This window comes from Notothenia rossii, assembly GCF_949606895.1.
Source record: "Notothenia rossii genome assembly, chromosome: 1".
Taxonomy (NCBI): Eukaryota; Metazoa; Chordata; class Actinopteri; order Perciformes; family Nototheniidae; genus Notothenia; species Notothenia rossii.
In genome coordinates, this window is record NC_136912.1 from 13,382,367 (window position 1) to 13,454,455 (window position 72,089).

The following is a 72,089-nucleotide window of genomic DNA, read 5'->3' on the forward strand; positions in this document are numbered from 1 at the left end:
ATTAGGTGGGCCAGTGCTAAAACAACAGAACACATCCGGGATATCACAGGAATCACAGGTTTAAAGACCTTGCTCATGCATCCATGTATGCCCCCCCTACCACATTATCTATCTCTTATCAGGGAGGCTGTGGCTCAGTGGATAGTGTGCTGGACTTCAAATCAAGGGATAGCAAGTTCGAGTCCCACTGCAGTCAGCACGTCGTTGTGTCCCTGGGCAAGACACTTCACCTCAAATTGCTCCTGTGGGGATTGTCCACAGTACTGAATGTTTGTAAGACGCTTTGGATAAAAGCATCTAACAAATGAAATGTAATGTAGTTTTATCATTTGAGGAGAATATTGAAAATGAATATAACAACAAAACAAGGACTGCAATTCAGTTGTCTCATCATGCGTGTTGCAATACTTTGTGTACGTTATTTAAGGTTGAATGGATATTCATGCAAATGTTTTATTTTTATTTGATATGAGCTCAAAGTTCTTAATTATATTTTTCTGGACATTACCAGCAGTGGAAATAGGATGAACATATTGTATACAGCGACTTGATCTTGAAGTTTCCAAGTCCTTCACTGACCGCTTTCTACCTCTAGGTGGTGCTCAGTATCTTCTTGAAAATAGAGCTGCTCTTCTGTTCATTGGGCACTTATGCCTAACCATATATTTTAAGATGTATCTAAACAAAATGGTAACAAATTAGTAAAAAAGATATACAAACACAAGCTTTATTATTATTAAAAAATTACAATATTTTTGATTATTGTCAAAGGGATTAAAAGTATATGGTTCATGCAGTCAATCATGGACATCAGTCACATAATCATGAACCCCTTTTAATTATTGTGTAGTACTGTTACTGTGCGCATTTTATTTTTCTTGAAATGTTATATCTGGTATATAAATTTAATTCTAGAATGGTGGTACGAATATTAATATTTTGTTCTGTCTTTGATATATGAGATACAATCAATTTAAATTTGGCGTGCCTCAATCCAAATACAATGCTTAATTTATGTTTATGGTAGGGACTGGTGGAAGTATTGTTTATTTAAGGTAATAAAGCACAATATTGTACACCTGACGAACAAACACAACGAATGCTCAAAACTCATAAAGGGCAGGTCAGAGGAAGGTATGATGCTCTGATGTCCTGAGAGGAAGGACTGTATAAATGGTAAATGGTCATGATCGATATACTTCCATCCAAAGGGCCAAGTCTTTAAACTTGGGGGGTGGGGAGAGGAGACGGGTGGTGCACTTATCTGAGATCAACACATGACACCACTCTCACACATGAGCCTCGGTTAGTTTACCCATGGAATTAAGTGAATGGGAGTTCAGATGGAGGGTTTTCTAATAACTTTGTGCAGTAAAGTGAGCTCGTTCTGTAAATGTCTGATCCTGTCCGAGTCCCAATAAAACAGATCAACCCCCTCCTGTCCCATTAATCCCACACATACACATCTGTCCTGGTCACATGACAGCTATAACCACAGGGAACAATTAAAGATGGATGACATCATCTCAGTGTCTGGGTAAAGTGTCGGTCCCTGAATCCCCTGTGTGAGGAGGGAATTCCCAGGGTGGCCGTGTGTGTGCTTTACTTCATTTACAGCCATGTGACCTGCTGTTGTTATGGGTTTAATAAGCATTGGCTCTGGAAATGGTTTGGAATCAAATTACATTTTTAGCAATTGATTTTCAGACAAATCTCCTACGCAGAGGCCTTGTTCATGTCTTATTCATGTCATATGGTGTCATGATACTAAAAGAGAAAATGCCAGACAAAGATATTGTCATTTTGTTTGTCACAAAGCTTTTTCCCTTGTCTCTGCTGCAACTAAAGATTATTTGTATGCGGTCTACATCTTAGTTAATTGTCTCCTTTTTGTTTATGGGTTGTTTCAACATATTTTTAAAAAGTACCTCTTCAAAAGAGCATGCAAATAAACTAAATAATGCTCACAACAACACTCAGCATTGTTTGGCCAGGTAGCTCCCCCCTACCATACCAAATCTAACATGTATGCTGCACGTCACCCCCTCTCTCTCCCATTTTCTGTTCTAAGCCAGTCAACAACACTACATGTTTTAACAAGGCATACAAAATAAATCCATGGCATTGCTAAAATGCTAGCTGGTTTGCCATGTTCACCATCTTTGCTTTGTAAGAATGCTAGACACTGGGAATTTTGTTCGTTTGTAAGGAATTTGCTCATATTGGACAAAATCATTGGCTAATCCAAAGCTGAATGGATAAAATATTAAGGGATCATCATAGTTATTACAATTCAAAACCACAAATGTCTGTACCGAATTTCGAAGTTATCCATCTAATAATTGTTGAGATACTTCAGTCTGGACAAAAAATGTTGGACAGACTGCCATCGCCTTCCCAAGAGCTATCTTAAGTTACATTCTGCTGGAAAAATTCAATGCTTACCTTACGTAATCCAGGACATACTGGTAACCTTACATGTGTTTCACAATCACACATATCCAGAAGACCTTCAACAATTCATCAACCCCATATAAACTATTAAATAATGTGCCACTAATGTGATAGAAATATCTGTTATGTTGGCATTAAATGCATTTAATCAGTTATAAAGAATCTCATTATCCACTCACACCTCTTTTCTTTTCTCTATGTCATTTAACCTCGAATGTCCTTGTGATTCATCCACTAGCGTGATCATTTTCACTGAAAACAATCAGTCATCAGCTTTGTTTGATGGGCGGTCTATTTTTGCCCTGCAGATCTGTCTTTGGAGGCCAAACCAGGAAGAGGTGATGTCATGATGGCTATCGCTTACAATGCTCCTACAGCCAGCTCCAGATGCACAGACCCCCCCCCCCCCCTTCTCTCTCCTGAGGTATGACCTCAGCCTGGTCCTACAGAGGGAACATCTACTTAATGATCCGCGGAGCAGGATGCAGGTTTGATCTGACGCAAGACATTACACTGGAGAGAGGGGGAAATATTCTAGGCTTCATCCAGTGTATCTTGGTGTTATTAGTTCACAACAAGACTAGTTACAGATCTGTCTCCTTCAGTGGTGGAGAGTAACTAAGTACATTTACTCAAGTATTGTTAATCGTTTTTTTAGATATAATTGTACTTTACATCAGTATTTCCAATTAATGCTACCTAATATTTCTACTCTGCTCCATTTCAGAGGCAAATATCATACTTTTTACCCCACTAAAATGATTTTACACTCTAGTATCTTTGAACATGCAAAGAACTCATTATACCCTATTGTCCTATTAGGGCATTGCGTTCCAAGAATGCAGGGTTGTTGGTTGTTCCTAGAGTCTCTAAAAGTACAATGGGAGCCAGAGCCTTTTCTTATCAAGCTCCACTTTTGTGGAATCAGCTTCCAGTTTGTGTTCGGACGGCAGACACCCTATCCGTTTTTAAGAGTGCGCTTAAGACCTTCCTTTTTGATAAAGCTTATAGTTAGGGCTGATTAGATTCAGCCCCTAGTTTTGCTGATATAGGCTTAGTTTGTCGGGGGACATCTTACTTCTTCCTTCTCTCTGTCTATACCTGTGTACTCTCATGTTCCGATTAACCCAGCTTCCCCAAATGTCTTTCTTTTTGGTGTCTATATACGCCGGGATCCGGAGTCATGGATGATCCTGCGGTCCTGTGTCATGGATTGCGAGTCCTGGATCTTGAGTCGTGGCTGTGGTCCTGGATCATAAGTCCTGGATGGATATACTCATGGATTCATCTTCCTATTATACACACATGCATTTCCAAACATTTGGACTACCTATGTTGCAAATGTATTATCTTTTCAATTTACACACGGCATCTATTGCACGTCTGTCCGTCCTGGGAGAGGGATCCCTCCTCTGTTGCTCTCCCTGAGGTTTCTCCCATTTTTCCCTTTAAACTGGGTTTTCTCTGGAAGTTTTTCCTTGTACGATGTGAGGGTCTAAGGACAGAGGGTGTTGTATTGTCATACTGATATTCTGTACAAACTGTGAAGTCCACTGAGACAAATGTAACATTTGTGATATTGGGCTATATAAATAAACATTGATTGATTGATTGATGCAGTACTGTACTTCTAAAATACACACTATTTCAGGTATCTAAACTTGATCCACATTGACAAAATACTTAAATGGTCTTATATGTATAAAAGGAAGATAATATAATAACCGTAATATAATACTGTGAACATATTCATTCTGTATAATGAGTACTTTTAGTTTTGATTCTTGAAGTACATTTAGTTGATAATACTTCTGTAGTTTATATTATTCTAAAACAGGTCATTGTGCAGTTTGAGTACTTTTGCTTTTTGAAGTATATTTGACTCGTAATGCAGAATTTTAAGGCCGTATTTGTACTAAATGATCTGAGTACTTTTTCCAACACTGATTTCCTTGTATACAAATGTATAATAATGAATTCACTAAGATTGATGAAAATATTTTTGAGACTAAACTTGCCCATTATTTTTTTCCAAAGCCCTCGAAAATAACTTTGGCAAGAAGATCCAGTAAAGTACTGAATGTACTGCTTGAAAATGTGACCCTGACATTCTTCAGCGCTGCTGTCAGATGACTCTGACTATCTGCTCAGTCTGATGAGGATCTTTCACAAACATGCTCAAAATTAAACCTTTTCTTAAGCGTGTAAAGCTTGTTTCTTGGCTTAAGTGATCTCCTAAATGGTGCCATACTCCAACACATAAACGTTATGGTTTGTAGAGAATAAACACACATGATAGATAACATTTTAATTTGTAAGCTTCAAGGTGCTGGTGTGTGTATATTGTTAACTTTAAGACAGAGTCAGGCCAGCTTATTGTCCCAGTTTTCCATCTTTAAGCTCAGCTAGGCTAATCAGCTACTAGCTGTATCCCAGCCATGGACCCTACAAATACAAGTGTTAACAGTAACAGTCGTGTCCAGGGGCGGACTGGGACTAAAGATCAGCCCGGGACTCTCGACCGGCCCACCTCGGTACCGCAAGTAAATACCGCTAGTGAATTGTCACTGGAGGGGGGGGGGGGGGTGCTAGTGACTTATCCAACCGGCCCGCTAAGTCCGACCGGCCCACTTCAGTCCCGATCGTCCCGATGGCCAGTCCGCCATTGGTCTTGTCCTATAACTAGGAAACAAGGCAGTCAAAGTGTATTTACATAAATGTAGACATTTATTTTAAAATAAAACGGATAGCTTGAAGCTAAATAGTCCTGTTGTAGCCCTGTTGGCCTCCGGTGTAGTACATGTCTTGCTTTCTATCTTTAGTGCATACCATCGTTCTCAATTTGCTTTATTAGTCCGTCCATAATAAGAAAAGCGTATCTGAAGCATATTTTAAATGGTTTACGATGTTGATGCATGATCATTTATGTCTGTTTCATTCGTTTTTTTCAGGCCCATGAAGTGAAAATGACAAAAAAGGGATTTGTCTTGCAGGTCTCAGCAAGCCTTTGCTCAGCAGCTGATGTCAGAAGGATCTTCAAAGGTGTACCATTTCAGGCACAAATTCATTAATCAAACAGAAACCCCCTGAACCTGATGCCAATTCTTTTCAGGTGTAAAGCGGTGTACCCCTCGGCTTTTTAGAGTCTCAAAATTCACTCCACTTGTATGTCTTTGTAAAATGAATGAAAACCCAAACAAACACTGGTAATACCATCAAATGCAGTAAATCTTATCAGGACCAAAAGACCCTTCCTTGGTGAAGAAATGCTTCAGACAGCGCACCACTACAGTGAGGGACAGCTGGCCAACATACAGGTGAACTGCCATGTGTCCAACAGCGCAGTTGGTTGAAGTTCATCGTGTCACCACCCCCTTGAACAAAATGTGCTGCGACTGCTTTGACTGACAGCTGTTTTATCTCGGGTTAACTGTCCCACCTAACAAGTGACTGTGACAGCTGCTGTCAGACTCTTCCCCTCCCCAAGACTCAAAGACTTCTTCTCAATAAACCAGAAGCAGACCACCCTCCGTACTGAGCCCGGGGAATCTCTCTTTTCGCGGTGAACTGAATTGTATGTGTGTGCATGTGTGAGGGTGGGGGGTTGCAGTCACAGTCCTCAAGGGAGTCTCATTTTACACAGTGGGTTTAGATTGGAATGACAGCATTGTGTAGTGAGAGGACCAGTGATCAAACCTTTAAAATATTTGCAAGACCAATCAATCACGTGTGTTTGAGATGAATTGTGTAAGATAAGATGTCTGCCTATCATGCATGCATCATATCAATGAACTTGTGGCATGTAAATGGACATAGCGAGACCAGAGTGGCAAGCTAGTTGGACTTGAGGGTATTGCCCCCCTCTGATTGGTGCATCCTCTGTCTCTGTGCAATGAAGGTAGAAAAGGAAAACTGAGAGCCCCTGGAGACAGCATTCAAATTTTACCACCCCAGACATTATTTCTAGAAGGACTTGCCAAATGAGCCACCCGTTTGAAATGTGAGCTCGCCTGATGCTCTGCTGCCATGCCTCGCATTGCTGCTGCGAAGAAATTTCAATGGGCCTGCCAAGAGTCCTCGGATGGCAAAATGAATTGTATGTGTGAAGGAGTGTCATCTTAACACTTGTGTCAGTCATCGTTAAGCATTTCTACCCCGTGCTGATTCATGGAAGTCTATGGAATTAATGTTGCAATCGATCCTAACCAGTGAGTCCGCTCTTCCTCCGTCCGGCTGGAGACAGGCAGTGCTCCAAGGTTTCTAAATGGTTCCCGCTTCTTCATGAACCTTGCCCTAATAGAGCCTACTACTAAGTGTTTTAAATGTTAATGTCCTGTTGACACGTTTTGAATGCAACATCTTGACCTTCATAGTTGTTGTCCTGTTGTGCTTTGGGTTGAGGAAACAGATTGAAGAATTTGACTATTTCAGGACCTGGAGTTCTTTTAGACATGTGACCTTCCATGCCTCATGCATGCTTGTGATTCTGAAACAGACAGCACAACATAACTAACTGCCAAATAAATATGGATGTGACAGGATGAGAATTTAAATTTGAGGATGACACTTTTTTCCTCAGCTTTGGGAACAGTATGTGTAACGAAGCCAACATTTAAAAATAAATGACGTTTTTTACAACTCTCATCTCTGAATGTAATACAGCCAAAGGGATGCTGCTGTGACTGTTCCTGAGGTTTCTCTTCTTTTCTCTCTTAAAGTAGTCTCTTTTTGTGTGTATGGAGTTTTCCCTGTCTGAATTAAAAGCATTTGCCATCAATGGATGCCTCATATGCAACAGTTTTGCATCAGGACAATGGTTAAAAGGCAACTGATGCGACATTTAAAGCTGATTAGTGTTCCACAAATCTGTTGTTAAAACCATATACTGTAGATAGCAATGTTAACTTCATTATGATCCAATCATGGCTGGTTAGACTTTAACCCCAATGGACTGGATGTGTGGTTTGGCATTTGTATTTGTATTGTATTTATTTAATTATTTTTGGACTTTTGGATGAGGACAATACACAGATGATGAATACAATTATTCTTCTGGCAAAATTACTTATTTTTTAAAGCTCAATCAAGGGGAAATCTGAATTTAAGGTGTGTAAAAAGTAGATTAAAAACACAATTTATTTTGGAAAGGATGATTGCCACAAAGAATCAAAGGATGGCTCAACACACCATGAAATAGGAAACAATCAGCTCTAGCAAAGAGTGGGATAAAAAGGAATAATACATTATTTTGATGATATTGGACTGTCAACCTATTTTTATTTATTGTTTTGTTTATGAAATGTTGAAGTGACCAACTGACTGTATTTTATTATTTTATTTTTTTCTGTTTTCTTTTTCTTTTGGTTGTTTTCTGAGATAAGAATGTCTCTTGTTGTTATTGTAATGTCCATGTTTTTGTGTCTGTAGCCTGTGCAATAAAATAAAAATAATAAAAACATTTGTATTTGTTCCTGACCAATACAAATGTATACTTTGTTGCATTTGACCAAGTTCATCTTCATACAGGCTTTTCACAAACACACCAAGAGCTTTAAATGTAAAGTTAAAGGAACTGAAGTAACTTGTATAGTGTAGTTAAATGCTTAATATCCACCATGGGGATGCATTTAACCGTGTTAATAATTAAAATATACACATTTTTTTGTTTTGTGTTTTCGGTCCAGAACAAGTGGTTGTGATGAAGTCATATTTTGGTCTGAGAGTCATTAAATGTCCCCATGTCTTGTCATGGCTTTAGATTCGCAGGATGCTTTCTGTGTCTCTTTCAGCATCAGGTTACCTAAAGTTGGCTTTAAGTGACGTGTACTACAACCTTTAGAGAGATGAGAGTGAGCTGACACTTCATCAGTGGCTGGAGTCCTGCTGTGTGATGGTTCAATAATAGGGACTGTCATCTAATTCCCTATACATTCAGTTCTTACCATTACAGTGTAGTCGAGGAATAGTAAATAACAGCCCTATATCTTTGTCTATTTAGAATATGTATGAAACCATGGTAGTAATATTTATACATTAAATGTTTAATTCTCTTCTCTGCTAGTAACCCTTGTTATAACGTTCTATTATATACATAGTTTGAGGTATTATAATACATTACAATATTGATTTAAATATGTGTTTTTACATTTTGGTTTACTAAATGTTGTAGATGAAGATACATTTAATTCACCATGTATTTTATTGAGTAGTTTAGGATTTGATAATGCAAACATATTTTACTATGTGATTATATGTTATGCATGTTGAATAATCAGTTAAAATTAGCACCACTTTAAACACACTTCAGCAGCGGTAACAATAATTCAAATATAATCATGTGATATAAAACAGAGCTCTAGTTTATAAACTCAGGTTTTTCAATTTCATTTGGCCACAAATGAAATTGAATTTAGCAACAGCGGCAAACTTCAATGCTGAATTGCATGTGATTTGTATTTGTGGAAAAGTACATATTTATCGTTGCTACCCAGTAATGACCCTTGCAGACAATTAATGATGCACGATTAATGCTTTTACGTTTAGCAGACCTTCTGTAAGAACATGTTGATTATAACACTACATTCTTTAACTTGAGTGAGGTTTTGAGTGCATGATTTAAGTGAAGCATCTGAGTATTTCCTCCACCACTGGGGTGTAGTAAATGTAGTTGATTGTTGTGAGTATTCGAGAGAATCGTTATTCTAAAAAAAAGTTTGTGTAGCCTTCTCTCTATTCCTACTCATAATCATCATCATCGTCCACTCCCTACCTCCCCCTCCTCGCGCTGTTTCCCAGATTTATTCACGTGCAGCTCGCTCCCGCCTCACTCAGACATTCTGTCGCCAGCGCTGTGACGTCACCTACGCCAGGAGCCTCCTCCGCTCAGAACGTTTCCCTCCGCCTGTCTTCAAGATAATCTAGTCCCTCCTCACCGCTGCAACCCTGAACTTGTTTAATAAAACTCGCAACAAAAAAAACTTAAACATAACCGGGCGAAGTAACACTGTACTATTCCTGTAAAAATACTCAAGTAGCCATCTGTAGTGACGTGAAATACGTGTCAGTGTTTTTGATATTTTAGATCTCAGGCATTTTACTTGTCTTTTGTCTATAGTATTCTATTTTTATCTATAACCCCTTCAACTTTGTCAACAAAAATATTACCTGTTCAAATGATATTCTGATTTATTCTTAAATATGACCCATATTATTTCTGATGCACATATAAATTGTTTTGGGTCTTTTCTGAGGAAATGACACTTCATGTCCTCTGCTGCTGCCCTCGCTAAAGGCTATTTTCATGCATTATCATGAAATATTAATGAGATGGTTTGAAGAACTGTTGGGAGTTTCACCCTTGACATTGCACAATAATCCCTCTACACACCCACCAGTAGAAAAACCTACATCAGGGCTGGACTGGTTGTATGTGTGTATTACTGTTTTGAGGTGAGAAATTGAGATTATGGCATGTGTAAGCATGCTCCTGTGCTTACCCTGCTCATGGACACTTTTGTTCTCCTGACAACTTAAATAGAGCTTATCATATCACAATCAAAGCAAGAGGGGAACTGAGAGGCAGGTTTAACACCGTGCAGTTCAGAAGTTCACGATAAACCACAGAGTTGCCTGCCTATCAGTTAAACTGCTGCAACAGATTACTGGCCAAGTTTGAAGAAGGAGAGCTGTTTTATGTAGTAAAAAGAGAGAAAAGGAATTAATTAGTGCTTCTTCGCGGTTCAAACAATGTCTGAAGTTGCAGTAAAACTTGAGTTTTGAACATATAGTAGTTCTGTCCCATAAACCCCCATTTTAAAATTATTGTTGTTGTGTAGGGGACGTTCAGAAAAAAATGCATAATACATGCAGAAAAGAGCTAAATGAAACAACTTTCCCACATTTTGCATGGATTTTTTGCCTGGAAAAGTAAAGAGATGCTCTTTCTGCCTTCTTCCTCACTCTGCAACAAATAAGCAACATTTTAGCACAACTTGCAACAAACAAACTCTCTCATCTCAAAAGAAGCTCTCTGGTGCTGTGAAGCTCTTAGTTTTAGGCGAGAAAACAGCATTGTCTCTCACAGTTACATAATCACTTTCCACACAGTGAACGAAGATGTTGGATGTGTGAAAAGTAGGTCTTGTTATTGTCGGGGCTGCATCCCCGCGGCGTGATACTGGCGCTCAGCGGAGGGTGAATCGGCTCCGCGACTGACTGACGCCAGGTCGAGCAGACCCAAGACAGGCAGAGAGAGGAGAACAGGGAGTGAGAGAGCAGAGAAAGAAAAGGTACTGTAAACTTTCTGATTTATTTTCCAACGTGCTAAATGAAAAGTTTATTTATTTGTATTTCCACGTGTTGTTGTGTGCATGGGTCTGTTTGTAAGGAAGTAGACCCCAACGCTTATCAACACAGTGTGTCACTTGGCAGCTTCAAACTTTTTTTTCCTTCACATTTTTAAACCTCACTCTCAGTCTGGAGCTGCAAATGTAGCCACATTTTTTGATGAAGGTGTAAACTACTTGTTTTGGCTACGTGATAAAATGATCAAAGTTTGATTACGAACTATAGTAATCTCTTGCAATAATGTAGCTAGACTACTGTATAGTGCAGACAATTAGTAAGTTTAAATAGGAACATTGCAGAAGTGCTGCATTTGTACACTAAAAGCACCATACGTTGGGGTTAAACTATTCTAAAGCAGGTATTAGTAGAATCACCAGTTATTGTACATGCACACTGTTGTACACAGTGATTATCCATGAGTAAATACAGATAAAACTGCAGTTATTAGATACATGGCATGGGCCTATTTGATTTATTAACCTACAGGATGTGCTATATAATGAATTGCATGGTCTATGAAATGTCAGAACATTTGAAAGATTACCAATTCCAATGATATGAAGGCAAAGCCACACATGTATAGGAGCAAGGAGTAGACTATATAGCATTATCTTCTTGACAAATTACTTCAATTATTAAATAATTTCCTTTATTTCTATACTATATGTTGGTATAAGGATGTTTGGCTTTTTAAACTACAATATGTGAATGATCTGTGTTCACTTTGCGTGACACTTGTTTACTGATGATATTAATGAAAAAGGAAGAATGCAATTGGCCTATATTGCATTTCTTTGTACACAAATCACTCATGATACCCTTTTGCATCTTGCTACTTAAAAATATTGTTTATCATTTAACTCTCTTTTGGCTGGTGCAGACTTGCTGAGGCAATTTGATTTTATGCACTGGTGTGCAGCACAGGACATGTGTCTGGTTTTAGGTATGTCAATATATTTATGAATCTGTGTAAGTGTGTATGTGCAAAGGAAAGGGGGAAAGGAGGGAGAGAGAGAGAGACCTACAGCAGCTAAAGCTAGATCTCCTGACATTATTGAAGATGACATATCAGATTACCCAAAGGACAGGAATTTGTCCTTGTCCGTGATTTACTTCCAATTGTTTTATCATTCCTGCATTCTCAGGGTATGCAGCTTTGAATTTGGTTTGAAAATCAAACAAATGGTGTTTTTATAGGATTAAGATGACATGGTTAGTCTTCTTTAATAAAAGGTCATTGAGAGATGTGATTGTCACATGATTCTATCTGCTTAATATCATTCTTTATACATACAAATCATACCATCATATCTACCTCAATATACCCGTCTATCTATCTATCTATATCTATCTATCTATCCATAGCAAAGGCAACAAAAACCCTACTCAACAACAAGGTGTAAATATAGGTTAGCAGCATTCCTGTATCCAGAGAGTCAGTCACAACAGTAGTGAGTGAAGGAAGTTAAACCCTCCTGAGTGTCTGCACGGCCGGACAGCATAGCCTGCCATGTGTCGGGGTGAGGTGTCCACCCTAACACAACACTAACCCAACACTGAGTGCCATGCATGGTTGAGATAGCTGCTTGAAACCCCATGTGTTTGCTAGTTATGTCTGCAGTCGTGTGTGGGACGGACTGCTTCGTCTGGGACATAAAGAGTCTCATCCCACATCAGACAGAACAATACTGACCACAGTTTTGGTGTCAGAAGTCTTTGTTTGTTTTTGTTTTACTATAGTAGAAGTGTGATTTGCTAGACTTCTGTCACTTGTTCTCGTGTAATCTTTAGGTCAGGTCAGAGATGTGTTGGTGTTTGTGAGGACAAGTGACCCCAGTGAGTTTAAAGAGCCCCCAGGTCAATGCCATGTCTAGTCACTAAAGGCAACACCTCCCATGGTTATTTCAAGCTTTCTCTGCAACAGTTTTTAAAAGACATGGGGCTGTGGTAAATCAGTATCTACTACTTCAGGCTATTTAGTCTCTATGCTTTTTTAAACCAATGCAAATAGTAATACTTGTGGTCAGGATGGGATGAATGATCAGCCAATATTATTTAGTCCCAAACACTGTACATTTGTACCTTACATTGGCCAATAAATAGCAAGACATGTCAGTATAGGAACTCAAAATGAGCTGGGACATTGAAAGTTTGTCTACTAAAGAGCTTGAACAGGTTTGCATTTTAATTTTTTTCTTTTTTCTTGATTTTATTTATTTTTGATTTTATTAATCTGTTTGAATCTTTGCTGTCCTGTTTTGTCACGCTTACCCTGTTGCTGCTTTGTGCAACTGAATTTCCCCTCGGGGATTAATAAAGGTTAATCTTATCTTATCTTATCTTAAAATGTATTTTTCAACCGTAAAATGTCCATCTCATATTCTGGTCCACAACTCAAACAATGTGAGGGATCTTAAAACAAACAATAGGTAAAAATGGCCTTGTTCAGTTTCTTTAAGTTTTGTTTTCTGATCATATCCTGGTTTGAATTGTGTCAATTATAAACTACTATAAATTAGAAAGAATAGTTTTGTAAATTTGCTTTCATTGGGATGCAACTAGCAACTATATTCAATATCAATGAATCTGCCAATAACTTCTCTGATGTGAAATGTACTCAACAATGTCTTCACATTAGGTCTGAATAAAAGTCCAAACCCCAAATATTTTACATTCACAAATATCTAAACCAGATTTGTTCAATGTTTGGCCTCAAGTGATATTAAACTTTGCAACAGCTGCCCCTCTGGAGATGCTTTCAGACGTCATTGCTGCATGGCTATGATTTGTATTTGTGTAAAAGCATATATTGCATCCTTGTAGTGTATCTCTTAACTCAGTAATGACCCTTGAATACACTTAATGGAGAAGTGCTGGGTTAAGAGACCAGATACACGAGGGTCTTCGTCTCTCCCCCTCTAGAAAACAATCACTCTGTCTTATGTCTCTGGGTTCGCCGTCACTCTCACTTTCTTCCACTCTTTCTCTTTCTGAATCATTCCCCCTCCTCCTCCTCTCTCTCCCTTTATCTTCCACTCTCTCTTCCTGCACTCCTCTGTTTATAGCCAGTGACTCCATTGAGCGGGGGCTAATGGAGGCCCCATCCAGGACCCTGCTGATAAATAATGTAGCTTCTTTATAATGCTCCGTCCCTGGGGAGGGTCCGGAGAGCATCATTACTGCCTCCTCATCCTACACAGCCCAGGCCTAAATTGATTAACAGACACTGAAGCAGTGCAAAATGATCCATGGTGCTGGTGTAGTGGCAAACAGCTCGCACCAGGTGGGTCAAAGCCCCCGTCTGACAGTGTCGCATGATCCCACTCTGTGCTCCCATTAGCCCTGGATCTCTGTCCGCTGGGCTAACGAGCTACCGCTAACACAATAGAGAGAGCATTGCCTGGACTTAGCTGTAGGGAATGTCAGAGTGGTTTTTATGGAGCTGTTGTGTAAATGTGGTGTGTGTGTTTCAGCTTTTATAGGGAGCAGAGCAGCAGCCAAGGCCACTGCAGGCATCTGTGGGACTCTTCATTGACTCTGTAAGACATGGTGATTAGCCTCAAAGGTTGATGACTACCGTACATACAGTTGTTTAATGTAAGTAATACAAGTCAAAAAATGCCTCGCAGTTAATGATGTTAGTTTTCTATCCCTCTGAAACATCCTCTTTTTTTCTGTCTAATTGTTGATTTAATACATTTGTGCTTTGGGCTGTTTGTCAGACAAAACAAGCAATTGATTTTTGCAACCTTGGGCAAATCATTAAACTGAAAAATTATATTTAGTTGCAGATTATGAGATAATTGTTAGAAGCAATTTAAACCGCTCACCATATCAAAGATTTTTTAAGGGGTTCAAACAGGTCCAATGTTTTTAGGTGGAGAACAACCAAACCAATCAGACATTTGTTGGTGGGATTTAGTTTAATCTCTCAAACTACATGAATGAAAAAGTGTCAGAAATGGCAACAAGAATGAAAAGATCAACGCAACGGTACATGTTGTTTTTAGTCATTTTAAAGAAATAACTACTTTCATATCAGCCTTGTTCTTTGAACTGGAATGCAAACCAATATCAGACAACATGAACACAATCAGGATGCCAAACTAAATGGCATTTTAGTATGATAATACGTTTATGTCATGCAAACATCCTAGTCATAGGTATAGTAGGAACAGGGAGGCACCTTTATATTTTGACTGCCTCACTGGCAACTCTAAACTAGCATTATCCAAAGAACCAACACAAAGCCATATCAGACTCTTCAAATAAATATGTGGTCAGGCCAGCATTCAGATATTTCTCTCTGTCAGGGATGAAGATATCTGAGAGATACCGTCTCCAGCTGCAGCAGAATGACAACAGACGGTCGGGAAGCCTGCTCCAGATGCTTAACGTCTTGCATCTGAAATTGATTAAAAGTCATCTTCCCGCAATTAGTTCTGAACTTGTGCCGATAGTGCTGGATGTTACTGAGAGGCCATCAAAGCTCTGCGGCTGGAAGTGGATCAAAAAGACTCACTGTGTGTCTGGATGGTGACCGTGGTACAGAGATGATGTTGCAGTTAGTTATTCTCTTCTGAACTTGATGTATGGTTGTGCTCAGCACTCAGAGTTCAAGTACGTATTTTGCTTTGCGTGAGGATGTGTTGAGTCAGTTCTGCGTCAGACGAGGTCACAAAGTACTATCAGCTTTTGAACATTTGGAAAATATTTAATGATATTATACATAAAATAATAAACGCGGAACAAGGGGAGTGCAGTCTTGACATTTGAGATGTCCTTGGGTATTTAACCCCAAAACTTTATTAGCACCTTCAGTAATGTGTGCATAGCGGTCAAATATCAAAAGTAGGTATTAGATTTTTTGTTTGAATATAATACTCACAAACATTTTTATCAAATATTCAGTTGACAGGACAATCAACCTTGTTTGATAATTGAAGTTTTTCAAGATAAGATGTTAATATTTGATGTTTCAAATATCAGGGTTTTAAAAACGTCTGTTGTTTTTGTTCAGACAACTTTTAACTTGTAGAAAAACCTGTTTCTATTCTTTAAAGTAATGCATCTAAATAAAATGGATTACGTGCCCTGACAACAAGAATTGTTTGTTTTTTAAGTTCGTAGTAATATTTCTGCAATAGAGGTATTTTAATGACTAAACAGGCGGGAACAGAGGCAACACCCATTACATTTCTCTCTGACCCATCCTCCTCCAGTTGTAACAATCAGGAAACTGGTGAGAGAGAGCGAGAAAGGAAGTCAGGGGTGGTGAGTTGGGGAAACTGCCTTTTTCTCTCCCACCCTACACCTGTGAAAAAACCTGCTGCTCTCAGCAAGAGGAAGTGATGTCACTGCAGTGTGAGCGATGACAGATATAACACAGAATGATACAGCCTGTTTCCTGTCTCTATGATGGTGGAGAGTTGTTATTTTTGGATGCTAGCAATTCATGATATCATAGTGAAAATGATTTCAGTGTGGAGATATGTTGTCCCTTGATCTCACACACACACAAAAGCACACACCCCAGTTTCCTCTCCCTTGTATGTAAGTAGTAGCGTAACTTATGATTAGCCAGCGTGACTCTAAAGCTAAGCTAAGTATAGGTACAACTTGCTGCTTTCCCATCAGTGGGGTTGGCAATAGTAAGAGCACAACACACACTACACACAAACACACTCACGTTGTAAACAGCACCTGTTCTCATCAAACTACCCTCCCCGTTGGTCAGCATGATGTAGCCTACACATGCAGTAGCTGACAAAGATAGAAATCGCTATTCATCCCATAATCTGAAGGGCCAAGAATAACTACAGGGCAGTCTTAATGATGTATTTGTTCCTGCGTGTAGGAAATCCAATATACTGCAGGCTTTACTGTCAGGGAGTGATGCATCCCCACCCGTGAGTCAGTGCAGATAAAAGGTGGAGGATTTCGGACAAGCTCTTTATTTGATTCTAGGAGGAGTGCATCTGAGCATTTGTGCAAAGCCAAACCATAACTATGTTTCTATCTTCCCTAATTGTATTTAGAAAGAGAACTTGAAAAGAACTGGGAGAGCTTCTGTTTTCCCATTTAAAAGCTTGAATGCGCGTTATGTCCTGGCTACAAAATTGCTCCTGTGGGACCCGGGTGAATGGGCACATTTATCCTGGGGTCCACGTGCATTGCCAGATTCCTGCCCAGTGCTTGTGGGTTGGTGGCGTTCAAGCTTTGTAGGACATTTTTCTCAGCAGGTGACTCTGAAAGTATGGATACAAATATTGCATAAATAACCAAATTAAAGACAGCAACTAGGGCTTTTGAAATTTGTGGGTAGTATTTTAACTGAGTATCCGATGTTGCCTCACACTGATAACTCCTTTAAGATGATTGACTAAATATGATTTGTACTCTAAAAGGAAAATTGAATAATTCATTATCAGCATTATTATCATTACTTGCCGCTGATGCTAAAGCTGAAATAGTAAATCAATGCTAAACAAATTATTCGGCTGCCATACTGTATAGTTACTGTAACTGAAATAAATGTTGAAGAAAGACAGCGTGGCAGATTGAACCTACATTTAACAGTGTACATGTCTGCAAAGTGACTTAGGGGTTAAACCTGCGGGCTAAATTCCTACAGGTTGTGTATGCTACATATGAAGTCATTTACAGTAAATTACATTTGAGAGAGCGGTGGTAATGTGACAAGCCATACGCACAGGAAGCTATCCGGAGAATGCCTGATTGGGGCGGACGTTCACGGGAGGCTGTCCGTCATGACTCCTCTGCCAGTTTCCCAGAAGCCATGATGGACTGGGCCATTATGGCTATAATGGTGACATGATCTCCTTATGAAGTGTTGTCCAGGCAGTCTTCTGGTGAGCCGTCAGTGCTGCTCGGGGGCAAAAGGGGGAGAGGTTTATATTCACCAGGTTGCTACAACTTTGTGAGAGAAAGGACACAGTTAGCAGGACCGATCTGCAGACATGTTTGAAATCTCTGAAAGAAAGGACATTTTACTCATAAATGCTAACCTAACTCTCCTTTTCTTACAGTAAGTGACTATCAAGAGGATCTGATCCTACATCTTGGAATCTGAGGATTACCTGAAACTCCAAAAGGACGATATTTTCATCCTCTAATACTGGACTTTCCCAAACCGCTGCTCCCACTTTTTTTGGGCAGAAAGGAGAGGGGAGGAGGACGGCTCGTCCATCATGAACGTCACCTCGCTCTTCTCCTTCACCAGCCCGGCGGTCAAACGGCTGCTGGGTTGGAAGCAGGGAGACGAGGAAGAGAAATGGGCGGAAAAGGCCGTGGATGCTCTGGTTAAGAAACTGAAAAAGAAGAAGGGAGCCATGGAGGAGCTGGAGAGGGCTCTCAGCTGCCCGGGTCAGGTCAGTAACTGTGTGACCATCCCCCGCTCTCTGGACGGGCGGCTGCAGGTGTCCCACCGGAAAGGTCTGCCGCACGTCATTTACTGTCGGGTGTGGCGCTGGCCCGACCTGCAGTCCCACCATGAGCTGAAGGCCCTGGAGTGCTGCGAGTTCCCCTTCGGCGCCAAACAGAAGGACGTGTGTATCAACCCCTACCACTACAAACGAGTGGACAGTCCAGGTGAGTGATAAGAACCTGAAATCGTTTTTTTATGGATGCACTGCGACTATCAGGACCAATACTGACCTTATTAAGTGAATAAGTATTGTTGGGGCTGACACACATTGTCAGTGGTATTATAAAACAAGAAATTAGTTATATTAATTCAGTCACCGCAATCCTTTTATTTGGTGGAATAAGAATGACTCAGATTTTAATTTAGTGGATTGGTAGAAAAGAAGATTGAGGATAGACCCGGAGAATAAAAATAAACTTGATAGAAATGATTTCTAAATTGATGTTAAGAAATCTGGCCTAGTGGTTACAGCACCCCATTGACTTTGATCACAACATCCCCATTTTCACTTTTCCTAAAAAGAGGGCAACACATTTTATTTAATAGAATTTCAGGAACTTCTTTAGGAGTTTTCTAAGTTTGTAAATGATTACTCCTACCCAGAACTTTTTCTCCTTTCACTTTCTTGAAATTACTTACTGTATGCAGATCTCTCTTCTTACTGCCTCTCTTATCATTTTTTCAAAAAGGTTTTTTATCTGGTCACAATGACAAGAGAACACACCATCCTCCTTTGATTTATCAGACTGTAAGACTGACTGCAGAATCTTCGCCTCATTAAGAGATTATAACAAATCAAAGATTAAGAGATTTAAAAACTATCAAATGGGTTAAAATAATAAAATACCTAAAAAGGCATTATTTAACTATGTTGGGAAGGATTTTTAGAAACAGTCCAGACACTTGGGGCCTCCGTTCACTGCAAAGGTAGTGTAGAACCAAGACAAATCAAACAGTATTTGGCCTCTTACTAAACTAATAAGGGTCAGCTGACAAGATAGAAACAGCTGTGTGCAGGGTGCTAAGTGTGTTAGGGGCCAAGTGTGTGTGTTAGTTCATGTGTGTGTGCAGCAGGAATTTCCATCTGGGGGAGAATGAGGGCTTTGTTTTGAGCATGCTCTGTGCTGTTCGCCTTTTTGTAATAGTTATGCACACATGGAGACACACACACACACACACACACACACACACACACACACACACACACACACACACACACACACACATACACTCTTGCTCGCGGGTTACAAAAAACAGGATACACACGTGAACACACACACACATACAACGTTTCTCTGAGGATAGCTGGAACAGGAAGCCTCTCACTCACAAACACAATTGCAGGAAAGAGTTGCACACTTTTTGTTTTGGCAGCGGGTGTAGGACGGAGGTCTAAGGTGATTAAAGCCCACAGCACCTGTCTGTCCACACCCTCCCCCCGCCCCCCCTCTCTCTCCCCTAACAACACCCGTCTACACACAAATCCTGTCAATCTCCCTTCACTATTCCACCAAACACCTGCTTCACAATGTAACCTTTGATATAAACTGCTACATTGATGCATTGGCGCCCTGCAGCAAACATGGGCTACCTGCAGAATTACTGACAGCAGCGTGGGCCCGTCTAATATTTCAGCACCAGCTTTATTTATCTGCACAGGTATTTATAGACACAAGTGGAGCATATCTCTGTGGATTGTATGTACCGCACCTGAATAGCCCTCACATCAGCCAGGATGGTTTCTCCAAGTGATGAATTACTCAAGAATGGCTAGACTCAAAATGTGTTTTCAGAGAGTCTAGTCCAAGTACTGCTGGCAAACCCCAACAGGCTGGAAGCTGACATTTGGAAAAATGCAGGGACATCTGCAACAAGAATCTAGACATATAAAGAGTGCCAGAACAATATTTCATTATTATGTGGGAGTTAAATAACTTCCTTTTTCAGTTTGTGTGAATAGATTTCACATGTCTGATACACAAGCCTAAGGTCAAACTATACATTACACTACAAAAAGTAATTTTTTATGGATTTGATGGTAATCTTGGGTTATTTTTACAGTGTTAATCTACTTTTATATCATGATATTGATATATGTTGTGATATAAAAACAATCTATGAATCAACAAAAAATAATTAAGGTGGATAAAATAAAGAGAGATGCATCAAAGCACTTCCTGCTTTAACCGTTGTTATGTCTTCCTCAGTGCTGCCCCCTGTGTTGGTACCGAGGAACAGCGAGTTCAACGCCAAGCACACAATGCTGCCTCGCTTCCGCAACCCTCTACAACAGAATGAGCCGCACATGCCGCAGAATGCCACCTTCCCAGAATCCTTTACTCAGGTCAACACAATGCCCGCCACTTTTCCCACCTCGCCGGTAAACAGCTACCCGAGCTCGCCAGGAAGCGGCAGCAGCAGCGCCACCTTCCCTCATTCGCCATCCAGCACGGACCCCGGCAGTCCCTTCCAGATGCCAGGTGAGATCCACGGTGAACATGTCTTCAACTTTTATTTGTTTTCCCCCGTACTGAACAACAACAAATACTCACTTCCCTGCCCTTTGTGTTTTCCTCCTTCCTGATGCAGACACCCCTCCTCCTGCCTACATGCCCCCAGAGGAGCAGATGACGCAGGATATCCCCCAGCCGATGGACACCACCCTCCTGGCTCCAACATTGCCCATAGAGAGTAACAACCGGCCAGGTAACCATAGCAATTACTAAAGTATATCAAACAAGCACACATCTAACCTTGAATTCCCGCTGATATCATCCACATAAAGCTGTCTGCACCTGCTCGCCTTGATCTGCAGGTGCATGGATTTCTGGGAAGTCTAGTTATTTTTAAAGTTTTTTATTTTTCCTGTGGTCAACCTCCAGATTAAAAAAACAAAAGCCTCAGCTGAGTTGGTCGGCCATATCCGATAAGATCTGCGTGTGGAGAGGATCTGCCAGTTTACAGCGAGCCTCTGTCTGTGGGTGCGAGCTCAAAGCCTCAGCAAATTAAGCCTGGCCTCAGAGCCAGGTTTTATGAGGTCTATAAAAGCTTATAGTGTGTCTTCTCTGCTGGTGGTAATGACTTGAAACTCGTTAACGATAAGATCACTAATTACCCCCATCTTCAGATCTGAAATGTGGTGCGATAATTGCTGCTATCTCCATTCTGTGGTTTTGGTTTTATTGTACTAGACACACATCGGAACCTGGCATTCACGAATACGTAATGACTGTACAGTATAATGGACATGTTTAGACTCCACAGCTTTGTGATTGAAAGGGTAATTCCATTCGTTTCTTACTGATAACGTTTTTTTACCCCAATGTGAGTCAATCAAAGCAGTTCCTAACGTTTTTATTTTGTATTTAAACCCTCTGTAGTAGTAGTTGTTTCTAATGTGTATAATTTATGATGTTCTTGGAGAGTTGACAGTAGCTGCACTTGTAGTGTTGCTGAGCATGAAGGTCTCACAAGTACAGATAACCTGTGTGACTGTGAATTTGAGATAAAACAAAGGATCAGATTGAGCTAAAAAAAATCCTCCATCAGCCCAACACAGATCTTTGAGATTAAAATAAACCCCTACATCAGATAAGCAGAGGAAAACATTCCATTGTAGTCTTACTTTTCAGTTTACAGACTGACTTCCTTGTACAACTCTTACCCAATACACAATATAGTTAATGTTAACTAAGGTAACATTAGGAAAAGTAGATAATTAGTCACATATCAGATTATTTGGATCATTGGCTCAAAGCCTTGTTTGCCTGTAACTCCTTTATACAAAGCAATGTCAACTTGAATCCCCTTATCACAACAGGCATATCTAATGAGTTGTAAGGGGTGCCATCAAAGAAGGATTTTCTCTTCTCCAAATTATTTCTAGAGCATGAACTTATTGCAGGCTGGTATAAATTGGCTTGTATAAAACATGTCTGACTGTTCTCCTTGTTCCTGTCACACTTGGGTGTAGCGCATTCCTACATTTCAACACCAAAACTTTAAAAAACAAAATGTTTCTTCCGTGGTTACATTATGTCTGCACTAACACACCATGCAGGTGTTTGCAGTTAAATTATTCTCACCTCATGTTGGAATAGCAGCTGGAATTTGGCCTGAACTCTAGTTTTCCACACCTGACCATCAACATTTTTGTGCTTTTTTATGATCATGCACTCAGGGCCCAAACATTCTGCCCACACATGGAGATAGCAGCAGCAGCGGGAAAGAGCTGTTGAAATGTTTTCTGAAGTGGGAGTTTGGGGAGTTTTTTTTATTCTTTTACACAAGCTGCATCCTGTACAGCGGAGAGGGTTTCTATTGTTGGCCAGCTCCGGGAAAGGGACAGACAAAACACACCTGCTAGCCAGTGCCACGCTACAGGGGAGGTTTGGGAGAAGTATGTGCTTAGATAAACATGATTTATTCCTCTCTCTCAGATAGGGAGGGGCCAGCTGGCACTGACTCAGAAAGCATGGCCAGGCACCTTCTATTGACAGTTTTTCTGCTCAATAAAGCTGGAACACAGACAGTGGGCATTTAGGATGCGTCCATATTGATTTTGGTCCACATAAATGTACTCAACTGTAGCCGGTGGGTCCTATATGTTTATTCAAATCATTATTATGGGCTTTGGGGGATAATTTGCATGAAATAATTGTGCAGATGAGTAAGATTCATAGCTGGCATCAGTGGCTCCTGGCATCCGGAGTCTGCTCAGAGGAATCTTAAATGTGTATATAATGTGTCTGGGTCCATCTCTGTGTGTACAGTGTACTCAGCTCAGTCCTGTGACCTGTTAATGTGTTTCCTGCGCAGATGTGCAGCCGGTGGCCTACGAGGAGCCCAAGCACTGGTGCTCTATTGTTTACTACGAGCTCAACAATCGTGTCGGAGAGGCCTTCCAGGCGTCCTCCACCAGCGTGCTCGTGGACGGCTTCACAGATCCCTCCAACAACCGCAACCGCTTCTGCCTCGGCCTGCTCTCAAACGTCAACCGTAACTCCACCATCGAGAACACCCGGCGGCACATCGGCAAAGGTGCAGTAAGGACACAACCATTTAGCGAATGACTGTCAGCAGCCAAGGCTAAATCAATTCACTTTGTCATTAGGAACGATAACAACAGATTGAGTCAACATGTGTGTGTGTATTGATTGTAAATGGCCACACTGATGTTTGGGGGCCTTTGTTTTTTGCTGATGAAAGTGACCAACACTAATTCTCCTTGTTTCCTCTCAGGTGTCCATCTGTATTATGTCGGAGGGGAGGTGTACGCTGAGTGTCTGAGTGACAGCAGTATCTTCGTCCAGAGTCGTAACTGTAACTATCACCACGGCTTCCATCCCACAACCGTGTGTAAGATTCCCAGCGGCTGCAGCCTGAAAATCTTCAACAACCAGGAGTTTGCTGAGCTGCTGGCCCAATCCGTCAACCACGGCTTCGAGGCCGTCTACGAGCTCACCAAGATGTGTACCATCCGCATGAGCTTCGTTAAGGTAGGCTTTTTTAATTAAAAATATGACATTTGTTGACTGGATGATGTTAATCTTTACCTCCCTGTATTTAAAAAAAACCATTTGAGCCAACTGACTTGGTCCATTGTTAGTTTTTTAATTAAAAAAAGAAGAAATATGGGAAAATATAAACATGTATTTTAACTATCAAATAAAACTTAATTTGGAATAAAAAAATCACCAACACTTTTTTTCTAGTATTATATTTTTTATGCACAATGTACTTCCTGTACTTCCTATTAATTTATTCCCCCCCAAAATGTGCTGGTTGTAAGTTGACGCCTTTCTCTACAAAGTGCAATTAACAGTATCTTCTGGCAGCAACAACTTTTGGATGTTTGGTGACATTATATAAGGCTAAAACTGTTTAAAAAACAGTTTTCTCCATGTTTAGAGTTCTACGTTCATCCTCAGTAAAAAATGAAAATGAATACATTCAGATACTGCAAAACTGTTTTCCTGAATTTGCTCCAAATATCTACAGTAACAGTGGAAATCTTGATAGAAAATTAAATCTTTATATGGACTCAAGCAGAGCTCAACATTAAGATTCCACAGTAGTAGGGTCTCTCTGGTAGCTCACCTTTAGAGCAGATGCTCCATGTACTAAGGCTGAGTCCTGACCACGGCCCTTTGCAACATGTCAATCAATCAATCAATCAATCAATGTTTATTTATATAGCCCAATATCACAAATGTTACATTTGTCTCAGTGGACTTCACAGTTTGTACAGAATATCAGTATGACAATACGACACCCTCTGTCCTTAGACCCTCACATCGTACAAGGAAAAACTTCCAGAGAAAACCCCAAAGTTTAAAGGGAAAAATGGGAGAAACCTCAGGGAGAGCAACAGAGGAGGGATCCCTCTCCCAGGACGGACAGACGTGCAATAGATGCCGTGTGTAAATTGAAAAGATAATACATTTGCAACATAGGTAGTCCAAATGTTTTGAAATGCATGTGTGTATAATAAGAAGATGAATCCACGAGGATATCCATCCAGGACTTATGATCCAGGACCGCAGCCACGACTCAAGTTCACATGTCCTCCCCTTTCTGTCCCAGTTTCCTGTCCGTCCGAGAGAAAATAAAAAAACAAGACTTAAACAAGACATATACAAGTACAGCAGGATGTTGCAATATCCTGTGGCATAATTCAAAAATGTTTTGTCTTTATGTGTTCCAGGGCTGGGGAGCAGAGTACCACCGTCAGGATGTGACCAGCACACCCTGCTGGATTGAGATTCACCTGCACGGCCCCCTGCAGTGGTTGGATAAGGTGCTAACCCAGATGGGCTCCCCCCACAACCCCATATCCTCCGTCTCCTAGGCTTCGCTGTCCCTAGCCTCGTGGCTGTCCATACCCCAGCATTTTAGTCTAAGTAGCAAGAATAGCTTCCCAGATTGGCTTGTGGTTTAGCAAGTCTGCCTTTTCCCATAACTGATGGAGGTTTTGACTGAAACACAAGCTGATCTGGGACCAGTGGGGCTGGGCGTTTTTGTTAAATGGGTCGGTTTGTTCTCTACTTGAAGGATGTTTGAATTGGGCACATTTACAGTCTGGGAGAGGCGTAAGCAAAGTGAGCGTGATGCAACTGGAAGATACTTGATCTTTGTGACCAACTGTAATAATTAGACCATCACACTCATCATGACGCAAGTATCCTCCCTGATCTTGCTCCAACAATGTCTCTTATTCATTGTTCTATTGCTAGTTTTCATCTAAATATCAAGATAAATGTGTAGTTACAATAATAATGGGACATTCCAGGTCACCAAATTGCAGCTGGTGGATGTTTACTGCCCGACTGCAACGAGGTTGACATGAAATGTTCTGTCAATGTTAGCAGGGAGTTGGACTGAACATTTTTAATCATCTCCAGATACTTAAACAAGTATGCTGTTTTCCTCCAAATGTTTTTTTAGGTTAACAAATTAAAGCATTACAACATTTTTATAAAAATAGAATCACATATCGCCATGAAAAAAAAACAGGGCAAAACTAAGGGGAGTTTGAGAGTTACGACAGGGGTTTAGTGTGGGGCATGGCACTAAAAGGGCATTTCAGACGACTCATGAAAAAAATATTAATGTTTAAATGTTGCTCATCTTGCATTGAATGAGTGTTTAGATATATTCACTATTAGAATATGTGCTGTGCAGTCTGGTTTTGCAAAGCATAGTTTGGTTAGTGTAGTTTCACACATTTAAGACTGGTAGCTTAACACCACAAGAAGCAGAGGCAAGTGCAGTTTAGTTTGTCCTTCGCTGTAAACTCTGCAGCAAAATCAAATGTGTCAAATACAGAGTGACATTGAGGACATAAATATTTCAGCAAGTGTGTCGTTCTCTTATTACATTGACTGAGCAAAACGTTTTAAATGACTGCTATGGGAAAATGTTGAACATTCAAATTGTAATTGTTGACTGAAAAAAGGTTACTGATGTCCCAATATTAATTATTTTTGTTTTTATAAAATGCAGATGTTGCCATTCGATTATTTTATGCAATCCTCTTTGCTATTAAACTGTATTACTCTTTACATTCTTTTTGTATTTTTCTGAACATGTTTTTTTTGTTTTGGTTTGTCTGCACTTTCACACATTGCCTCTTTGTTTTGTTTTAGTTTCTTTCTCCTTCTTTCTGTTTTTGCTCAGTAAAACTCCCAGAAAAGCAGTTTTATTCCATGAATATCAAGCCTCTACTGGAAGATTCAATAAATTTGTTTCATTACTTGCAGTATCTCAGACTCTTTTATATGCTGTGTGTGTGTGTGTGTGTGTGTGTGTGTGTGTGTGTGTGTGTGTGTGTGTGTGTGTGTGTGTGTGTGTGTGTGTGTGTGTGTGTGTGTGTGTGTGTGTGTGTGTGTGTGTGTGTGTGTGTGTGTGTGTGTGTGTGTGTGTGTGTGTGTGTGTGTGTGTGTGTGTGTGTGTGTGTGTGTGTGTGTGTGTGTGTGTGTGTGTGTGCGCCTGTCTGTTTAATTACAGGCCACCCATGATAGGAAAATATGCAATATGGTATTGTTGGGTCTTTAAAACACATCAACCACTTTTTGAGTGTGTGCGTGCGTGCATGAATGTAGACCTCCAATTAGGGAGGTGCAACAATTAAAAGTGTAGCCAACTGCACTAATATGAAGCAGGATTTCATTTTCTATTAACTTGCTGGAAAATACATGTGGGTTTTCTTTTGTTTTATAGGACACATTGTGACAGTAGTGGAACAGTTATAACAATCTTCCATGAAACTCCCTTGGAAATCACTTATTTAAGTGTGTGTGTGTGTGTGTGTGTGTGTGTGTGTGTGTGTGTGTGTGTGTGTGTGTGTGTGCGCGCGCGCCGGAGTTCCACATGACTGTACATGACGTGGGTGGTATGGTTGCACAGTGGTTAGTACTGTTGCCTCCCAAGAGTTTGCATGTTTCTCCCAAATTCCAAAGACAGGCACGTCAGGTGGACTGCAGACTGTGAACGTCTATGACTTAGTTAGTGTGAGTGAGTGTTGGGACCTTTATATATACAGTCTATGGTTGGGACTCACACGTCAGTCTTTACTTTACCAGACTGAAGACAATCTTCCTGGTTTTGTAGCTAAAATTGGGTGGAAACAATTATAACATCAGTGTTTACTCTTCATCTTTCACTTCAAACTCTAACTGAAAACACAATATAATGTGGCTGTCTACATATAAGATACAATTTTCAATTTAGGAGTAATATTGCCACATGATGTCAAGTTTTATGCTTTTTAGGTAGAAGAGCTGTGGGTTCGGGTCATAGTGTGCATATCCAGAGCCATATAATAGAATATCTATATAATAATAATAATATATAATATAATAATATAATTTCTCTATATGGCGCTGTCACAGACTAGGCTGTGTGCATGGTTCAGTTTGGATGTGAAAATTAACCTCTGCTGCCACCTTCTGTTGAAATGTGTCCACTGTCCTCATAAGAGTTTCAATTTTTTTCGTAAACGACTAACATTTACAAATCCTCAATTTTTATAAAGACAATTGGAAGTTTTACATATATTTGATAAATATCTTTATTTATTGAACGTTTTATTTCATAAATGTTTGGACGGAAGAATTTGTCGGGGGCGTTGCGTTACGTCACCGGAAACAGGAAGTGGTTGAACGTAACAACCGTAACACCTCCATGTAGCTGGTACGAGGTCAGAGTTTTTCTTTTTCTTGTAACAATTGGTATAAAGTGTTTTATTAGCTATATTACACGTGTGACACAGTATATACTTGCAGCTCAGATAAACGTTGTGTTTGCATAATGTTGGCCCAACGTACAATGAAGGATGACCGTTAAAAAATCATGTTTGTTGATGTTTTTCTGGAAGTTAATGAGCTATTTCCAAGCATCATTGCATGTTCCAGCATGAATTGGCGCTATATTCATGAAAAAGAATATGTAGTCCTCAGTGTATTCATCATTGAAGCATTATGTTGTCATGCACATTTTATTTTTATAACTTATTATTTCTAGGTAGCCAGGGCAATAAATGAGCTGCAAAATATCACTACCTGAGAAGTACTCCCTTCTTTGAAGCCCTTTACCCTCTATGCTTTTTTAGAGGGAGGAGGAGAGTAAAAAGTTGACACCATTTGTTACACAGAACTTGTCCTAAATTCTTACTTTTTTACCACATGAGAATTGATTAAGAACCACACTTTTTGTAAACTAATTTAGGAAATCTGTTCATTCTCCCAATGTCCTGGGTTTCAAGTTGGTGGTTGTAACGTGTCATGTGGTTGTGATTATCCTAGAGGTCGATTGTTGTCAAAAAAGAGAACTAAATTGTTGGCAGACCTTTGACCAGATAGCAAACCATGGTTGATACAACTACCTCCAATTTAGCTTTAAGAGTGGAATGTTTGATTATTAAAGTATTTTACAAACTGGTTTGAAGGAAACAAGTCACCCCTGACTCATTGTTTTTCATCTTCTTTCTCCTCCTAGATGCCCTACGTATTCCCTAAAATGAGACGGTTTGGTTTCTCCCTCCTCCGCCACATCTCTTCTCTCCCCTCAGCTAGTCGGACATGTTGCCTTCACCGAAGAGTCTTTACTGGTTCTTACACGAGCACCATCACGGGTCACGGCTTCCAGCAGCACAGGAGGAATATGAGCAGCTCAGCCCTCAGACAGCACATACAGGACCTGAGTGGACCTGAGCAGAGACTGTTGGATAAACTGTACGAAGGTCTGATCGGGGGACAGCGGGCGTCTCTAGCTGAGTCCATCACTCTGGTGGAGACCCAGCATCCCAGGAAGAAAGAGCTGGCCCAGGTGCTGCTGCAGAGGGTGCTCGCCTACAGGAGGGAGCAGGAGAGCCGGAACGGGGGGAAGCCGGTGGCCTTCAGAGTAGGTGTGTGGTCTGGCTAACGTTTTTTTTGTATGTTACGTATGTTACTGCTATGCTAGGGAAACGACACTATAATTCACGCTCACTGGCCACTTGTTATGTCGAAAGTTTTATTTGTTTTATTCTGTGCACTTAGTTTCAGCTGTGGTTTCTTTGAAATGTACTGGAAATGTTGACCACTCTTGACAATTACCCTCTAAACTTGACATTAAAGTGTCCGTTCCAAACGTCCATGTTGAAAGGCAAAAGGTTTTCCCCTAGATTTGTGGACACTAGATTCATCAGGCTTCCTCAATATAGTTTAGTTACAAAATCAGAGGGATACGTTTTTAATAAATCTGTTGCTGATTGGATTGCTCTGTCGATTCCTCAGGTCTGTCCGGACCTCCAGGAGCAGGGAAGTCGTCCTTCATCGAGGTGGTGGGGAAGATGTTGACAGGACGTGGACACAAGGTCTCAGTGCTGGCTGTAGACCCGTCCTCCTGCACTACAGGAGGTGAGTACTGATCATCATACGATACTGAAGAAATTATGATATTGTGTGCTTTAGTCAAGGCAAGATAAGTATATACTGTACATTTTGCATTAACACAAAGAAACACATTATAAAATGTCCTTCAAATACATTTAAACAGACATTAAAGAATCACAGATTTATATGGCAGTTTGTAATGTGATGTGTAAAGATATTTAGGATATAGATTTAGTAATGACTGTTTGTACATTTGATATAGTAATATCGCTATAACTATAATATTTGTAAACTCAACATCACCACTGTGTTGTTTCTGATACAAAGAGAATCCCCCCTCTTGTTGCAGGGTCTCTGATGGGTGATAAGACTCGTATGACTGAACTCTCCAGGGACATGGACGCTTTCATCAGACCCTCTCCGGCCTCAGGAACTCTGGGTGGTGTCACCAGAACCACTAACGAGGCCGTTGTTCTCTGTGAGGGGGCGGGATATGACATCGTCCTCGTGGAGACCGTAGGTAAGACACTGTGTCTTCAGGTGGGTCTGAAAAGGAAGGATATTATTTTGTATTTTTTAATCACATAATAACCCCCCCACTTTCAAAACACTGATCAAAACACACCTCTTCAGACTGGCATTTAATTTGTGAATGATGCTGTGTTGCTGTTTTAATATTTATTTATTTTTTATTTCTATTCTTTATTCTATTTTATGATTTTTTTATTAAACCACTGTAGAGCGTCTTTGAGCACCTGGAAAAGCGCTTTGAAATCAAATGTATTATTATTATAATAATAATAATAATAATAATATTATTATTATTATTATAATACAGCTCTCATTGAAGCAGTTTTCCTAGTGTTATTCACATCTTTTTAAATAAAATCCAACATTTACCTTCTGTAGATTTCCTCCCTCAAACTCCTCCATCATATTCAATCTTTCATTTTAATCAAGTTTCTTTACACCTGAAAAGTGAAAAGAAAAATCTATGACAAATAGGTTTTGGTGTCAGTAAATATCTGATTAAACATTAGAAATGAAAAGTTACATCATAGCAAACAAACTCAAATAGAAATATTCAAAAAGACACAATCAACATCAGAAAAAATCAACATAAATACAAAAATAGATATAATTATACATATATAAACTAAGTTAGTAACTTATTAAAGGATATTAATAAGAGGGCTAATTAAAAAAAATTATTAAACGATGAATTACCTTTTTTTCTCTGCTCATCCGATACTGTAAAATCTATTTAAAAGGCAATCTGACTGCAGATTAGAAGCTCTGTTGCTGTGGAGTGTTTTTAGATTACCATTCTTCAGTTGCTCAGTGATTTGAAGACTGAGCATCGCATGTTGTCCTCCTGCTGATCCGTGGTGACACATTCTTTCACCTTCTCTGCAGGTGTGGGCCAGTCAGAGTTTGCAGTGGCCGACATGGTCGACATGTTTGTGCTGCTGATTCCTCCAGCAGGGGGCGATGAACTCCAGGTCAGTGAAGAACCAGAGAGCAACAAGCAATTCATCAGATGTTAGGAGCGGGAAGAAATAAAGTTAACGATGTTTCAGGTTTTTATGTAAAGAAAGAAAAAGCTTATGTCATGAGTTGATCAGCCTAACTAAATAGCAATTATATCACGTTATCATTGTGGTCCATTAAGCAGTTATTTGTCAGGCATCAATGTGGTTTTAATCTCATGTAATTTGTCATATATTACATAAATGAAATCTCTATATGCATACCTGCCAACCCTACCGATTTGGGCGGTAGTCTACCGCTTTTTACATGTTTCTACCGCCTACCGACTCAGCTGGCTTTCCCTACCGATTTTCAATCTTCCCAAACTATAACAAATAAAAATGACACTACATAGACACTGGACTCGACTTTTGGCGGACACCGTTTGCAGCGTTTCTGAGATTGCATCATACAAACAGTCCTCTGTGTTTCTGAAAGAGAAACAACGTGCAGACCGGGGGCAACGCTGCCTTTCCTCTGCACCCCCGGGGCTGATGGGTAATCACTCCCAAATTAAGGGAACAGAGACGAGGCATTTGAGTACTGCAGGATTAATATCAGTGTCTCGAAAACACGTGTTGGCGACTGAAAGACATCCAGTGTTTGGTCTTTTCCTGAAGCATCCTTCACCTACAGTGTCTCAACTGAAAGAGGACCACAAACACACACAAAATATAATACCATTTTGAGATTTGGGGATATTTATCTCCCATTCTTTCACTTTTTCTGACATTTTCAACACCAAACATGTCGTTAATGTCTCTGTTTAGTGAACTACAGCAATCTGAAAGCCTGTACATTATTTATATCACACTTTATCAGTAGAGAAATGCAGGAAATTACATTTTTAATGCAGTATTTTCTGATTTATGGCGCAACGCAAAGATATTTCGCTCTGTGCAAACCTTTGACTCTAATATGTCAACAATATGAACCTGGCTTTATCCAATGTTCACACAAGAGTTCTACATCCTGACACATCCTTCATCTACACTGTCTCAACTGAAAGAGAACAAGAAACACATTACAAATATAATCAAATGTGGAGACTTTGGGATATTTATCTCCCATTCTTTTACTTTTCGGGCATTTTACAGACCAGACATGTCGTTGATGTCACTGTTTACCAAACTACCACTTTTTCTGAAAAATGCATAAAATGATGCAATATATGTTAAATACATGGTTTATACATGTGATTACTGGGGTTCCATTTCTTCTGATTATCTCATTTGGGCGTGCACATTTGCCGTGCGCAAACCTACCTCTTTTGGATTTGGAAAGGTTGGCATGTATGCTATATGTCACATAATTGTATAGATTAAACTGTCTGTGCTTTTAGCGAAACTGTTATGCGATCTGAATAACATTTTTACCTTTTTATATCATAGTTTATTTAATTTGCATTGCTATGTGTTTCGTTTATAAATATATATCACTTATAGAGATTTGATTTGATTTCTCATTGACACATTGCATGACTAGAGAACAACATTGATGGCTGCAGTCATGTCAGCAGCAGTATACCAAGACCTGATCTGAAACTACATTTCAACAGGTGAACATTGTTTTTTAAAGGAACCTTTACAAATAAACTAAATTGCTTTCCTTGTTCAGATCAGTCAGAAGTTGACATCAGTGAGGGACGGACAGAGAGCACCAATATCAAAATAATAAATTAGTAAACTGGCAGCCGAGCACAGCTCCATCCATCCATCCATCACTCTGTACACAGATCCCTCAGCAGATTACATGTCTAGACATCAGATTTATTTACAGTGTTTGAGGAAGTTAATGAGCCTCCCACTGTGTTCTGCCAAAATCCATGTCCAGGGTATCAAGAGGGGCATCATCGAGAGGGCTGACCTGGTGGTGGTGACCAAGGCGGACGGAGACCTGATGGGGCCGGCCAGGCGGATCCAGGCCGAGTACACCAGCGCTCTCAAGCTGCTCAGGAGGCAGTCCAAGTCCTGGAACCCTGAGGTAGGTAGGTAGGTGTGTGTGTGTGTGTGTGTGTGTGTGTGTGTGTGTGTGTGTGTGTGTGTGTGTGTGTGTGTGTGTGTGTGTGTGTGTGTGTGTGTGTGTGTGTGTGTGTGTGTGTGTGTGTGTGTGTGTGTGTGTGTGTGTGTGTGTGTGTGTGTGTGTGTGTGTGTGTGTGTGTGTGTGTGTGTGTGTGTGTGTGTGTGTGTGTGTGTGTGTGTGTGTGTGTGTGTGTGTGTGTGTGTGTGTGCAAGAGCGAGCAGTGTAGTGAGGCAGGGAGCCAACAACAGAACGATTAGGCTTTAAATAAAACAAAAAAAGGATAATTGACAAGTGTTCAACGTTTGACCTGGTGGGCCGCCACAGCAGAAGTAACACCGCTCTGTGGACCCAACAAGCCGTCCCACTGAGAGGTCAGCTGACCCAGGAGGGGGCGGGAAGAGGAGGAGGAGGATGATGATGAGGATGGTGGTGATGATGATGTCATGGCATCACAGTTTCAGTACTGCAGTGTCTCCCCCCTCCCCGCATGTCCCCGCTCACCCGCCTGCCTGGCCTTGTCCCTTTGTTTTCCCAGCCCAATGCAGCATCTGCCCACTGGGCATTTTGCCAGGAAACTCCCCCACCTCCCGTTCCCCTCTCCTCGTCCCCGCCCCCTACTCCTCCTGCTCTGAATACTCTGCTGCTGCGTCATGCATTTTGCTGATTAGAAGCCTGCGCACTCGACATAAAAGCTGCTCTTCATAGTCTCCTCTGTATTTATCCTTACTTCTGCTGTCTTGCCCTCTTTTGTGTCTAGTTGCGTGATCTATTGAGTCTCTCGCTGTCTCTCATCTCCATCAGTCTGCCCTCTGTTGTCCAGCTCACTCAGCATGAAAACGCAAAGCATGAATGGCAGGGCCTAAGTGCTACTCTGATTTCTAAGCTCGTTCTTATGTGTGAAAAATCTTGAGACCTTCTGATGAAATAGCTTACCTAAAAACTAGGGCTGCAACTAACATTTCTTTTGAATCAAATAGTTGTTTGTGTTTTAACATTTAAAGAAATTGTAAGAAAACAATGATTAGTTCCAAAAGCCCAGGGTGGCTTTACATTTCTAGTTGTCCGACCAATTGTCCAAAATCCAAATGACATTCGATAAACAAAGATATGAAACAAACACAAAAACGTCCAAGGCCCAAGCTCCAAACCTTTAAAAGGTTTTATGAAAACTGGGCTTGTAATGTACCTGTTATCAGAAAGACTAACTGAAAAATACACTCCTAGGTAGAGTGAATAAAACCAACTATGTGCTGGCTAAACAGATTCCAGTAGGGGTAGGTAAGGTAATGTAAGGATGGTTTTTAGTTATAAACTGGCCATTTAAAAAGATAATTAGCCAACATGCAGTACGTTTAGTCTCACAAAGTTTGATTTCCTGTTTTTGCATTAGACTCAAATCAAGTCCTTGTAAAATGATTAACTCTCTGATGTAATTAGAGGATTTATAATTGGCTGTTGATCACATGCCGCAAATATTTACCAGCCTGTCACATTCAACTTAGTTTATTACCAGTGGATGTCAAATTATCTCCAAATGATACATGTAATTTCATTACGCTTTAGCAGCCTGGAGATAGTGGAGTATTTGTAATTTTCTTTGAGGTCCATACTGAAGAATACCCTCGTCTCTCCTCCTCCAAACTCCTTTTATTCTTTTGAATTGTGAAGTGATAAAAAACCGAAAGTTAACTTTTATATTAGCAGGTTCATGGGTTCTGCGCCTCGAAATGAAAGGCCTGACCTCTTTTTGTACTTGTCTTTGTACAACTTCTGACTTCTGTTTCTGTGTTAAATTTGAAACCTGTTACCCAGAATGTCACCATTTGCTCTTGAATCTGCAGCAGGCTGTGATAAGAAACCAACTGTCACTTGAACTAAATAAAAGTGACATTTATCCCCAGACTGCTCCTAAAAACAAGGAGTTGTTGGGAGACAAATCCTCACTCTGTAAAGTGACACGACAGCTTCTTACAGGTTGGAGGTTCGTCGCAAAACAGTGGAAATAGCAGCGACTCCCAACTGCAATTAAATCTATGCAAAATGCTGTTTGATTATTAAAACAAAGCTTAATGCACATGTATCATGTCTCAGAGTAATTACACTCTGTAAAGACCCTGTCACATTGTTCCGAAATGGACACCAGATGAACACACGATAAAGGAAATGTTCAAATTCGGCTCTGATCGTAACAACATCGGGCCATTCGTTAGGGCATCTTAAGCCATCGTATGATCGCCGGTGGAGTTTCTCAGGCTCCGGCAGCAACTTCGTGAGCAGTGGCAAAATCTTTGGCATGCCAAAAAAGTCGAAGGACCTTGCGAAGGTTCATTTTCGTGTTGAATTCGTGTGTCCATTTTGCCCTTCGTAAGGCACTCGTGAGAGCATCTTGTCAAATCGTGTGAATCGTATGAACATATTATGTAAATAACCCAATTTGTGTTCTGTGAAACTGAAAAGGATATTACATTGTTTTTGCTACTTTTGTTGCAGTTGTATGTCTTAAATGTAATTTAGGTTAACTTTCTGTTTTATTTAGATGCTTTTATTTTGAAGGCAAGTTTACGCTGTTGACAGGAAGTTGTTGTTGCTATGGAAAAAAAATGACGGAGATAAGTAATATCTTCTAATCTACATATAATGACGGAGAAAAGTAAAGACTAAAGTGTATGTTTAAATGTTAGCACACCCCGAAGAGGCACAAGCTCTTACGTTGAGTCTGGATTCTAAATCATCAGTAAAGTCTACGACCATATCTTCGTGTGTGGTTCGGGTGCCAACGTGTGGCCTTCTGTAGGCATCGTACTTGCTTCGGCTGTTGCTTGGCTGTTGACCAAGTTCGGGGCCATCTTCGTACGAAATTCACAATTCCATATTCGTGTGTCCATCTGGTGTCAATTTCGGGACAGTGTGACAGGGGCTTAGTGAAAACTGACACAAATAATTTTAAAATCACTAAACAAAGTGAAGTCCCAATAGAAATAAGAGGATATTTCTTACAGCATGTTGTCCTAACAGTCTTAAACAAACTAGCATCAAACCATTTTTTAATTAGACAATAAAATGCTGACATGCAACAAGGCTACTAGCACCATTTTAACCATATCTCCTATCTCTATCTATCAAGTTTTTTTTTTAAACATTTTGCCGCATCGGAGTTGGACAATACAGTGACCTCTGACAACTGCAGTTTTTTTCCTGGATTAAGGTCCATACGTCAGACAAAATAGCTTAAAAAAGGGAGTGCGTTTTCACACATAATATTAAATATGAGGCAGAAGTTCCATACTGACCTAAGTTCGGAGGGCAGCTTGCTTTGCCTTCTGTGACGTCCTCAGGATAATTATCCATGCTCCGACCTGTTTGTTGGGAAAAAGGCGCTTTATAACTCACACCTGCATCCCGCACCCCTCCCCCTGACTCCCCCTTCAGGTGGTGCGCGCCTCCTCACACACCAACGAAGGCATCCCAGAGGTCTGGGCCATGTTGGAGTCGTACCGGGACGTCATGTTGGCCAGCGGTGAGCTGCAGGGCCGGCGGAGGGCCCAGCAGAAGATCTGGATGTGGAGTCTGATCCAGGACAACGCCCTCGCGCACTTCCAGAATCACCTTAGTGTCAGAGGGGCTCTCCCCCAGCTGGAGCAGCGGGTCACCAGAGGAGAAATCTCCCCGGGCCTGGCTGCCGACCTGCTCCTCAAAGCCTTCACATCTTCATCCCCAAAGTAATCACTGGACTTCACTTTACGAGGAGGATGGACGCCTCGTGGCTGATCAGGAAGCCCCTACCCACAGCTAAACCTGGACAAAGTGAGAATATGTGACCTTGGATCTGAGGTTTTCGCAAAAGAAGCAGCCTTGCTCTTTTTACACTTCATTTTAAATGTAAAACACCTCAGATAGAAGTCACCTCTCCACTAAACCGTCAGTCTTATGAATGCCTTAATCCATATGAGGAGAGTGCTGACAGTCACTTCTCACAGTCTGCTTCAAGACAGTCACATTTGAACAGTTTATATGAAGCATTTGAATTGCTATGAGATATGAATGGCATGTTTTTTTCTAAGGTATATACTGGGATTGTCTTTATGGACAAAAACACTACAGACCCTCATGAACTGTTTAAATGAGAGCAGTGCCAAACATACAAATTGTAAAGGCCATGTTGATACATTTGGAGTTTGCCCTCCAAATAATCCCCTTTTACAATCAGGCGAAGCAGTGTGCTGCTCCTGCCATAGTTATTGACATGACAAGTACTGTAGTGGTGTGATCTATTTTTACCCACCATCCTCACGCTGCGATCAACAAGAGACACATTTCATAACCCCCAAAAAGTGTTAAAGCAATGATCAGGTTAGAGAAATAGGATTTATTATGGTCCGTTTTTTAATTGGTTCTCGTGTTGAACTGCCGTGGACGGTGCTCATATATCAAACAATTCCCTGCAACTGGACTTGCACAATGTTTTAATTCTCTATTTGTGTTTCTGCATTGAATATAATATTAAAAGAATGATGTGAATCTTAAGTTGATAAGTGGAAATCATTCAATCTGTCAGTACCGCTGGCCAGGCTTTCTCTCGCCTTGTGTTTGCTCATGATATGAAAAAGGGGGGGTGAATAATGTTACCTCTACGAATATTAGCCCTGAGATTTCTCACAGACGTAATGAATTTTTTTTTTCTGCACTCTGGAGCCAGGAATGTCAGTGCTCAGTTTCCTCTGAGCAAGTCTGCTGCTTCTTATTCAGGCATAACACACTTTAATATGTTCACAATTACTCTCATAATACACTGCACTCCTGGACGCCACCAGAGGATTAAAGACAAATAAGTCACACACTCATAACTCCAGTGCTCAATATGAATTTAAACAGACGTGCTGCTTTTTACAGGGTGAAGCAATGGAGTCCAGTGACAAGGGCTGGTACGATCTTTACAAAGGTTAAAGGTAACCTATCATGCAAAATGCACTTTTGTACGTCTTGTATTCATGAATATGTGTCCCCGGTGTTCCAGGGAACTCACCAAGTGTCAGAAAACACAACCCTCTCTATTTTCCTCCATACCCAAATCTCTTAAAAAGGGGCTGCAATGGATCTGATACAGACTGATCCAGATTTGAACACTTCTATGACGTCACAGAAGTGGCGCTACGGCTATTGGGTCAACTCCACCAATCAGGAGGAGACAGCCACGGACATTGCCGATGGAAAGCGCTGGAGACGTTGTAGTGCATATGCCAGGCCTGTAGATGGTGCTGTTCTCACAGAATCAGCAAAGACAGTGTTCAATTCAGCGAAATGAGGAATGGCTAAAATGCATGATCTGTTTGGTATTTTGAAAAATAAAAAGTATAAATATGCCTTATATAGGTATGGTCCTACACTATATTATTCAAATATAGCATGATAGGTCCACTTTAAGGAAATAACAGGCATCATTAATTATGGTGAATTGGTATTAATTGATTAAAATATCTGTGTAAAATACCAGTGCAAAGTAGGGCTGCTACTAATAATGTTTTATATCAATTCATCTGTCAGTTTGTTTTTAATTACTCTATTTATCAGTCTGTTTTTTAAATGCTTGAAATATGAAAAATACAGATAACAAATGATTAGTTGTTCAACTTTAAATACACTTTCTGGTGCTTTAATAATACAAAACATTATTAATTGAACAGCTGAAGACCTCGGTACGGAACATTGGACATTTTAGGGCTGAGGAGAAAAATACTTTCCGAGAAATGGGTTGCTGCAATCCAAATCAGTGTAGGATTCAAGTTGCCATCGTTACCCTTTTGTACTTTGAAATACAATGCTCCAAATCTAACATGAAGCCAATTATAGAAAATCTTTAACTTCATTTAAAAGTGATCTGAAAGCTAATAGAGGCATAATACAATTGGAGTAATTTGTTCTTGTTTAAAGCCAAGTATCTGTGTTTTAAACAAGCTACACTCTTTAAAAACTTTAAAGACCTTAGAAAGATAGTAACGAAAGTAACATTTCTCTATTCATTTCAGTATGAACAGCAGTATTCACAATACTGTATCTCCCCCTTGCCCGGGTGTCAGTTTCTACTTTGTGCAGCCACTAGAGGTCTCCCAAATTCCACTCACTCTGGATTCATTATCCTAATGACTGGGCCCTGAGTGCCAACCACCTCCTCTTCTTAATGCCCCCGCCTCCTGCCCTCCATCCATTCTTCATTGAGGTTGCCCAGGGTGCCAGGTCACTCAGAGGTGAGGACATCAGCAGCTGCCACTCTCCTTGAGCAAAGGCTGTACTGTAGTCTCACCCTCAGTGCCAACCCTCCTCTGCTACCCTCAATCCCCAGAGAAAAGCAGAAAGGAGCCATGCTTGGTACAGTACAGAACCTTTATTTCAAGGGGAGTAAAAAAAAAAAGGTAAATTCAATACTAATCCACGCTTGTCCTTGCTGCTCTGCTTTGAAAATAGTGAGCCCGAGCCCCCCCCGACCGCTGGACGCGCTCCCAGGTCGCTGCTCGTTTGCTCCTGCCTGCGTACGAGAGGAAGAATGCCCCTTGCATGCAGATGGATTCATTAGGTCTGAGTAACACCCTTCTCCTCCATCATGCTGACACAAACACATACACACTGTAACTGCTCTGGCTTAGCAAAAGGGAACAGTGAGTCCTGCAGCTCTGGATACACTCCCCACACACACACACACACACACACCACACACACACAACACACACACACACACACACACACACACACACCACACACACCACACACACACACACACACACACACACACACACACACACACACACACACACACACACACACACACACACACACACACACACACACACACACACACACACACACACACACACACAGTTGTCTCCAGTGTAAACAATACCATGCGGTTTCACTAAGGAAGATTAACTCAAATGCTGCCGGATCGTGTTCAGCCATTTTAGCCTAAACACGGGATCCATCCACATGTGTTTAGCATTTCACTGGATCTCTTGAATGTAAGCAGAGGACAGAGGCTGGCTCTTTGATGAGGTTTTTTCATGTTTAATGGAGGGGGCTTACATTGACAGCCTTTCTTTGTGTCAGCAGTCTGAAGTCAGATGCTTTCCTGGCTCTGGACAAAACAAAGTGCCCTCATACTGTTGTAATTGCAGTCCAAAAACTCCGCTTTCGCCCCCCCCCCCCCCCCCCCCCCTAGAAACCTCAAAAGTCTGGAATGAGTGTTGAACAATGGGGCTGCTACAAACGTCAGTAAACAAAGCAGGCATATCATAGCACGCACACACATCTATGTGCTTCTTCTCGGTGGTTATGTCACTGTTAGAGTTTGGTTGCTTTGTGGTCAGGGCAGAGCGTGAAGGAAGCCTGACACTGAGGGAAATGTCAGACCAGCCCTCCTACCAGGCTGATTTGGGAGCAGTGTGTGTGTAGTGTGACAACCGGTCATGGGCTGCTGCCACAGAGCCTCACCCTGTCTCTGCTCTGTTTGCTCTGCTCCTCACACACATACCGCCACACTCCCCCACCCTCCCTCACTCCCCTCTCTTTGAACACTCGTCCTGCTCACCTCCTACACATCTTGTACATACATACAAGCCATCCATCCCCTGTCACACACACACATGCTCCTGCTCTGTCTCGGCTGGCTGCACTGCTGTCTCTCTCTAGTGACAGATGAGTGTGTAAGAAGCATTTCCTCCAGGCTCACTTTCAAGACGGCTCCAAAACGATACAAGGAGCCACACGCTAATGGGGTTGGAGAGCTGCAGCGAAGCCCTGAGTTTGTGTGTGTGTGTGTGTGTGTGTGTGTGTGTGTGTGCTTGTAGATGTAACACCCCACTCATTATGCTGCTCTGATGGGTCACTGTGCAGCCTCTTTATAAAAAGACCCTTATGGCGACATGTCTTATTATATCAACTGCTGAGATGGATGTTAATACCAGGCTGTGCTGTGCATGCTGCGCTCTCTAGCCTGTAGAGTGATGAGCTCTAGTTGGTATTCAAAGTGCGTCTCATTGCATGGGCTAATTCTATTTAACCTGGTGAAGTCTGCTCGATGGTACGGTCAGACTGCCCCAGGGAGACTAGTATGTACCTCTGCTTTATTACCCACCTGAGGAGGCTGGCTCTCCCACACATTCACTGCACTGTTTGCTGTGTGTAATTTACTGGGCAGCCTGTGGGCCAGGCCTTCATCTGCAGGAAGGCGCGAATAGAGCCTTGGCGCCAGTAATTGGACTTTAGAACTGATTGGGGAACTTGATTGACCCCCGGTAATGGATTTGAGTGAATAATTATTTGTAGTTATGGTTGGAAGATGATATCAGGGAGAGAGAGACCAATCCCACCAGTGTGACTCACCCCTGCTGCCAGAGCAGAACGCTGCCAGCACTCAATTAATGAAATCCAGCTGCTCAGACTCCCCACGTGTAGTGGCTGATCAAAAAAACACACAGGGGTCTGGTCAGAAAAAGGGTTATCTTCTGCAACCTTTCCCTTTCGCCCAACTTGCAGCCCGTGGCCCATCACAATAGTGATTATAAAATCTTCTCCACTCCAGGTACAAGACATTAAGGTTGATAATGTCTCCATTATTTTTTAACTGCCTGTGGCAGTGCTCAGCGCAGCCCACGGCAGCCATGTTAATGAGACCTCTCAAGATGGCAGGCAGCGCCTCCTCAGGACACAAAACGCAATCACTCTTAATCCAGCACTTTAATTGCTGGCCAAGCCTGCCTAAGTGAATTCAGCTGTTCCATCTCTGCAGGCGAGTGGCTGCACCACGGGAACGCTCCAACATCGTACTCGCAAAGATAAACTGTGCTTCCAAACAAATGGGGAGAGATGCACGGCGGTCAGTCTGGTTTCATGATGTTGGACAGACACTGAGTACTCAGAAAGCAAGAGTCAGATCTTCTCTTCTTCGCTCTCTGTCTTAAACCATTTGTAGCTTTCTTTAGAAGCTTGAGGAGGTAATATTCAGGAGAACAGCCGCCACCCTCCTTACCTCTCTTTTATCTTCCTCTCTTTGCTTCTCGATTGACCCACTTCCTCCCACATCATTATCCTCACAGCTCTCCTAACGACAGTACATCCTCTCTTCTTCTGCCTCTCACTCTCCTGCCTTCATCTTTCCATCAGTCCTCCTGTCATATGTCCTTGTCCCCCTCTTCCTCCCCCCCTCTCTCTCTCCGTGCGACCCCTCATTGCCCTCTTGCCAGTCTCTATTATTTCTGGCTGCCCAGTGGCCTGGTCAGGCTGCTGCTCCGGGGCTCCAGGCAGCCCGTGTTATGACAGGTAACACTGGGCCGCACACTCTCTCTGGTAACATGCGGAGGTCAGCCTGTCATACCTGTCCGCAGCTCCACTGTGCACAGACACACACACACATGCACACACACACAAATGCTATGATTCACTGTGTATGGATAACTGCCAGACAGCCCTGGCCGTAACCTTAGATTCAGCAAAAGTGAGCGATGAGGCGCAGTGAAGTAGAAATACACCTTTCCTCATAGAGTTCCTTTGTGCTCGCAAAACAATGTCTTTTTTTCTAAAGTTCTCTACATGATGTGTTGCTTTTACAGCCTTGGCAACCGGCAGGAATGCTGTAGTTGTTCGTGTTTAGCAAAGAGCAGGAGGACTGAGCTGGATGGTGGCTGTTAACTACAGCTCGACTCCTCTCTCCTGGCATGGCCTGCTCCCCGTGTTAATGACCACTCACAGTTGCTGCCCTGAGGGGGCTGCAGGACAGAGTCAGCCAACATCAGACCCTCAAAACACCTCCAAGACCATCTGCTCAGACAACACAAAATATGTTCCGCATGTTATTTGTCTTTTCGGCCATTGTTTTTGGCTTGTAAGAGGAGGCACCAAGTTACAACTTGTTTCATTCATAACCAGTTTTTAATGGGATGGGATTGCTTCTGCCGAGGGTCCAAGGATGCTGCCTGAATGCATTTCATGCTCATTCGATGTCTCATTTCAGTGCAGCTGCCCTCTATCAACTAGTGAATAGCCAAGTTTTGAAAGGTTCAGGGCCAGTAATGAGAACAGTCATCCTCTACCCGACCGAACAAGCTCCATCCACCCTGCACAAGATGGCGGCGCCCCGGCAGTCGATCAGCAGTTGTTGTTACCGTGGCATGTTCCTGGCTCCCCGTCTGATCCGGGGCAGACCCCTACACCACCAGGCCTGTGAGGGCCAAGGGGCCGGCATGGGTTTGTCACGCCAGGTTGACATTACAGGGAGCTTTGCCAGGACACCACCGCACATTTTGTCCTGCTGGACAAGTGGTGTGGGAGCAGACGTGTCAGCTCCGGCAGATGGGCAGGCGTCAGTGCCAGCCGCAGTGAACCGCACCGGACCGCTGGCCTGGCAACGGTGGGCCGGACAGACGTAGCGCTTCCTGGCACAAAGTGAGGGGCAGGTGTCTCCCTCTAGCAGCGAGATCTGGAAACATGTCTATTTGTATACAGTGTATATGCCAGTGTGTGTGTGAGACAAGGAAAAAGAGATACAACTATAATTTATTGTAACTGAAATTAGTATGCACAGAATATTACTGACTATCATAGAAGAAGTTATGTTTTAAATAAATAAAAAAACGAGAACTATCCAAAGGAGAGTCTTCAGGCCAAACATGCCCCGCTATAAACTTCAATTTTGCTGACAGCCTTTTGAGTAAAAAATAAATTATTATTTAAAAAAATTACAATTGAAATGTATCCTATTTTTTTTCTGTGTAGCATACCTACATACTTTTGTTTTGTTTCTGAAGCTGAGAACAGTGGGCATAGTGTCTCTACAGGAAGTCAGTTTGATGTTGAAAATGTCATAGTATAGTTGTTAAAAAAAAATCATACAAATATTTTAAAAATATCCTTCTAGTATGTGAAAGATCATAGTTTAGTTTAGTGAAAAAAAGCATAGAGAACTAAAAAAAAGTCCAATTAGATTCTGAACATAGTTGGTGTTTTTAAGTGAGTGATACTTGATGGATGATTTGTTATTTTAAAGCATATGCGTCACATTGTCTGCACAGAGGAATATGTATGTGTGATATGTGGGTAAAATATGTAAATACATGTATGCATACATCTAGTAGCATTTCTCAATCTTTTCCAGCATCCACCTGTGCTTCTGTAGGAGTAAGCCTGTGTTCTGCAGCACATCTCAGCCCGGCCTGCTTGGAGGGAGGGCCATTAATCTTCGCTAAATCAAATAAATCAAGTGCACTTTAGAAAAGAGCTGTCAGTGTAATTGTCGTGATAGCCATTCCCTGGCTTCTCTAGGGGGAGCTCTATTGAAAATGGTGCCAGGGAATGCACACTCACCGCCGTCCAAAAAAAACCCCGCACAGGCTCTGAGAAAAGATGTAGCCGAGTCTGCCCTCTGAATGAAGACATCTGAAGCTCCTCAGTAACGTGAGGATCGCTGCTGAGAGGGATGAGATTGAAGATTGCTGCCATGCTTCTGCCGCAGAGTCCATCGTAGTGGGATGCTCGGCCAAGGCCGCCGCAGTGTAGTGGGCCTGTCTTTATTTTGATCTTCAACAATGTAAAATGTGGCCAAAACGCCCCTATGCTCTGCTTTGCTGTTAGTGCTCTGCTTAAACAGTTTCTGCTCAAGCGAAAGCCACCGTGGTGATAAAAACATCAAACCTAGTCTGCAGCTCCATCCTGTGCGTCGGCACAGAAAGAGCACCATTTGGTATTTGCATTTAAAAGAATGCTAAACCCCTTTCAAGGAGACCATATTGGTGGCTGCGGGGATGAGACAGAGGAGATAATGGGGATGGAAAGAGCAGCATGTGAATAGGCTGCTCTGCCCTCAGAGTCCCTCTCAACCAATGAGGGTTAAATGACTATCTGGGCACCTTGGCAACCATTTCTGTGCTTCTTCTTCCTCTAATTCTGCTGTGAACAAGCTGCATTCATCAGTCAGGCCTTTGCTTTTCTCTCACAAATAACCTGTTGTTCAGGAGTCTCGGAATAGGTTTGCTCTCCCTTGAAGAAATGTGTGATATTTCACTCTATTCTTTCATAATTCACTTGATTAAATATGCCCTTATATCAATATTTCAAATCTATGTTTCTTAAGGTTCCAGCAGATGGTGCCAGACTGTGTGTGTGTGTGTGTGTGTGTGTGTGTGTGTGTGTGTGTGTGTGTGTGTGTGTGTGTGTGTGTGTGTGTGTGTGTGTGTGTGTGTGTGTGTGTGTGTGTGTGTGTGTGTGTGTGTGTGTGTGTGTGTGTGTGTGTGTGTGTGTGTGTGTGTGGATCTCTTTGAGTGTGTGTCTCTGTACACAAGCTTTCTTGAGAGAGGAAGAAAGCCTCTGTCATTCACCTTCACGTCAGAGATTACAATAACCAGCGCAGGACAAAAGGGTTTGAGATAAAGGAGTATTCTGTGTTTTTTGAAGGCTCCAGTAGAATACATTATACACACCAGCACAGCACTGGTTTGTGCGAGGGAGGGGTCACAGGAGCAGGAAAACCATATGGTTACTGTTTATAATGAATTAAAAATATATTCAACTGCAATTTCCATCATTTGTGATTGGGAATCATCTGTGCAAATCCTGTTGTTTCACGACAAGTCATACGGTGATTCTTCTTGAACAGATTCACGGCACAGGAGAGTTAAAAAGTAAAAGTAACAGAAAGGTTAGAAAATGTGAAAAAAGACGAGACGACATGGATGGATGCGATCTCTGTTAATTTGTTTGACCCACTCCCCGCTCAAATGAGAATGGATGGAGGGATTCCCGATGTCCTGATTGGAAGATGGATGAGTGTGCAGCTATGGCTTTAATTGATTGAAGACAGGAATTCAGTTAGGGGTAATTGAATCAAGGAAATCATTAAAAGCTCAAGTGCATGAGATGATTAGGAGAGTGTAATCAACCCTCAGAACAAATCATCTTTAGGAAACAGACTAAAAGCAGCTTTTTATCCCTCAGAGTTTAAGGTTTTGTGACATTTAGTGTAAACCCTGCTCTTCACATTAAAGCACTTTGAAGCACTTTTTCTGGATGCCTCGGATCATATTTATGAATAAATGACTGCTCTGTTTAAATATTTCCGTTTACTTTAGGCTAATTGGTCTCCAGGCCAGTTTTCCCTGCTACAGATTCCCAGGGTCAGCCGGGGGTCAGCGTTCTACTTCATTACTCCATCCAGGGAAATGAGGAGGCTGATTAGTTTGGGCTTGACCTTGGGCTATTCTGTTAAGCTCTCTATAAGTAAATCTCCTCACTTCAGGTCTCAGCAGAATCCCTGAAATGGGAGCATGTCACAAGCGAAAGCGATAAAAAACAGAAAAGTGTGTGTAGATGTTTAAAATGAACATCGTGTGTGAGAGATTTGACTTGTAAGATGCTGAGAATCGGTGTGCGTTATCTTTAGGTTCGTCGTCACAGAAGATGTGAATGAAGCGCCAACTGTTACCCATAGAAACCAAGTAACCTATGTCTGGTGACTGTCATAGAATGCCATGGTAACAGCAGAGCTTAACAACCGGGGAGTTGGCTGGCTTGTGTCCTATCTATTTCAAAGACATGATCATACTTAAGTAGAGCTGCTCTTCCTCTACCCATTACCATCCTCCCTTACTCCCCCCCCCCCCCTCTTTCTTTCTCCTGTAATGTGTTGGCCATCCAGTTGGAGTGGCTTAGGAGTAGCTGTGTGTTTGAGGCAGCACCCAGCGGGGGGGTATGATCTGTCCTCCCTGCTGGTTCAGGCCGCCCTGAGTCTGGATGTGTAAGGCCCGGGGACTTTTGGGTAAACCCTTCCCTCTCTCGCCCCCCCGCAACCCAACACCCCCTGCAGGGTTTCCTGAATCAGATTTCTGCTGACCCCCGCAGAGTGATGTCTCACCCCAGAGAATGGGGAACGCGCACAGCGGGGGGGCGGGCAGGCACTGATGCTATGCCCACAGGCTGCGCACCAAACATGCATGTAAATACATGTCCCCCCATGCGTGTCCAACCCGAGAGGACAAGCCTTTGGCAGTGAGTGACGGCAGCACGAGCCTCTCAGATCATCTCTGTCTCTCTCTCTCGTCCCTCAGGTGGAGCTCCACTGTGCTTTGTCTTTTTTGCACACACTTGAAACTGACATCTTTGTTTTTGGATTGCATACAACTGCATGTGTTTCCTTTAGCCTCTCCAGACTTCCACCCACTATTAAGGACTGAATAAACATGGAATTTCATATTCACTAATTCGTTTCGGTGCCTAATTTTTTTAAAGATGAATAGATTTACGAATCAACAAGCAGCCTCAGTGGAGCCTTGTTCTGCGCAGTTTTTGCCCTGGCTTCAACCCATGCCAAATCGATTCCAGAGGTCATTTTCTTCCTTAGTTTTCTCTCTTCCCTGTGTGCCAGTGGTCCTGCTCTGCAGCCCGAACTGAAGGCTGTGGCAGGACTTTGTGTGTTTATTCTCTCTTTTGGAGAAAAAAAAAAGGATCTGTCTCCACTTAACAAAGCCTCGGCTCCTTCACAGAGTAAAAACCCTGATGTTGGAGGAGGTACGGTGAGGAGGGGGAGTCCTGGAAGTATTGTGGCTGAGTGTAGCATGCATGGAGTTAGCTGTAAAAGATGAGGAGGTAAACAGAAGTGGAGAAAATGAGTATTGAGTGAGGGGGAAAGGAGAGACGTGTGTTATAAGATGTATATGGAGGTATAAAGGGGTGGGTGAGGTATATGTGGTCAGCGAAATAGCAGGAAAAAGCGAGGCAGAGACAGGCCGGGCAGCTGGGAGCTCCCACAGACACGCACTTCTGTCTAAGCAGCTTTCCTCTCAGGGCAGGGTCACGGCGGGTCACGGCGGGATTACACTTTTGGCAAACAAGAGGGAGCTCCTCTCTCACAAAGCCGTGCACGACTCCCCCATGACTCTCAGCAGCTGTAATAAAGCCAAGGCAGCCTGAACCTTCAAACAAAAAGCTAACACGCTATCGATCGACAGCGGCCAACTTTCGCGAGGTGGTGTCGAAAAGGTCGACATTGTGCAGACAACTCGGGCCGGGGTGAAGGGCTATTACTGGGATGAGGAAAACTCCAGCACTTAGTCTTATCAAAGAAATTCCTCACTTAGTTGAACATTTCAGCAAACTGTCAGTGCAGGAACGCAGTTATTGTTATTCGTTAATTGAAGAAAAACAGCTCTCTGTGTACAGTGCGGTTTTCCAATCACAAAATCCAAATGAGGTTTTCTATCCTTTCAATCAATAGCCATCCCCTGCAGTGCCTGCATGTCTCCTCACTTCCTAATCAACACTTCCACTCATAGGGAGGTCAGCTGAGCAGCACACGGTGCCCCGGGCGCTGCTTTGAACTTAATTAAGCAGCTTTAAACACAGCCGAAAAGATTCATTATTTCACAGGCAAGATGAGCGACTAGATGAGAACATGGCCCTTCCACAGAGGACTTGGGACGGCTGTTGAACCCACATGGGTCAACACAGAGGGCACGCAAGGACTGCAACATCCTTGACATTTTATGAAGGTTCCTCTAAAGCCTTTTCTTTTCTACAGCTAAAACCTCACTGCAGCTTATATAAATGATGTGGATGACACTGTATATACATGGAGCTGTAAACAGTGATACAAGCTGTTTAAGCAATGTAAAATCTGCATGAGAGAAAGCTGTGTTCAAGTGCACGGTAGGCTGCAGTGTGCCACCAGGGTGCTTTGAGGCAGGGCCTGTTAAAGGAGAGCTCCAGACCAAGGTGTTCTATAGCTCGGGGGCTAACGGTGATAAATGAGTCCCTTAATGTCGGCAAACACTTTATCTCTGCTTCATCTGTTTTCATTAGGCAGGGCCAACCTTTGGCTGGGCGAGAACGTGCTGTAACTTTCATTACTACAACACAGGAAGGAGAGGGAGAGAGACCTCCCATCGGTCTAATAAAAACAACAGCGAGACACCATGACAGATCCTATCCCTTATTATTATAATGGCACGCCAGCTTTATAAATGAGAGGAAGCTATGTCCCTCAAAGATGATCAGTGCTGTTCCTTAAACCATGTCCCCTTCTCCTCACTGAATGATACCTGCTGCCCTTCCTGCTCTGAAACACGTGTCTCATCTCTTCTCAGCGTTTATTTTCATGTCGTCACTCGCTTTTCTTTCTGAGAGGAATATTGAATCCAAGGCTTTTGCATTTCTTGGTTTTCTTCTTGGCAGAATTTGAGGTTATTTCTTGTTTGTACTCCTTGTGAGATCATTTGAATGTGAGCTAGAAAGGAGGATCCTTTGTTTGGGCAGGGGAATATTCAATATCAGTTTTCGACTCTCAGTGACATGCTGTTGGAATGTGATCCATTTGATTTACAATGAGTTATATAGGATATTTTAGTCTATCATTCGACCATATCCAAACTGAAGGATTGGTTTTAATGTGTAGATCTATTTTACTAGTACATACTATAAATTAAGTATGTACTAACTAGTGCAGTGTTTTTTATGCCAAATCCTTAAAAAGAAAGAAAATAATTGTAATATAAATAGTTGTAACATTTGTTGGAGGATTTTTATGTCCAGACTAAAAATGGGTTTAATCCAAGTGATGTTGCATCATTTTATTCAAAATGTTTTTGTTTAATGATACAAACACTGAACTTGTCTGTTTTAGTTTAAGTATTGTACTTTGAATACTTAAATAACGATGTAAACATACACATATCTGTGAGTTGCATGGGGTTGAGGGTGTTAAAGCCATCTGTTATATCTAGCACAAATACTAAAGTGTTTGTTCTTTAGAAATAAGAGACAATGAGCATTTTGATACCTTAAAGGTGACCTATCATGCAAAATTCACTTTTGTACGTCTTGTATACATGAATATGTGTCCCCGGTGTTCCAGGGAACTCACCAAGTGTCAGAAAACACAACCCTCTCTATTTTCCTCCATACCCAAATCTCTAAAAAAGGGGCTGCAACGGATCTGATACAGACTGATCCAGATTTGAACACTTATATGACGTCACAGAAGTGGCGCTACGGCTATTGGGCCAACTCCACCAATCAGGAGGAGACAGCCACGGACATTGCCGTTCCAAAGCGCTGGAGACGCTGTAGTACATATGCCAGGCCTGTAGATGGTGCTGTTCTCACAGAATCAGCCCATGAAAAGACAGTGTTCAATTGAGCGAAATGAGGAATGGCTAAAATGCATGATCCGTTTGGTATTTTGAAAAATAAAAAGTATAAATATGCCTTATATAGGTATGGTCCTACACTATATTATTCAAATATAGCATGATAGGTCCACCTTAAGAGCTAGGAGAATAACAGTTTGGTTGAGTGTTTTAGCAAAGTGTAAGACTGATGCTGCTACAGTAGTAGTGAAAACATTTGTGACACCATTAGAAGAAAGAGAGAAGACAAAACACTGACGTAATATCTGATGTAAGCTTTACTTTCAAATCCTGTTACATTTAGACCTGGCAAGTTGAACATAAAATAATGCCAAACAAAGAAAAACAAATACAAAACCAAAAAAAGTACAAATGATCTATTTACCAGTTATCGTCACAACCCTGTACAGCCTTAACAATGGAGTAATAAAAAAAAGCTTTGTACAGCACATACCAATCTTTACCGAGTGCCAAAAGATAAGATAGCTGAGCCTTTTCTAATCATAACGTACAGCCAAACTTAAAGCTAACTGATTGTAGACAGTGCAGTGTGATGCTAACTAAATGCAACCGAGGGGGTTAGTTTTAAACACGATTAAGTGCTGAAGAACTAGAGGGCAATTTCATGCATACTCTGAAGTGCTGAAAAGGTAGTCAAGCTTTTTTTTCTTAAAGAAACGGTCACTGTGCGACTTACAAATGGGCAAAATAAGAATAAGTGCTTAAGAATATGGGTTTTATAAACAGATAGAGCCCTGTTTTAACATTACACTCAAACTAAGGGGGGGGGGGGGGGGGCATACAGAAGTGCAGCCATTCATGATTACGCTGTAATAAAAAGGCAGACATTTAAAAAAAAAAAAGGGTGTCAAGAGTGGACACATTCTTTTTATCTTAAATTTTCTTAAATCTTTTGGACCCTGACAATTAGTTTGACTCATTCTCAGAAGTCTCAGGTGGTTTCCTTCCACCAAGTGGCACTAGAGTATAAAAGATAACAGAGATAGTACAAGAAGAGAGTGTGTGCGCGTGTGTGTGTGTGTGTGTGTGTGTGTGTGTGTGTGTGTGTGTGTGTGTGTGTGTGTGTGTGTGTGTGTGTGTGTGTGTGTGTGTGTGTGTGTGTGTGTGTTGGAAGGATGCTCCTTTCACTCCAGAGACAGCATGCCAGACATTGATAGAGCAAAAAGGAACAAACAAACAGTGTAAAGGGGACAATCGAGGCATCGCTCCACAGCAGGACGTGACGGATTCAATCCTAACATCACGTCCTGCCGCGAGTTACATTTTGGTCTCGACAATTCATGATCTCTCTCTGTCCAATCAACATCTTTCTGACATAGTTAAGTAGAAAAATAAAATAAAAAGCAACAATGATTCCATATAAGAAAATGCATGAGTACAATAGACGCACGGAGAACATAAGGAACATAAAAAACAATCCCTTTTACAATAAGGGATTTTGGCTTGAAGACCACTTAAAAACACAGGCGCTATGAATAGGGTAAAGCTTTATTTCAAAATAAAATGCTTGTACTTTGCTGCCGTATCTCGCAAACATCCTTTTGAGCATTTTACGGATAAATACATATTCTCTTAATCAAAAAGTGCAGCACTGTGCAAAACTGGCTATCACAATTTAGCCTGGGACCTTTAGCTCCCAGGGAGAGCTTGACCTCTACTGTCTAATTCGTGCAATTTGTATTAATTTACGTTCTCTGATTCCACACAGGCAGGACTTTTGCACTGCTAGAAACGCCTACATGTGAAACTAAGGGGTGTTGATTGAGTCATTTACAGCAACAACTGTCCACTTCACATTATGGTGACATGGTGGATCTTAAGTTTGCACTTCAACAAAAGGAAAAATAAAGGTTTAAGTGCTTTTGGCTTGAAATGTAACTACATTAAGTGCAATTAAAACTCAAAAGGAGGGACAAAAAGCAGTACCATGTCTGCCGGCCTAACAGAAGCCATTGAACACAACGCTGTACAAGTGAATGGCTTTGCTTCATCATTGCACCTACAGGACCTTTTTCGCACGATGGGTTCTCTTATGAATGTTAGTAGAAAATGTTTTTATAATGATGTAAAAGGCTCAGTAAAAAAAGTAAAAAAAAAGAAAAGAAAAAGAAAAACAACCCAAAAGACACAGAAGGCCACCAAACACACTAACTTTCCCGTCTTTTCCAGCACAGAAGACGTCCCTGTTCACACTTCTGTATCGCTTCTTTTTCATGTACATAAACAAAAATACATTCATTCAAGTCATTTTGGAACAGTTTTTTTCTTTTTTTTTGTACACAAAAATTACAAAAAGCTCCAAAAAGCACCATTGAATCGGCCTGTGGTGACCGGGGCTGTGGGAAGCTCGCTAACCCAGAGCTGGTCACCTCCACAAAACAGTTATCTCATATATCTCTTCTAAGTATAGGTGCGTGATACATCGTTCTGCATGTGAAGCTGCACTGCTACCACCTGGTCTCAGAAATAAAAAGTCTCTATCATTCACTGCTTATTTATCTATAAGTGCAAATTCATTGTCATCATTTTACGTTTATATTCAAATCATTAGTAATACAAGTACGATAGTTCTTATCACAGCTTATCTTCTGTTTTGTGAGCTTACAAAAAAAACGATTGAAATGAGCTAGTTATCCATTTAAAAAGGATATTCTGAGACAGAGGTGATATCAGGCAGCTGCTATGCATAACATGTTTTCACCATTATACAAAAATCCAACAGAAATCAAAAAGATGGGAGGGGGAGGGGCTACAAAACTATGTACAAGACTGATAAATAAGTAAGTGCGTGGTTTGAGGCGTTGCTTTGGAAACGTGCCTTTTACAATGAAAAGCAATCCGTTTCATTGGTTCTGTCCACGTTGCACCGCTAACACTTCAGGATATCTCAAATTTAGCTTCCTAATGACGTCAAAGCTAGTTGAAACACAGGCATGCTATTTCGATGCATAATAGCAATAGACAAAAATGCACTAAAATATAGCACTTGCAAGTTTTGTTTCATCTTTTTATCTCGTCAAACGACTAACGGAAAAAAATCTATAAAACTGAGATACGTTAGTTTCCTCAGATAATGCAACTGGGTCCAAGTCATTCAGACATTTAAAAACGGAAAATAAGGTAATAGAGAGTAGTAGCTGAAGTAGTAATAATTCAATTGATAGAACTGATAAGAAAAGCAGCTTTTTGATATAAATGCATTTTTAGCATGTACAGCCTTTTTCTCTTATAAATGTTTTCTTTTTTTCAATATGTTTGTCTGGTCCAGCTTATCCTGCTGGTCTGATTGGAAAAGACGTGGCTCCCACTGCGGTGGTTCAGTGTCATTCACACCACCGTCCGAGGAGTGAGGGGGAGGAGGAGGAGGAAGAGGAGGGTGAGGTCAAACAGTCTTGGCTCTCTCCATCAGTCCCAGGTAGGCCATGAAGGAGTGTTTGTGGGAGGAGGGTGAGTGTGGAGAGCGGGAGGGGGGCGCTGAGTTGGAGGCGAAGAGGAGAGGAGAGGTGGCGGGCCGCCATCTGGAGTGGGGGTGCGAGTGGAATGTGAAGCGGCTGTTTTGGGTGAACAGGGTGGTGAGGGGCATCAGGTGCGCCCGGTCGTAGTTCCTGTACTGCTCCAACAGGTGGCGGGAGGAGGGGAAGAAGAGGGAGGGGCCGCCGCCGCTCGGGCCGCCGGGGGTCCTGCAACCGTTGTTTCCGTTAGTGCCGAATAAGCAGTGCAGGGGGCCGCCGGCGCCCTGGGGCTTACCCAGAGTGAGGGACAGGGCGACGGACTGCAGCGCCTGGGACGCCGTCAGGCTCATGAGCGGGCTGTTACTCCCACTCCCCCCGCTGCTCCCCCCTCCTCTGCAAAACAGGAAGTTCTCCTGACCCGTCTGCAGCGAGGAGCCCCCTGGTGAGGATCCCTGGAGTGGCAGCTCCTCCTCTCCCGCCTCCTCCTCGTCTTCTTCCTCCCCTTCTTCTTCTTCTTCTCCCAGACCCCCGTCTAGTCCCCCCGCTCCTCCGCTCTGGTGTTTCTTGAGGTGGCGGCTGAAGACGAAGGGGTGTGTGGTGGTGAAAGGGCACTCTTGGCAGCCGAAAGTCTGGCGCGGCGCGTGCTTCAGCTTCTTGTGCAGGTTGAGGTTGTCCTTGCGCTTGCAGCTATAAGAGCAGCGGTCGCAGTGGAAGGGCCGCTCGCCCGTGTGCACACGCACGTGCTCGATCAGCTTGTTGGCCGTCTTGGACAAGTAGCCACACTGCTCACACTTGTAGTGGTTGCCCAGGCGGTGCCCGCGCATGTGGGCCTCCAATGAGGCCTGGTCGGGCCACAGGCCCTGGCAGATGCGGCAGCGGTACTCCATCTTACAGTGCGTCTTCAGGTGGCACTCCATGGCCGCTGGTCGATTGGTGGAGTAGATGCAGAAAGGGCACCTGGGTAATGCAACAGAAAGGGGAAGTAGGGAGGGAGGACACGACAAAAAAAAGCAAAAGGACAGTTGAAGGGAATTTACATGAAATAAATCTAGAACATACCTTGAAATATAAATCACACAAATTAATGGAGAGGAGGAGAAGGACAGGTAAAGTGTGTGTCATGTGGAGTTCTGTGTGCTCATGGTGGTATGTGTGGCAGTTTAATGGTTGGATAATTGACGTGATCAGGTATATGTGTGTGTGGTGGAGGAGGAGGGGGGGTGACAGGCTGGAGAAAAGATTGGAGCAGTAGGACATGAAGGGAAATGAAGGAATGGAGTGGCACTTACATTTAAATAGCACCTTTCATCTGCTCTGGGCCCCAAAGCGCTTCACAAACCCTGCAGAACAGAATCACCTCAGAAAAACCTCGAAATGGTCAAGGCCCTCTCTCCCTTTCTACACACTCCTACATAGACACACTTCACATTGCTCGAGTGCATACACGTGTGCACACCAGTCGAGACAATAAACCTTGATCTGGATGTTGAGGTCAGAAAATGTAGGCACTACAAGGTTATCGAAAACCCCTAATGTCCAATAACTGACTCTACAGCTGGCCTGCTTCTAACAGTAAATATCATGTGGTTTACATAAATTAAGAGACTATGTGAACCTTGAAGTATAATTCACATGTGAAGATATAAACAGTATAGCAAAGAACATTTTCTGATACATTTAAATCTAAAATATATCAAAGGACCTCAGCTCTTCCCTCTCTTTTTTGATTCTCCCTTATTAAAACAAAGAATCTAAAATATCCACAACCTGCTTCTTTCCCTTTTGAACGACAGCTTAAAGAATCTGGCTTCAAAAACATTAACACCAGACAGAAGAAACATTTCAAACTGTGATATATATTCACTGACACACTGCAGCTAGCAGCAACTCCTTAAGTTAAGACTAAGAGAGGCTGTGTGGAGATCTTTGAGCTCTAAAGGGGCTTCTTATGTGTTTGTCTTCTGTTAACCACAGGATATGTATATAAATAGAAGTAATAATATGTAACTGTGATGCTAGCTTTAACATTTAGTGATATGCTACCATTTCCAGATATTTAGCAATGTTTAAAAACATCCTAAATCCACTGATGGCTGCACAGAATAGGATAAAAAACACAGATCTTTGTTTATGACAAGATGAGGCGATAACCATAATGATTCTGCACATGCACAGCTGGAGTTATGAGAACAACTTAAAAAACAGAAAATGGCTTGTGTGTTGCTTGAAATGAATCTTTTACAAAATATTTTAATTACTGCAGTATTTCCCGAGGCAAATCCAAAATGCTGTCAACTTCAAAACTAACATCAGTGTGTGTTGTGGTGGTTCAGATCGACACACAGGCTTTATGTTGGCTTGACAGACCTGAAATGGGACATAAACGAGTGACAGTACAACAAAGGCTCCTGAGGGACTGGAGTATGGAGATGGGGGGGGGGGGGGGGGGGGGGGGGAGTGGGGAGACTAGAGCGACAAAACAGCCAATCAGTGTTCGGAAAGCAAGGCTGCCTTATCACAGATATGATAAAATTAGATGGCTATATGTAGGGGGGTTGGGATGCAAACTGTGGGCTGAAATAGGTTTGCACATTATGTTTTTAAAGCACTTCATTAGGGTTGATCCTTGCACAAAAGCCATGCATTCGTTTTGGTTTATATATATGAGTGGATTGATGTGTGTTTATGACCATGTGTAGTCCAGGGGGGCCAGAACGTTACCCCTCAAAAGGGCCAAAACTGAAACTTCAGTGGGCCTAGGTTATTTTTCAGCTTTCTTTAAAAACAGCTGCAAACATATCTTCCCCTTTTCAGTGAAACACTCTCTTGATATTTCAGGTTTCACTGACTTCCTGCAAAAAACTGGGTGTTTCTCAATGTCGAGGAGGCTTGCTTGGTAGCACATGTACCTCCGAGTCACTTGATTCAGAAGCGAGGCAAGAATCCTTCCTAGCCTCGGAAAACGAAGAATTGAAGGTGGCTAACAGGTGTGCGTCATATTCGAGGCCCCGCCTTAAATGGAGCGCGATTCCAGCCAAAGATTTGGAAATTGGTCCGTGCGCAAAGCATTGTGGGGATTTTAAGACCGCGGAGTCTACACATGTGCAGCCTTGAAATTTCACCGCAATGAAGTACGCCGGCCTCGGTAGAATTCCAAGTATCCTGGACATCGGAAGAGTCCTTCGGCGGCACTCGATGACTTAGTATCCTTGAAATAGTGGCTCTGGAGCATCCTTCCTCGACAATGAGAAACACCCACTGAATCTACAAGGACTATTTTCTGTCATACATTTTATAACTATTTATAAATAAACTAGGATTTTCGTTTTGTGCGAACATTTTTGTAGTAGTATTCTATGATATATTCTACTTGATATTTCTTAAGGACTATTTTAAGACCTACAAAATATTTTATAACATTATATAATATGACATTTTTCCGGACATTATTTAAAGTGAAAGTTTTATAGCATCTCATACTATTATTTGTTTTCTTCTTGATAAAATGTTGTACTATCACATATTTTAATACTCTTAACGACAATGTTTATATCAGTGCTGTCATCACAACCTATTAAAAATAATTCAACTGTTTTTCCCTCTCTGTATTTTTGCTGATTTCAAGAGATTTATAATTCATTATTAGAGATTCTACAATTGGAAGGGCATTTTACCTAAAAACAAAAAACAGCATACACTTGGATTTATATTGTAATGAATCTCACTACAGTTATGTGTATCCTGCTAAAGGAAATGTGATTGGCTAATTTGAACTTTAGAGAGTGTTACGTTTGTACAGACCTAGACTGATCAATGCTACAGATCTGACATTTGTGCTTGTTCTAAATGTTTTGTTCTCTTGAGGTGTGCCAACAGATTTTATACAAGTGCCCGTATTCGGGGGAGGGGGGGTTTTCTGGAATGCAATGCTTCAGATATTTTTCTTTGGCAAGGCTGCTAGCTGTGGGCAGTGGAACAACAGACCCTGAGGGGAAGCCCATTTCCATCCTTTCCACTCTCCCTTCTGTTCAGAGCAGCCACTCAGACACAGGGACCACTGTCTAATAAGTTAGACCTGCCAAGAGAGGCTGTCGAGCAAAACTACAGCTTGTATCGTTTCCTCTTCTGGACGCAGATAACGAACATGGAAGTGAGGTTAGCTGATTAAGGACACATGGCTGGAAAGACCTCTAAATAGACCTCAAATCGTGTTCCTGTCTTCAGCTGTATGACTGTGACAAGCTCCTATTTGAAAAAGATATGATTGTGTACGCCTTTACCACGTGTGACATCATTCTAGGAATGTTAAATGGTGGACGCAATGAATAAAACCCTTGTGCCTGATGGTTGAGTTTTAGCATAATTAAGCAACTTTCAAATATGCAGTAACTTGCACAGCCTAACTATGACTGTGTATGTACTGTATGTGTTTATGTAAGTAATTAATTGACAGGGTGAGGGAGGGGACGGGACGGGTGGAGTTAGGAACCTCTGTCTGTACTTGCTTTCCTTACTTGAGCCCTCCGGAGGGGACGGTGTGGCACTTCTTGTGCTCCAGCAGCTGCTCGGGCGTCTTGAGGAACTTGTGGCAGACGTCGCACTCGAACATTCGCGTGATGAGGTGGATCTGCAGGTGCCGTTCGTACATGCTACGCGTCTTGCACACAAAATTACAGAAGACACACTCGAAGCCTGTGGAGAAGGAAAAGAGGAGAGAGGGTGAGTCTGGGTTGGCTCTTCAGAGGGAAATCACGTAAATCATGACCTACAGGAAGGGAGTTCAGAAACAGGAGAGAAGACCGGTCCAATAGAATTATTTTTTATTTGAATTCTATGATACTGATGGGTTCTTTGATCACTCTTAATCAAAGAGTTTCTGACTTACATAATACCTGACATTTTCTTTAAATGGTAGTTTTGCCTAGTCGGCATTGAATATAATGTATATTGTTGAAGACAACTTTTCACATGCACTACAATTATGAAGTGTACGGTACATGAATCCACAACTCCTTGCCTTTTTCAGACTTGTCCTCAGTTCCGGACCCCGAGTGGCTCCCAGAGCTGGACTGGCTGCCGGCAGAGGAGGGCAGGGCGAGCAGACCCCTGAGCTCTTCGTTAACGTGGGTGAGGTCTCCGCCCTCTGAGCTGTTCAGTGAGTCGCTGAGGGCCGAGAGGGACGAGGAGGTGCTCTTGGTCTCGCTGAGGGGACTCCTTGAGTTCAGACCTGGACACAAGAGGACAGATAGCAGAAAGTGAGACATTTGTATTAGTGTGATCGAAAATAGTCTTAGGGGAGAAATATAGCCCCTCCATCGAATAGGAAAATATATAAACTGAAACCCTGCAGAAATGGCAGGGTATCCTTTATCTTGAAAAATGTGAACCGCACGAACACACAAACAGAAGAGAAGCAGGCAGCCTCAATTGCCCTGTGCTCTGACGGAGGCCCTGCTGCCCATCAAATCAAGATGCAGTGGGCTTTTATTGATCTCCTTCTCCAAGTCTGTAATTCACTCGGCAGAGAGATGGAATTAGAAGGGGAGGGGGGGCGAGAAGGAGCGAGGGAGGGAGGGGTGAGGAGCGTGGGTCATGGCCGAAGGAGCTAAGATGGCGGGAGCATCTCAGGGCACTGCTCAACAAAGGGCATTCACTCAGGAGGGAGTGAAAGGAGGGAGAAAAGGCTGCAAGGAGCCTGAAATGGCTGACCTATCTTTTTAACGCAGGCAAACACACAAGTCTTAAACACACAAGGATGCCTGCATGCTGTGCACACACACCGTTTTATACTTTAACGGGAGATATGGTTAATTGCCTTCAATCAAATCTAAATAAACCAGGGTCATTCCCAGTGGCATCTTGAATACGGTATTGAACCAGCTGGAGGGAGCTTGTATCTGCTCTGCTGCAGTATTTAACATACACTTGCCTTCTCTTACAATATTCAAAAGGTTAATGCCACAGAATATGAGCAAAAAAAGGGGGAAGGATATAAAAACAAAGAAGGTGCTTGGGCCTTGACCTTGAAATACACCTTTATTGAAAAATATTCCTTTTTACAGAATAACTTCGTCCATGATCGTCTGGCATCATTTAAGACATAAGAACAGAAATAAAAAGGCCAAGTCTGCAATCTGCCAAAAGAACCCAGAGTAGATATTAAGTAAAACAGTCACATAATTCAGCTCCTTCCCCCCCCGTGGAGAAGGGCACCCGACCAACCTTTTCCCCAAGTCGAGTCCAGTCCTCACAGCTTGAACTGTGACTCCTGCTGAGCTCATCCATCTCCTGCCTGGTCTTCTCTACACAGTTGACCAGATAACTAGCCTTTTACAGTCTGTCAGCATTCACTCTGAGTGCTGCGCCGTCCACCTTACTCTCTGAAGAAAACACACCTTAACAAAACCGTGCTGGACCATGAAAAAAGTAAAGGACTGTCCACATGTAGAAGGTACTGTAGAACGTGTGAATATAAGCCACACTCCTGACCATGTGTGTGTTTGGTGGTGGTGTCCATCTTGTGTGAGACTGAGATAAATGCCAAGCCAGGCTGAGAGACTTCAAAGATGGCCACAGTGGCATCGTAAACCCAGCTCGTCTCCAAAGGAACCGAGGCCTATTGATTTTCCCCCCTCAGGCACGATAAGGGCCAACCTTCTCAGATAAACAAGGCCACCGTGGCCTCTGAAAGACCCCTCAGCTGTCTATGCCGGACAATCCCACCCACCCACACAAATACACAAGCACCACACACACGGAGGAACAGTGGAGGGGCAAAACGTCAGCAATAAACTGGACAAAGCTGTTTTAAACAAAAACACTATATCGACCACCAGGGGTTCAACCCCGCAGCTTTAAGAGTCCAACAGAAGGTCGACCTGAAGAGGCTGGTTTGAGAAACTCAGTTCTCCTGCTCGTCTTTCCCCGAGTCCTCTGAACTGAGACAGAACTGTGTTTATGAAGCGATAATTATACTGTTACATGAGGATGTTTTGACTGGTTTTGTTCACAGTAAAATGCCAGGAAGATAGAGAACAGCCTTCAAATAGGGATGCATGTTTTTTTGTGTCCTGAGTTTTTCCAATCAATATACCGTTGAGTTCATTATTTTAAGCAAACTGCACAACATTTTTACAGGAAACAGCTTCTGAAATGTTGGTTTTGTTTGGTTTGTCTTATTAAAAGATAAACTGAATACCAGTATTTTATTGATTATTGGTCGGTCCAGACAGGTCATTTCGATGTTCATTCTTACTATTTTTTTTTACTTTAAAGACGACCAACTAATTGTAAAATATAATCTGCAGATTGAGGTTGTTTTACAGACACATATTGTCGGTATAGTAACATTATTGTTGTCAGTAATTGCAGGGACTATGTTTAAAAAAGGGCTTCACTTCTCCCCACCCTTAAAGCTGAGAGTCCGCACTTTAACGTCCGTTTTTGGTTACATTTAAACCCCATGTGTTTGAGTGTGGAGCCAAAACAATAGAAAATGTGTCACTGTCCAAGTACTGCACTGTATTTCTATTCTGAGCTGTGAACAAGAGCCACAATGTGTAAGCTGCCACCCACTCTAACATGTGAGAGTCATTTTGAAAATAACTCCATAAGGCATTTTGCTCGGGGTTGAATCATGTACTTTGCTACTATCCAGTACATGGAGTTTGAGAGCCGTGTGCACGAACAGCAGACACGAGAACATCTCGCTCAAACTGCCACATTTAGTCCATATCCAATCTTCAGAAACCTTTAAATTATATTATTTTTGATTTTCAATTTAGTTTCTTCTGCATATTATTTCGTTTTGCACCGTAGGTTGGGAGAAAAAAGGCATTTGACGATGTCACAGGGATGGGAGTTTTTCACTATTTCCCCATCTTTTATAGACAAAATGACTGATTGAATTACTCTGTCATGCACCCCGATTGTGTACCTGCATGTCCCGTACTAATGTGGTTCTTCATGTCGTTCTCCTCCATGCAGACGTACTCGCAGACGCTGCAGCACAGCGAGAACATCCACTGCTCCTTGTCCACATGGAGCGACATGTGGCTGACAAACTGGGCATTCAGCTCAGTCTGGAAATCACACACATGGCAGCTGGACAGAGAACAGAGGAAGAGGAAGGGAGATGGCGAGAAAAACGGGAGGGACAGTCAGCTTTCGTGTTATATTATGAATGCATAAATTGGTAAGTGGTACAGCCAGGAAACATTCATTTTAATTAACTGAATAAAGATTAGCGGCAGACATGATGCTAATTCTTTCAGATCATTAGTCACTCAAGTATTAAAAGTATTGTGCATTTGGGGAAATAAACTTATTTGCTTTCTAACAGGGAGTTTGAGGAAAAGATTACAGTAAACACTTTAGCCAGAGTTTCTTTAAAAAAAAAGTATATTTTCCAAAAAAAGACACAACCAGAATAACTAAGACCATTGTTAATGGCAACAGTAAGATACCACATCATAGCTCTAAATGTGTTTTACGCCATACATGTTTGTCAACTCTGTAAAACACAGTCAACTAAACTTAAACTAACTCCAGATAATCAATCTTTTAAAACTAAATCCAAGTACTGGCTTGGACCAAACCAAAAGCTGTACCCATTTTAAGCCAATTGTTTTGTAAATTAACAAATAGTCCATTGGCATTAATGTATCTGTATCAGTGCATTTTATTGTATTGCCATATTTGTAGTGTATTAAGGTTTTATAAAAACTGTATATACAATAATATTATAATTACACAGAAGATGTAAAAGCCCAGCGACAAGAGCTGAAAATGAGCAACAGCAATTAACCATTGTGTTGAGCATATAAGCTTCAGGCTCTGTATTGAAACTAAGCTAAAGTGCATCATCCCTTTCGGATACAATACATTTAATTCAATATAAATACATCTAAAGCTCACTTAGGATTCTCTAAGAATGCCATGCAACTCCAGGCAGTCACTAGGACTGAAGAAGAAATATTTCAGCTCATAACTAAGATTTTGAAATGTAAATTTGGAAACTTTAGGCAATACATTTATTTTACCTTTGGACTATGTGTCTTCTAGCTCTAGCTTCATACTCTATATACAAAAAAAACAACTCAATTTTGATCATTTCCAGATAAATGACTCACAAAAGGGGAGAGAACACTGAAAACAGATGAACAAAATAGAGCAGTGGGGAGTAATTCAATCAAGAGATATCAAGATATACACTGAACAAAAATATAAACGCAACACTTTTGTTTTTGCTCCCATTTCTCATGAGATGAACTCAAAGATCTAAAACATTTTCTATAAACACCAAATAACCATTTCTCTCAAATTTTGTTCACAAATCTGAACAAATCTGTGATAGTGAGCACTTCTCCTTTGCTGAGATAATCCATCCCACCTCACAGGTGTGGCATATCAAGATGCTGATTAGACAGCATGATTATTTCACAGGTGTGCCTTAGGCTGGCCACAATAAAAGGCCACTCTGAAACGTGCATTTTTGCTTTATTGGGGGGGGGGTCTGGGGGGGTCCGAAAACCAGTCAGTTTAACCCTAACCCTAACATGTCACCCGTCTCCTTCGCATAGAGTTGATCAGGTTGTTGATTGTGGCCTGTGGAATGTTGGTCCACTCCTCTTCAATGGCTGTGCCAAGTTGCTGGATATTGGCAGGAACTGGAACACGCTGTCGTATACGCCGATCCAGAGCATCCCAAACATGCTCAATGGGTGACATGTTAGGGTTAGGGTTTAACCCTAGGGTTTTCGGACCCCCCCCAGAGATTTGTGAACAATATTTGAGAGAAATGGTTATTTTGTGTATATAGAAAATGTTTTAGATCTTTGAGTTCATCTCATGAAAAATGGGAGCAAAAACAAAAGTGTTGCATTTATATTTGTGTTCAGTGTACTTGGGCATCAAGCAGCAGATAGAATTGTATTAAAAGCCAACACTGTATCCTCTGCTACTGGCTCGAGCCATCGCAGAGGGTGTGTCTGCTGTGTTCTCACTACCTGTAGTAGTACAGGCAGTTCTTGCGCTCGGCGGACTCGGCGGTCACAGCGCTGACGATCTGCTCGGCGTCCGTGTTGACCAGCTTCACAGAGTGGATGGTCAGGTGCTGATTGAGGTTAGCCCTGCACTTGGCTGCATAAGGACAAAGGTGACACTTGTACTTCCTCTCTTCTGCAACAATAAACACAGACACGAGACCCCGGGTTACAGTAAACATTACCTCAGATGATACTTTTTATTAAGTTACCTGCCTGTGAGACTTTAAAACAAGCTTAAACCTAATTGCTTAATGCCTAGCCCTGCCTCACCTTTGCCTGACCCCAACTGTAACTCTGATCCTGGGAAAGAGGAAGGAAAAAAACACCATGTGTCGTCTGACAAAATCTACTTTTCAGGGAAGCATCTGGACATTCCTGTAGATGCCACGATACGGTGACACAATATTACCTTATTTTCAAGCCCTATGAAATTACATTTAGATGGATCAAATTATAATATTTAGCAGAAACAAATCATCACAACCTCTAACCCCCCCCTCAAACACACACACCATTTGCCCCAAGGACATGGAGCCAGGCAACCTTTATGTCGCCGGGGGAAACCAAAAAGACCATCACACTGACATATGCCCCTGCTTCTGCTCTCTGTGGTGTGGCCAAGCTGTTCACAGCCAACACTCTCAGATGGCGTGTGTGTGTGTGTGTGTGTAGTGTGCGCACGAAAAATGTGAGAGCATGTCCAATTGTGTGGGGGCATTTTGTACACAAGTCTCCATTTGTGCTCCCGGTGATTTAGTCTGCAATCCCAACTAGGTTGCATTAAATTCTAATCCAGCGTTAATGTGCTTTAAATAAAATTGCATGAGCAGGATATTCATTAATTTATTTTCCTAATAAGTACCGGGGAGGGATTGGAGAAGACAGTGATGGGATGGAATGGATCAATTGGGAGCAAAGAAGGGCCAAGTTTAAAAAACACAGTGTAATCAGGACACAAGGGAGCGTATAGCTTCATCCTGGGGAAGTCTCCCGTGTGTGAGAGAGAAAGTGAATGAGGGAACCAATCAGGACTGCATCAGAATTACTGTTGTGTGTTTCTGTGTGTGTGTGTGTGTGTGTGTGTGTGTGTGTGTGTGTGTGTGTGTGTGTGTGTGTGTGTGTGTGTGTGTGTGTGTGTGTAGATACTCTGTGAGGCATCCCTCTAGCTGGGTAATTAGACGGGCAGATTTCCCAGTGAGACTAATCATGGTAGTAATCTCTTTAAAGGAAGGGTAATCTAGTCTAGTCAACCTTATTTACTCACTGTGGGAAGCACAAACACACGCACAAACACAGCAAACAGCTATACATTAAAAACAACAACGCTTAAACAACTTCTTTGTGTTTTTATTTACCTGTGTGTAGAGACAGATGTCTGGAGAGAGTCTGCTGTCTACCAAACACTTTGCCACAGACAGGACAGGGGAAGAGCTGCTCGTTTAGTCTCCACTGGGCGATCCCGTTTCCCAGCTCCCCGTCGTCCTTCTCCGAGTCTGGGAAAGCACAAAGGCACAAATCCAAACTCATCAACCACTGCAGACACAAAAGCCTCTGCAGGAAGACCCAATGCTGTTTTATTATGTACTGATGCTGAAACTGTGCCACAGATCAAGGTGGTATTGTTGGAATTAGCGGGGTAAATCTTAAATTTCACATTTTGCCTTTAGTTCAATAGTAAGAGTGACGGTAGGAGACGGGCGGATGCAGCAACGGTCCGAAACAAACCGGAGAAAGTTGTAGCAACAGTTAAATGCATGGTACAGTATGAGTCATAACCGTTAGGACTCCCCATTTACATCCATTTTTAATGAGATTTAACACCAGTAAAACAGCTAAAACGATACAACATAGGATACCGTCTTGTTTAGTTCATTCAATATTTGTATTTAGGAATACTTTGACATTCTGGTGAATGTGCTTGGCTTTCTTACGGACAGTATTCGAAAAAAAATACAGGCTGATAGTTCACTAGCTTCTTATATGTTATGTTATATACTATCTTGTTTTTAAATATGTAAGCCTACTAATTCTGTTTTTGCCTTTCATCTGAACTGTCCCTTTGCTGTTGTTACGCTGTAAAGCTCCCAACTGGGGGACTAAATAAAGGATATCTGATTATAAGCTCTTTCATGTCTGTCAACTAATTATGAAGTTACAAAAACCTGGCAGCTAGCTAATCACAAACACAGAATACAATGCTTTTTACACAGCTATAACCTCCTCATATATATCTTGGTTTCTCCTCTAATGGAGGTTGTTGGGCTTTCTCTGCCTCTGGATGTAACCCATACACAGACGGGTAAAGGGGGAATGGCAACAGGACAAACAGAAAAGCCAACAATAGAAGATTTAAATGATTATATAAACGAAAAAAAGAGAATAAATGAAGAGAATCAGACGGACACATCTAGTTCAATTATTGAATAGCCCAAATCTACAAATTAAAATGGTGTAATCTATCAGGGAAAGTCTCATTGCCTTCCCTCTCAGTGAAACAGAACTACTGATACACTGTGTGTTAATTTGCTAACCCACAAGACTTCAACCTGTCTGCTACCATTTGACAGATGCTCCTTGTGTAGCCTGCGGGTGGGATGAAGTGCAAATGCATTCTTAATGTCAACAGCCAGCACCAGTCCTCTGCTCTACAGCCTGCAGCACACACTTCACTGTAGCGCTCCTCACTGTACGTCACCCCCCCCCCCCTCTCCCCCTACACTCCGTAATCAAAGAAATTAAAAGAGAGAGAGAAACTATTTTCGGCGGCTTTGAATCTGAAGTATTTAAGTTTCTGTTTGAATTGAACCTCGCCATAGGACTGAGGGTAATGCAAGAGAATAAAGACATGTACTTTTTAAATAAGGCTATACAACTGTTTGCAAATTGAAATGGGGTTCTTACTTTTGTCTAGTATATGAATTGTTCAGAGAGCATGATACACGGACTGACACTGACATTCAATGAATCCGAACAATTGTTTTAAAAATGTGTTTTACGTTCAGCGTTCATAAAGGGTGGAAAAACGTTCCTTCTCACCAAACGTTTTGATTCTTTGCAGATGGAGATCATTTCAAAGGATGATACAAAAGAGAAAAGGAATCTTTATGCCACGTTTTTAACAAAACAGCAAGTTTTGGTCGCGTTTTAAACTCACTTTTCAACATTACATTTGTATTTTTACACAAAACGCATTGATGAGGTGGTTTGGTGGCAAAGGTACAACAAAAGCAAAGAATCCTTTCTGGAATGTTCAGGCATTATGTCACACATTGCCAAACAGTGATGTGACATTTGACTAAATCACTGATTCATAAACCCAGGAGAGTTTTTTCTTTACTTGAGTCACATATTTAATCCTCACTTTGCCCGTCGCCCGTGTACATGCAACTGCATTTGAGTTGTGGGCCTTTGTTTATTGATTTTATTTTTGTGAAGCGAAATAAATAGTACTTGTTTTCCCGAGAGTAGTTACATGTAATGTTCATGTTCAATTTTCTTGTCCAATATGTTGTCTTCTGCCTGTTCACCCCCTTTCTGTACTTTTAATTTTTTTTTGTAAGCGACTTTGGGTTATTGAAAAGCGCTATATAAATAAAAGTTATTATTATTATTATTATTAGTTAGTATTCATATGCAAACTATTTGGTATGTACACAGGCAGTTCAATGGCAAAGAGGGACACACAATAAAGGCAAAATGCATGTGTGCTACTTTCTTCCTAATTTGATCATATTATTATTTGGGTTTTTTATTCCTCAACCCTGTGGAGTATCTTCTTATAGTGTGTGTAGCTGAAGCTTAGCACATAAAGCATTAACTTGTCCTGACTCAGAGAGAGACTCAGGGACGGCCTGGTCGCACGAGGTGAGGAGAAGCCGGGCGGCAAAGACCACGACCCCGCAAACACACTGATGATTAAAGCAGTGAGGGTGTGGCGTGAGCCTGAAGGTGGTTAATGGCTTTATTAGTGCTATTACAGCTGGAGCCAGACAGAGGGATAAAGAATACATTTAAGGATTGTGCTAAACCTCAGATTAAAGCAAAATTACTCACTTATTCGTGCGTACAAAATGAAAATATGCACAATTTTACATTTATATCATATGATATATACTAAAAAAGTACACGTAGGTTTTTTTTTCCTTATTTGAAATTGTCAAAGACTATGTTATTATTTGCTTGTTTTGTCAAATACAAAATATAATTTACAACACAGCAACCTATTTTAACTTCCAATTCATCAAACCATAATAATCGTGTACTAATAATAATCAATATCGTGTCCTTTAATAAACTTAGCTAAACCTTTGACTGTATTTATGCTGGTTTGTGAGGGAAAGGTGGTGTCAACTAACAGGAATGGTTACTAGGTTTACCAACCACTGAACAGAACATCTGGGTAATAAAAGTCTGCCTTCCTACAACTGCAACTAGAAATACTTTTGGAGAAAGAGAAGATTAAAAGAAGGGAAAAAAAGAAAAGAAAATGTACAGGCATAGAGAGAGACACATGACGCAGAGAGATGAGTACTACAGTAGAAGAGTGAGCAGCAGAGTCTTAAACACACAAGGGAAAGGGGAGGTGGGCTGGGCGAATTAACTTTCAGGACACTCTTGACACCCAGAAGCCAATCAGATTTTCATTAACTGGCAGAGGGACAGGCAAAGCTGGCACAAGCTAATTAACCTCTGGATCTCTCACTGCCAAAGGAACATGGAGGGAAGTTCTGGGATGCCAGGGAAGAGGGGAGGAGAGGGAGAGGGGGGATGCTCCGGGCAGAGGCCTCCGGGCTGGGGAAATGTGTGAGAGGGCAGAGAAGAGGACGGAGCTCTAAATATGAAACGGGGAGAGGGGGGTGGGATCATGTAAAGTGTGAGGTGGTTAATTGAGATGTGTCCTCGTGGCTGTACACTCAGATTTAGAGATGTCTTCATTGGTGGTTGAGTAACACGGCAGGCTACAAAGCTTCTGGGAGAGAGTGTGTGCGTGAGTGTTAACTGTATATGCATGCACATGTATGAAACTGTGTAATGAGCATCTTCTGCATAATCAGTTATTTCTTCAAGCTACAGTGAGAATAACTGGAAGACTTTGATGCTCGTCTTTGAAGATACTGGACTATGAAGGATGCAGCCGTAATGAGTGTTGGCAGTTAACGTCTGGTTTGAGCCAGCTGAAGATACATTTGTTCTGTCTTATTATTATTATTTCTTCGGAGGAGATAGTCTATGTGTAAAACAACAAATGGGCATATTGAAACTGCAGCTGCAACTAACATTTATTTAAAAAAAGATTAAAACCTTTTTATTATTTTCTTGATTAATTGTTTAGTCTTTGAAATGTTAAAAAAAACATTTCACACTAAAGAATCCAGGATAATGTCTTAAATGTGCTTGATTTGTCTAACCAACATCCAGAACCTAAAGACTCTAAGGCCCAATCCCAAACCGCCCCCTACACCCTACCCTTCCATTTTGCACAGAGGGTCCGCCATATTAAGTGCTGTTCCAAACCAACGAGTGTGGAGCGGTGTGGAGGGGGAGTGGGCTATCAAGCCCTCAAACAGCGAGTCTGCATCGGTACTGACTGGAGACCGGTCTCTACCTGACCGGAGTCACGCTGTGTGTGTCCGTCAGGAAACACACTGTTTACAAGTAGTTCCAGCAAACATCCACTGATAAACTGCGATGTTAACAACCTCATGATAACCTCATATGTTTTAACTTAGGATCATACCTGTGTTTAGTCTAGAAAAAGGTAAATGTGTGCATTTTATTATAAAGTTGTGTATATTCACAGACTGTTACAAAAACTAAGAAGCTTATAAACATCAGGTTTAAAACTAAAAGAGCTTTGAAACACAATGAAAGATGTTTGGAGTTTTATTCGAGTTATTCATTTACATTTTTTGTCTAAGCGATGCTGATTTGAAAGCGTTGTTACATACAGTTACGGCATTTCCTGTTTCTGCCGGAGAGAGGGGAGGCCGTCCCAAAGCTAGCCGCTGTATTTACACCCTTAACCCTTAATGGAGGGGCCTTCATTTTGGCTACAGACGGAGTTCACTCCGTCACGGAGGGGTAGGGTCGAGGGGGTGATTTGGGCCTTAATGTCCACTGCTTGAAAAATGACCAAAACGTGAATAATCTGATCATCAAGATTGTTTCCGACTAATTGAATGGTCCCACCGGAACCCGGTTTGCATATTTAAAAAGAGTAACAAGGACTTGGTATGAAAATAAAATAATCATGGTTTATAAAAGTGATAGGATTCATATAATTCGTGCTAGAATAGAAATTGAAGTTCTTTGATATCATTTTACCAAAGGCATATTGCTGTCTGCATGTGTTTCCCTCAGTCCTTTCATTGATTTGGATGTTTAAGAAGTAAAGAAGTAAAATATATTGACCATCCGTGTTCTATGATCCTGCAAGAAACTGCTAGAAATGTCCGTTCCTCTACCACTACTACTACTACTACAGTATGTTCCTGTGTGTATGCATTAATGTGTGTGTGTGTGTGTATGTGTGTGTGTGTGTGTGTGTGTGTGTGTGTTTCCCATGCGTCTTACCGTGGAATAGTGCCCTGGTAGAGGAGCTTGCTTCTGCGGGGGAAGAGCTCTTCGAGCGAGAGTTAAAGGGTGATTGTCTGAAGCACTCATCCAGAAACGGACTGAAACACGATACATAATATTAAAAGTTACTCAGCTACTACATTTAACACCTACTGTATTCAAATGATTTTGAGAAAATGCATTATGAAGCAAAAGCACTGGGTGTTATTGACTCACCTGTGTATTCCCACCATGTTGTCTTTGTGGTTGTTGGCTTTGCTGACTTTTTCTGAAATAAAAAAATATAACACAATGCCGTTAACATATTTAAAATGTTTTTATAAATCTGTACAATAACATCCCCATGGACGATCTGCAGAGACACAGGGGTTAAAATGTATTTCCAATGAGTAACTGGGTAGTAACGATTCTCGAAATCCAGTTAGTGGGAGAAATAATGTGGGTTGTATTTAATAAACTACAAGAACACATCAAGAACATTTAAGAACACAGAAGCAGACAAAACATTGTTTTAATTAAAAATAAATTATTAAACTCGGCACACTTGATTTATATGCCACTATAATTTATTTTATCTGTTAGAAATGGTTACTACATTTCCCAAAGCCTCCCTGCACATTGGCCACTATAGAAGAGAAACTAACACTATATGATCCTGATTCTTTCAAGTTTAACTCTGCTGGTAGAGCGCAGGTTGCCCATGGCAGCGGGGGGGCACTGGCCATCTGGAGAAGTGGGAGTCTCTCTGGTGGGCCCGCCGACCTGTGGGCCGAAAGTTAGCCCAACAACACCAATATGAAAAGATTCTTTAAAAACTAAAACATGCATAGATGGTCAGATGAGAGAAACCAGATGGCCCGTGTGTGTGTTTGTGTACGGTAACACTCTTGTTTGTAAATGGGGAAATAAAACATTACAAACACTTCTCAACGTTTCTGACTGTGGCGTCAAAAACAGCCAAGAGTTATTGCTGCCAACATAATTTCAATGAAAAGTATAGATGAGATAAGTTTAATAAAGATTTACTCCAAGGTTTTTACTTTGATTTGCAATGTACAGTATCGATCCACATAATAGACGAGGACTCCTTTTGACAATAATATTCAGTCTTCAGAAACAGCTGTTGAAAGCTATTCATCAGTGAAAACCTTTTTTACACTTCAACACTTGAGTGTAACTAGCTGTTCAGTTCTTCTGTACATCCTATGATCGTAAAGTATGTATTTTTTTCTGATAGAACAACAAAAAGTTGTGATCGATCAACCTATCACCTGCGCATTATGACACCTAAAGACGCTTAATAATGGTAGTGCTATATTCACCAGGAAGTGAAATGTTCTCCTGGCCATTTTTGTTTAAGGTGAGGCGGGTTAGCCACCTCGAATATAAAAGAGTGCAGGAAATACTGAATTAAACATCACTACAAAAACAATGACATAAAGAGAAAAAAGTGTCAATAGGCGCTTTCACACCAGAGTACTTTTCCCAGTATAGTTCCGAAAATGTGCGTTCACACCAAAAAGATCCAGAACTAGAACTTAGTTTGTGAGAACTTTTTCAGTCCAGGACTTTCGCGGGAGAAAAAGGTTCCCATTTTTGATTGGCTGGGCGGATTGCAAACCACGCCCTGTAAAACTCCAAAAAGGTTTTTTGAAGCCGCCATT

General features: G+C 41.7%; 3 protein-coding genes across 7 annotated transcripts in view; 2 read left to right on the forward strand and 1 right to left on the reverse strand.

Moving 5' to 3' along the window:
• Positions 1-10,617: 10,617 nt before the first annotated feature.
• smad1 (SMAD family member 1) lies at positions 10,618-26,501 on the forward strand. Of its 3 annotated transcripts, none has more exons than XM_079673879.1 (8): positions 10,647-10,742; positions 14,274-14,397; positions 17,850-18,411; positions 20,455-20,727; positions 20,837-20,953; positions 23,066-23,287; positions 23,489-23,745; positions 24,954-26,501. In XM_079673879.1, the coding sequence occupies exons 3-8, from the start codon at positions 18,012-18,014 to the stop codon at positions 25,095-25,097; spliced, it is 1,413 nt and encodes a 470-aa protein (XP_079530005.1). In that variant the 5' UTR covers positions 10,647-10,742; positions 14,274-14,397; positions 17,850-18,011; the 3' UTR covers positions 25,098-26,501. The 3 variants fall into 3 exon arrangements, with proteins under 3 accessions (XP_079530006.1, XP_079530005.1, XP_079530007.1); XM_079673881.1 differs by having other exon boundaries at positions 10,715-10,742; positions 14,274-14,339; XM_079673880.1 differs by lacking the exon at positions 14,274-14,397 and having other exon boundaries at positions 10,618-10,742.
• Positions 26,502-27,868: 1,367 nt separating this feature from the next.
• mmaa (metabolism of cobalamin associated A) lies at positions 27,869-37,698 on the forward strand. The gene is made up of 7 exons (XM_079689839.1): positions 27,869-27,947; positions 28,745-29,153; positions 29,524-29,646; positions 29,972-30,142; positions 31,039-31,124; positions 32,986-33,135; positions 36,604-37,698. The coding sequence occupies exons 2-7, from the start codon at positions 28,745-28,747 to the stop codon at positions 36,895-36,897; spliced, it is 1,233 nt and encodes a 410-aa protein (XP_079545965.1). The 5' UTR covers positions 27,869-27,947; the 3' UTR covers positions 36,898-37,698.
• Positions 37,699-50,590: 12,892 nt separating this feature from the next.
• znf827 (zinc finger protein 827) overlaps positions 50,591-72,089 on the reverse strand; it is a 65,652-nt gene continuing 44,153 nt past the window's right edge. For 2 of the 3 annotated variants that reach the window (XM_079646275.1, XM_079646274.1), the window contains exons 7-15: positions 70,642-70,693; positions 70,423-70,523; positions 65,205-65,342; positions 64,120-64,149; positions 63,811-63,982; positions 61,740-61,906; positions 58,821-59,030; positions 58,318-58,495; positions 50,591-54,760 (exon numbers count right to left, since the gene is read on the reverse strand). In XM_079646275.1, the coding sequence (XP_079502401.1) occupies positions 53,734-54,760; positions 58,318-58,495; positions 58,821-59,030; positions 61,740-61,906; positions 63,811-63,982; positions 64,120-64,149; positions 65,205-65,342; positions 70,423-70,523; positions 70,642-70,693 (2,075 nt within the window). In that variant the 3' untranslated portion in view covers positions 50,591-53,733. The remainder of the gene's footprint in view (positions 54,761-58,317; positions 58,496-58,820; positions 59,031-61,739; positions 61,907-63,810; positions 63,983-64,119; positions 64,150-65,204; positions 65,343-70,422; positions 70,524-70,641; positions 70,694-72,089) is intronic. The other variant, XM_079646276.1, reaches the window with a different exon arrangement.

What these genes read in the sequence shown, in the direction of transcription:
- smad1 (XM_079673880.1), top strand. Translation starts at nt 18,012, where the DNA reads ATGAACGTCACCTCGCTCTTCTCCTTCACCAGCCCGGCGGTCAAACGG. An exon ending in CAAACGAGTGGACAGTCCAG is followed by an intron (nt 18,412 to 20,454) that starts GTGAGTGATAAG and finishes TGTCTTCCTCAG; the next exon opens with TGCTGCCCCCTGTGTTGGTA. An exon ending in AGAGAGTAACAACCGGCCAG is followed by an intron (nt 20,954 to 23,065) that starts GTAACCATAGCA and finishes TTTCCTGCGCAG; the next exon opens with ATGTGCAGCCGGTGGCCTAC.
- mmaa (XM_079689839.1), top strand. Translation starts at nt 28,745, where the DNA reads ATGCCCTACGTATTCCCTAAAATGAGACGGTTTGGTTTCTCCCTCCTC. An exon ending in GTCCTCCTGCACTACAGGAG is followed by an intron (nt 29,647 to 29,971) that starts GTGAGTACTGAT and finishes CTCTTGTTGCAG; the next exon opens with GGTCTCTGATGGGTGATAAG. An exon ending in CGTCCTCGTGGAGACCGTAG is followed by an intron (nt 30,143 to 31,038) that starts GTAAGACACTGT and finishes CCTTCTCTGCAG; the next exon opens with GTGTGGGCCAGTCAGAGTTT.